We start from the raw sequence: 72,089 nt of genomic DNA, 5'->3' as shown, positions 1-72,089 counted from the left end.
GGTTTTTCCCACCAGGCTGCGGATGCCTTCGCTCGTAAGGAGGTTGCAGAACAGTGTAATTCATACAAAGCTGCCAGGCAATTGCCCCGTCTAAACCAATACCAGAAACAGCTCTGCAAAATCTCAGGCATGGGTTTCCCCCGGTCCTACTACCAGAATTTCTTTTCAGTTAAGAGGTTAAGAGCTGCACATGGGACATTCTGGCTGATTATGCACATGTTGGATAATGCACTTCCAATCCTCTTTATAGATCAAACAATTGTTAAAGTGCATTGAAAGTGCATTATCCAACGTGTGAGGAATCAGCCTCTGAGTGGAAACAAAAAAGCTGCCTCTGAGCTTTGGTGTTGCCTCAAGAGACGATTTGGCTCCCCATCTGCAGGGCCTTTGAAGACCTTATGAAAACATTGTATACTGACTTGAATCAAGATGGGCACGATCCAAAAAAAATTAACGATCAAGCTGATTGTGGATCAGCGCCGGCAACAATCCTGATTTAACAACCCGCACCAAGCATCTCCTGTTCCTGATCCGTGGATCGTGGATCATGGAGGCAAAAGCTGAGGGGCGCCCCGCTGTTTCCAGTGATACAGGAACAGTGGGTGATGCCGGCGGCATCTGTGTTTGTGTTTGGCCGTCTGTGTTTGGCCGTCATAGCTGCCTATCAGGGTTTGCAGGGATGAGATTGGAGTGCCCATGGCTACAGAACACCTCCTCCCCCCTCCCTTCCCTGGGTGTCTTCTCCCAACTGGTGACTGCTTTGCTTCTCCGTGGTTGGAAGGAAGCCCTGCTGATCAAGGAAAGCGGGGCTTCCATTCGGGTTTCCAGGGCGACAGAAGGAAGGCAAAAAGAGCTCAGGCATTCCCCTGGCTCCATTGCCAGGGGAATAGATTGCTGGCACCTGAGTGTCTGGATCCCTGATCCGAGCCCGATCGCCCTGATCCAGGCCCCTCCTGATCGCTGGATCATTGGCTGTGGACAATAACGATCTGCCAGGTCACGATCGCGTGATCGCCATTATCGTGGGGGTTTTTCGATCGTAATGTGGATTGTGCCGATCTCTAATCAAGACCACAGGTCCATCCAGCCCAATATTGCCTACTCTGATTGGCAACAACTCTCTAGGATCTCGAGCAGAGAAGAATCTTACTCAACATCTGCAACTGACTGCAAGATCTTACCTGTACATACGTGTTTTCTGTGATAGAAGTCCAATTTGTGGGATGTCCTGCCTAAGGAGATCCGGAAGGCACCCATGCTTCTGGTATTCCACAATCTAAGTAAACCAGAATTATTCAGGAAAGCGTTTTTGTAAAGGAAATAGGGCTATGTTACAAGGGAATAGTTCAGAAGATGTTTCAAGGAAGGGAACGGGTGGGGTCTGTGAACTTTACTGCTGTGTATGGTATGTGTTATCTTGTTCTCAGTGCATTGTGCTTTTACTTATGTAATGCTATTTACTGCTTGGTTACTTATGTTTGCTACTTGTTTTGTATTTCTATGATCCCAGTCCTATCACATTGCTTATTAGATGTTTCATCTTATTGATTGGATTGACTTACACTGTGTAATCCTTTTTGAGTCTCAGTGAGAAAAATGGATTATAAATAGCGTAAATAAGTATGTATGTACGTGTACATGTACATACAGCCTCATGTCTATCACTTTGCAGCAATCTAATCTAGATGTAAACACAGCATGTACCACAATGGCCAGGTCTTTCCTGCCCAGGAAAGGCCACAGCTGGCTCACCAACCAAAGCTGGTAAAAGGCATCTCTGGCTACAGCTACCACCTGCTCATCCAGAAGTAGGCCTGGGTCCAAGATCAGCCCCCAACTATGGACCTGTTCCTCCAAGTGGAGTGCAACCACATCCAGAATGGGTGTAGCATAGTGGTTAAGTGGCTGGGCTCTGAGCCAGCACTTTGCTAGTTGGACTTCCATTATTGCCTTGAGCTCTGCACGTGGCCTTGGGTAAGCCACTCCTCTCAGCCCCACTTTCTCAGCTGTATTGTGGGGATAATAATAACACTAATTTTGTTCGCCACTCTGAGTGTGCACTGATCTGGCTAGAGGAGAACTATATAAGTGCAGTTTGTTGTGGTGGTGGTGATGGTGGTGGTTATCTTAAATCTTGGGTCAGACCTTCTGCTCACCAGTAACCCTTCCATCTTGTCAGGATTAAGCTTCAGTTTAGCAGTCTGCATCCAAAACTGCCTCCAAGCACTCGTTCAGGGTTCTACAGCCTCCCTGGAATCAGCAGGAAAAGCAAGATAGAGCTGAGTTTCATCCAAATGTTAATGACAACATAGCCCAAATCTCCTGATGACCCCACCCAGCAGTTTCAAGTGCATGTCGAAGAGCATAGGGGAGAAGATGGAATCTTGCAGGCCTCCACAGGCCAAGGGGCTAAGCAGCAGTTCCCCAGCACCACACTCTGAAACCAGAGGTAGAACCAGAACCACCGCAGAATGGTGCTTCCCAAACTCAACCTGGAAAGGCATGACTGATGGTATCAAAAGCCACTTAGGTCCAGGAGAATCAACATAGCCACATTACATCTATCCATTTCCCAGTGCAGGTCATCTACCAGTACAACCAAGGCTGTTTTGGTCCCCTAACTAGGCCTAAAACCAGACTGGAGAAGATCTGAATAATTTGCCTCATCCAGGAAAGCCTGGAGCTGTCCAGCCACCAGAATAGAACATTTGAGGGTCTCACCACATGAAACAAAATGCACTCAAATTACACGGGTAATTCAAGTTTATTTTGTAACTCAAGTGTATTTGAGTGTAATTCAAGTGTATTTTATCTCGTGTGGTATGACTCTAAGGGCCGAGCTACAAGTGACGAACGGCACTTGAATGGCCAGTGAACAGACTGAGGGCCAAGCTACACATGACGAATGACACTTGAACAGCAAGTGGATTTCTCCCTGTTCACTTGCCCTCCACTCAATCCACTTGCCGTTCAAGTGTCATTCGTCATGTGTAGCTTGGCCCTCAAGTGTATTCCTCCCTGTTCACTTGTGCTCCACTTGCACTCCACTCAATTGAGTGGAGCACAAGTGAACAGGGAGGAATACATGTTCACTTGCCATTCAAGTGCCATTTGTCACTTGTAGCTTGGCCCTGAGAGTGGTTGATAGGTGTTGAGGTCTCCTGGATCCAGGTAGGATTCTTTAGAAGCAGACAAACCACATCCTGTCCACCACCTCTTGGGCTCTGTTAGCCACCCCCCTCTAACCTTCCTGCAGCACATTTAAGTAGTCAGGAAGGGTCTGTATGACAAGAGTCATACAAGTAGGTCATAGGCCTCAGGCCTCCAACGATCTTATCTTGAATAAACTGAAAAGTATCCCCCCAAAACCTGGACAAGCCACCTGCAGCATCTGTCACTGCTAATGTTGAGTCCAAATCAAAACAGGCGAGAGGGATTTTTATCTGCAATGTGCTGCACAAAATGGTCCCAGCAGGCCACTGTACAGGCCACTTCCTCTTGCAGGCCAGATCCCAACTGACCTTTGACTTCCAGAGAAGGCTCCGCTATCCTGCACTGTATGCCTGCATGAAGCTGCTGCAGGTGGCTTTTGCTTAGATTCTTTTCATTTTTAATGTTTTTTGAAACTCCGTTTTAAATGTCATTAATGTCTGCTTGGGGGCCTTGAGCATAAAGGCAGGATATGCACTTCTTTACAAAAAGGCAGGGGTCATTTTTTAGAAGAACTGGAGGAACGCATTAGCATGACTCATTAGCATGACTCATTAGCATATGTCACACCCCTTGCCATCGCCGGAAGTGTGTCATTAGCATAACTGATCTGCATATGCCACACCCCCTGACATCAACTATCCTGGCTGTTTTGGACCCAATCCTGGCCATTCAGGGCCAAAATTGGGCCCAAAATGGCAAAAAGGGGCTGAAAATGGTCAGTATTGGGCCACTGCTGAGTGGGAGAGTGATCCACCACCCATCAGAGGCCCAACCCGGGCTGTTTCAGCCCCAATCTGCATTCCTGCACGTTCCCCCTCGAAATGAGCCCTGCAAAAAGGCATAACCAATAAAGGTAAAGGGACTGGCTAGAGGAAATCTGTTCATTCCTAATTAGTATCTCCATTCTTTTGTGGCCGCATTTAGTAAAAACAAAAAAAGTCATAGATCTGTTGCATAATGTGTAGTGTGAGGCTGAGTTGGAAGGTATCGTAAGATGTTGTCATTTTCACTGCAACAGACTAACAAGACAATCCCCTCTGGAATTTGTCACTTTGGAAAGAACCCCTTTAAAACAAAACCACAATGTACCAGAACAGAAGAAGGGAACCTGGAGTTTTGGAAGCAAACGTCTGGATCCCCCTTTTGAATTCCAAAGCAGGTTTTGAATGTAAAATTCATTTCACATCTCATGTTGCCTCCTGTCTCCTGTACAAAGGACACTTGCTAGCTGTTCCTTGTAACACGCTTCCTCTCCCTCCTGCTTGCTGCACTGAGCCTCATTACTGACACTTGTGTGTGTGTAAGTGCGTGTTTGTGTGCCTGCCCTTTGTCTGATAGATAGGACTTTGGCAGCAAGGTGTAAACAAGGTACTTAATTGGGCATTTAGACGGGGAAAAAAGCAACTGCAACATTGTCACTCCGGAGTTAAAACTTACAAAACAATATTTTTTCCTCTTGACATGGATTTTTTTTAAAGACTCTCTCTCAACCTCTTGACTAGCATCCCTGTGAACACAGCAGGGAGACAAAGGTGAAATGCTCTGTTTACCACTCCTCTTAGGCATGATTTGAGGTTGAGGAAACAAACCTATGAGAGCCAAACTACATGTTATGGATGACCCAACTTTCTGGTCCATGTATGAATGGTGGAACGTACCCTGAAAGCTGTCTGTTGCTCTGTTGGACTCTGGAGTGCTGTGGGGAAGGATGAGGGCTTCTAGATTCCCTACCATGCCTTTTTTGCCAGTGGAAACAGCCACAGGCCAGAGAAGGCGGCAAACAGGGCCTCTTGCAGACATTGTTGCTGGTCAAAATGATGTCAACAGGTAAAGCAAAGGAACAACCTGCCAGAGGGTAGAACACAATATTGCTATATCTAATGCTGAAATATATATTATTGGATTTCTTTTTTCTTTTTATATATTACTTTCTTATATGAAAAGTGCTAAGTGCTAAAAGTGCAATCAGAGAACAATACATATCATAAATATTATAAATACTATGAATACAAACTATTACAAAGGTCCTTATCAACAATAAATACACTACTTAGAACCACAACTGGATGCAATAATTCTATAAAGTCCAATGTTTAAAGTCCAACTGGTGAAGACACAATTCAAAGGAACTTGTAAAGATAAGTCACTATTTCCAAATCTTTGTTCACTGTTTTTTCCCCCCCTTCTTTTGCAGATATATGGATGTTGCTCAGTGGAAATAGCCACAGGCCAGAGAAAGGGGCAAACAGGGCCTCTTGCAGACATTGTTGCCGGTGAAAATGGTGTAGCAGCAAGCTCCTCTGGTTGATTGTTCTGCTGTTGAATAGCTCTGACCATTAGGATGTTTATCCTGTTGTTTAACCAAAATAAGCCCATTAGCTCATTAGCTTTACCCTGTGGAGCAGCGCGGAACAGTTCTTTGTCCTCTTCTATGTGGCCGCTCATCAGGTACTGGAAGCATACAATTATGTTTTCTCTCAGTCTTCTTTTGGCTAAACAAATTTCTTTCAGCCAGCTTCTAGATCCTCTTAGCCTGCCCCACCTTTCTTCTTCTTTTCTCCATCACTACAGGTTTTCGGCTAGAATGTATCCGAAAGAAGGGAACCTCGACCCTCAAAAGCTTATACCCTGAAAGTCTTATTGTTCTCTAAGGTGCCACTGGATTCAAATCTATGTATCAGAGGTCTCCTCAGATATGCCTCTTCAATCCCTTCTATATTTCCCAGATGAAAATAAGAGTAGGGTGGAATGAATATTATTTGTTCCATTCTGTACCATTTCTGTAATTTTGCTGCCTCACATGTTCCATTCCACATCCTTTCCACAGAGAAGTAAATTGGGTCAATTTACCTCTGCTTCTATTGGATCACTTAGATACGTGGTTCACTAAATCTATAAAACATAGATAACATAAATCAGTCAGTCAGTCAGTCAGTCAGTCAATCAATCAATCAATCAATCATTTTTTAAAAATAACAGTTTTAAAGCTATTGAAACATTCACATAAAATCACAGATGGCATAATGAAAACACAAGTAAAGGGGACGTGTCACTATCAAATCGTTACCAGTTATTTTAATGGCCTTCCACAACAAGAATGTCTTCAATTTACTTCAGAAGGCTCATGGAAATGACAACATTTCCTGCCCTCAGTTTAGGGAATTCCCTAACCTAAGGACAGAAGCTAAAAACACTCTTCCCTGAGTCCCCAGCAATCTTAGGCCGTTTTCACACTTCTTTAACCATCCACAAAATCGTGCAAAACTCACGGAACAACAGTGTCTTCATGGCATGATTTCCTCTCATGATCCCGTTTCATGACGCGATTTCTGATGTCACCGTGTCACAGAACAGAGTCATGATGGGAAATTGTGCTATGAAGATGCCGTCGATCCGTGAGTTTCGCATGATTTTGCGGAGGGTTAGATGTATAAAAACAGCCTTACTTTAGACAAAGCAGGTTCCCTCATTCATTGCCCTCTAAACAAACGCCTGGCTTGTCTTCTGGATACATCAGTTGTTGACTGAGGGCCAAGCTACAAGTGACGAATGACACTTGAACGGCGAGTGTATTTCTCCCTGTTCACTTGCCCTCCACTCAATCCACTTGCTGTTCAAGTGTCATTCGTCATGTGTAGCTTGGCCCTTGGCCCACAGAATACCTGCAAGGGGCAGCAGGTCTGACGGTTAGATAGAGGGCAGAGTGGGATCCTTCTTTCTTCCTCTCTTCTGTCTCCAGATTGGTATTCTTAGGCTACTTTCTGCTCCCTGCTTCTTCCCAGAAGTCCCTCCTCCTTGTTTACTGAGGTAGTAAGTATCTATTCTGTGTCTCTCCTTTCTGTCAAAGTTGTAGTTCCTGAATAAACTCTCTTCATTCACTCCTTAATCAGACTCAAGATCATTCCTAAGATATACCAGAGCTTACAGATCCGAGGCAGAGGGGTGGGCTACCCTGTATCGTTTACTAGCCAATGAAGGCACCTGTGTGGCCATTTCCCAAGACTGAAAATTTCCATTTCCCTCTGTGCTCTTTCTCTTTTCCACCTTACTCTGCTCCATCTCATTCTTGCTCAGGCCTTCCTCTTCTGCCCTTCTCTTCCTCATATATTCTCTCTTCTCCCTCTCTCTGTCTAGCTCACTCTCCTTATCTGCCACACCTAACCATCCTGCCATTTATATCTTCCCCATTTATAGCTGCATCACTTCCCCAACCAACCAGCCTCTCCCTCATCCAGACTACATGAGGGGAACAGGCCCAGGAACCCCTAGGGTTGCCAGCTCCAAGTTGGGAAATTCCTGGAGATCTGGGGGGTGAAACCTGGAAAAACCTGGAGAAAGTGGTATTTGGGAAGGGAAAGGACCTTGGCATGGCATAAGTCCATAGAGTCCACCCCCCAAAGTAGCCATTTTCTCCAGGTGAACTGATATCTGTGGCCTGGAGAGCAGTTGTAATTCCAGGAGATCTCCAGCCACTACCTGGAGGATGCCAACTGTACCCCTACACCATGCATCACTCTCTCTCAGACCTCCAGTCAGGCAGAGTTACTGTGGCTCAAGGGCCTCCTTTCCTGCCTGGGTCTGGCTCCTTTCCTAGATCTGTGCACTGCAGTTTCCCAGTGCCTTCAGGGGGGCCCACCAGTATTCCCAATGCCCATTTGCTTCTTCCCTGAAGCATCACTTCACCAAAGTGAATAGCTCATCTTGGCTTTCCTCCTCCTAACTGGAGCCGGATTTGGTTTAGAAGAATCCAGGTAGCATCGTGCTTGTATCTAGAGGGAAGGCCTGCTCAGAAACACCTCTCTCCATCTTAGACAAACACTTGGCTTGCGACCTCCTGATATTTTATGATTGGCCTGCGGTGGCCGTTCTGCTCTGGCACCCATTCCCTGTTCTAAAAATTCCAAAGTCCCGACAGGCTCAACAAAATTGGGGACCATTAGTCTAGGTCGGGCTGCCAGTCCCCTGTTAGAGGCAGGAGATTCCACTCTCCCACTCTCCACCCCCGCATACCTGGCTGGTGGGGGGGGGAAGGGGAACATGCCTCCTAGGGCCCACTCCTGGGTGGTGCAGCACACTCTCACGTGCCACAGTAGGCCAATTTCTGCCCTAATAGGCATGATTTACCCTGAATCAGGCCTCTGGAGAGCGCAGGAGCACTCCAGGGCCTGTCATACCACCCAGGCAGAGCTCCTGTACTCTGCAGTAGTCCAATTAAGCCTGCTGTGGAGTGTAGGAGTGCTCCCAGGGGCAGCACGTGGCCCATGCGATGACATCACTTCCGGGAAATGACATGATCATCAATTAGCACTTAGGTAAGTGCCAGGTCTCCTAACTCCCGCCTGGAGGGTAAGGGGACCTGGCAACCCTAAGTCTGGGGCTTAGGCAACCCTAAGTCTGGGGCTTAGGCATCATGGCCCCATTCCCCTTGCCCTCTCTCTCCCCAGTCCTCCATTGTCCTGTCTGCTGCCCATGAAGGTCTGGGGCTGGCAGTTGGTAATGTGGAGACCAGAAAGGCACAGATGAAATGAAGGAAGTAAAAGCTTACTGCAAACACTCTAATGAGTACTTGAGGGACCGTCTCTCCCTGTATATTCCCTGGAGGACCCTCCGATCAGGAGAAAAACAATTGTTATCAGTCCCTGGCCCCAAGGAGGCCCACCTCGCCTCGACTAGAGCCAGGGCTTTCTCAGTCCTGGCTCCTGCCTGGTGGAATGCTCTGTCTACTGAGACCAGGGCCCGGCAGGATTTACTATCTTTCTGCCAGGCCTGTAAGACAGAGTTGTTCCACCAGGCTCATGGCTGAGGTTGGGCCTCCGCTGGCCGGAGGATGCAACATCTACCCCCCTCCCTGTGAAAAGTGCCCACCACTGTTTGTTTCAGCTGCTGTTACTGTGCTGCTATATCTAGTTGTACTGCTGTATTGTTCGTTATTAGTTGTATTGCTGTCGCCAGGCACAGAGTGCTGCTATTTTTATATGATGTTTTAATGTTTTAATATGGAACGTTTTAAAATGATTTTAGGGTTGTTATCAGCCCTGAGCCCACTTGTGGGGAGGGCAGAATGCAAATATGATACAAACAAACAAACAAACAATTCTGGAATTCAGTCTAGAAATTCTAGACAGGAAATGAAGTGTGGAGGGAATTTCAGAAGTCATAAATGAGGAAAAGCCGCTCATCAGTGATCACCTAGTGCAGAGTAAAGGAATGGAACAGTGGAAATCTGTTCACCCCAACAGAGCTGTCTTTGGCATCCAAGAGAATAGAGAAGTTGTCATGGATTCAAGAGACCCTTGTACATGAAGCTGCAGGATTTAGGGCTGGAACAACTGCATACAATTTTCTCCAAAAATCTATTGTATCGAACTATGATTTCTTAAACCCTATTTTTCTATGGCAATAGTCTCTTTACGGCACCAGTTAGTAGGTTTTTTTCCAATTAAAGGGGCTGTTGTGCCGTTACTTGCGTTATATTTCATTAAAAATATCAATAAAAATGTAAATAAAAAAGAGCTCCAACTTCTGCTCCCATCAACACAGCCACAAATATCGACTTGTGTGCGTTGCTTGGATACTCGCAGCAGTGGGCCGTCTGGTCCCTTCATGTTTATTTAAAATCACATCAGATGAAAGAGGACTCATTCAGGAGGTCTGGAAGTGCAAGTTCAGAGGGTCATTGATTCTGCCACCTGGCTCCTTCTGTCTTGGGTCTCAGGTGGTCCTCTTGATCTGATGGGAAGAGACCGAGCCTTATGTACATGGGCAGTTGGTTTCCTGTAGGGGCATGAGATTAATGTGCAGGAGACAGTCTTCAGCCTCAAGGAAATCTCCTCTGTGGTCCGATTCATCTCTGCTCAATGTCAACCTTGTTCTGCAACTGCCTGTTGCCCCTGTAAGTCTCAGTGATTGAAAGCTAAGAGCAGCCATTTTGAGCTATGTTGAGCTTAACTGATTAACTGTTGAGCCGGTTCACTGAGAGACTGCTGAATTCCAACTGACAATGAAGTTCAAGACAATGTATTCACCTGGACTGAACCAAGACATAGGCTTCCTGTCTCATTACTGATGCTGATTTCTCCATACCCACCACCCCTCTGCATACCCCTCCTTATTCAGTCATGCGTGCCACTGTAATTCACCAGCTATTATCATTCGGCTTCTGTGATCACTCCACTCTCCAAGATATAAGGACAGATAGACTCACATTATAGCTGTTGCCTATGGCTCATGAAAGCTCATACCCTACCACTAATGTTGTTAGTCTTATAGGTGCTACTGGATTATTGCTTTTTTCTACTGGTTAACAGTGTGAGGAATACGATGTCCCTCCATTCTGCAATCTTGCCTCTTTAAAAAATGTGCACCTTTGAACATTAACCAGCTGCATCCCTATGAGTTTCTGATCTATAGGTTACTGTTCTTCCCCCTCCAAAAAACCTTCAAAGGAAGAATGCAGTGTGAAAGTGTTGTGTTAGGATTTATCAAAACATTCAATACAATTGTTTCCCTAGGCTTGAACAAAGACTTGGGTTTCCTCATTCACCGTGTTAATAGCTCAGCTTGACCCAACAGATATAACTTACAGCTGCTTATCTTTTTTTACATACCATCTTCATTAATTAGAATTTATTTCAATCCTAGCCTGCCCATCTTTTATCTGTTATTCTTTATTTACTTCATTTATAACCTGCCTTTCTCCCCAGCGAGGACCAATTGCAGCTTGCATCATTTCCCACTCTTCCATTTTTATTTTTACAACAACTCGAGGTTCATACCTGGGTATCCCACATCCTAGTCTGACATGCTGTATCTATATCACATCTATATCACTATATCACACTGGCTCTTGATCTACAGGTAGGAGAGGTCTTTACCAACTCTGAATGGCTATTGTTTCAACCAGCCTTCTTTTGTAGCATCTTCTTACTCCTCTTGTCTCTCATGTGTAACTTTAAATACAAATAGTTTCCAAGGAAGTGTATTAAATGCATCTGCTGAAGTAAGCTCTAAATTACAAAAGCTTATCCTAAGACATAAAAGGTAAACTGTGTTGCCAACGACTCACTTCTTATCTAGGCACATGCACAGAATGCAGGGATAAGAAGTGAGTGGGGGCAAAACCGTTTGCCTTCCCACAATGATGCTGCAAGAAGGCCCTGCTGCCTTGGGGCTTCTCAGTTGGACAGGGAGAAGACAGGCAAACCGCTGCTTTCTCCCTGCCCAGCTGATCCACAGGCAAGAGTCAGCAGCAGCAGAGCTCACCTGCCTGCCTGCTGCTCAGCTGGGCAGGGAGAAGGCGGGCTCCCTCCCCACATGGCATTCCTGCTGCCTTCGCCGGCTGAGGAGCTGCTGACTCCGTGGCCCTCAAAGGCCTGCCTGTGTAGTTGGCCCAACACCTGAGGCAGTAACCCGGAGCGCCATTTGGCCATCGTTAACATGGTGGAGTGATACTGATACATATACATGTAATATGAGAATAAGGTGCCTGTGAAGAAGTGATCTCACAAAACGGGTTGGAATAACATATGCTGGCAAATCCCGTAGGCGTGGTTGATGTGGCTTCGGACATCGCCCTTCCATCTACTACCTCACAGCCTCATATCTTCATATTGGAGTTACACTGCATTACCTATGATTATTGACATTTTTGTCGCCACCATCTTGACTGAGTGCCTGTGAGCACCTTCATATTGTTGTGTTGGTGAGTGCCTGCGTGCACTCCTTTTGGAACTTTGAACGGACTACTTTGGATAGAATTGATATATGTTAATATGTATCTTGTCTCTTTAAGACAGTGTCATTTTTCGTATATGCATTGATGCACAGGCTGCACTTTATAAAATACTGTTTATATAGCCTTTGGTAAAAACGTTCTGGTGATTTATTTGTATCGTTTCTCCGGGTTACTGCCTCAGGTGTTGTTTTTGTCACTACCGGAGGAGCCCTCTTTTGTTTTCTGTGTAGCTGGCAAGCAGCACAGTGCAGGGGGCTCCCTCCCCACACAGCCTTCCTACCACCTCTGCTGGCTGCAAGGCCTTGGTACAGCCCTCCCAAAGCCCCACTACTATAACCTGTTGTATTTGTTTTTACGACGGGCTCTGTTGCTAGTGCAGGAATAAATGTTGTTAGTCTTTTAAAGACACCATTGGACATCTATGTAATTTTGCTGCAACAGACTAGCGCAGAGATGCTCCTTTGGAACTATTACCTGTTCATGAAGTCCACCCCACCCTCTCAAATATAGTAAGAAAGCAAGTGTATTCTCCACTATGACCAGGATCTCCCCAGGATCTCTGACACCTGATACCTGAGTACCTTTCTGGGAATGCCACATGTGGAACCAGGGCTGTGGTTAGAGTGCCAGACTAGGATGTGGGAGACCCAAGTTCGAATCCCCACCCTGACATGGAAGATTGCTGAGTGACCTTGGGCCAATCACACACTCTCAGCCCAGGTGCCCCCAGTCCATTCTACTTGCAGAGGAAATAAAGAGCTCCACCCTCAACAAAGGAGAGAGGAGAGGAGAAGGAGAGAGCCACAAGTTTGCTGGGCCCAGAACCACAACTCTGCTGGACCTGTGCCTGGCTTCGGCCAATCAGGAGTCTTTTCACTCAGGGTTGAGCTACAAGTGACGAATGACACTTGCCTAGCAAGTGAACAGACTCCCATGTAGAGATGGGCACGATCCGCATTACGATAGAAAAAAACCCACGATAATGGCAATCGCGTGATCGGGACCCGCCGGATCGTGCTTGGGCATGGCCAACGATCCAGTGGTTGGGAGGGGGGCTGGATCAGGGCTTGATCGAGGCAATCGTGCTCAGATTGGGAAGCAAGACACTCAGGCACCAGCAATCTATTCCCCTGGAAATGGAGCCAGGGGAATGCCTGAGCTGTGTTTGCCCTCCTTCTGTCACCCTGGAAACCCGAATGGAAGCCCAGCTTGCCTTGATCAGCAGGGCTTCCTTCCAACCATGGAGCAGCAAAGCAGTCACCAGATGGGAGAAGACACCCAAAGGAGGGAGGGGGAAGGGGGTGTCCTGTAGCCATGGGCACTCCAATCTCATCCCTGCAAACCCTGATAGGCAGCTCTGACGGCCAAACACAGACAACCAAACACAAACACAGATGCCACTGGCATCAGCCACCGTTCCTGTATCGCTGGGAACAGCGGGGCGCCCCTCTGCTTTTGCCTCCACGATCCACGATCCACAATCCATGATCCACGATCTACGGATCGGAAATGGGAGATGACCAGTGTGGATCGTTAATTCAGGATCGTCACCAGCGCCAATCCATGATCAGCTTGACCAGTATTTTTTTGGGGATCGTGCCCACCTCTACTCACGTGTATTCCTCTCTGTTCACTTGCCAGGCAAGTGTCATTCGTCACTTGTAGCTTGACCCTCAGACCACTGCCTGGAAAAATCAGTAGAAACAAAGAAAAACAAGATGCCTGCTGCACTGCTGATGTTAAGCACCCAATTCAGCTCAGGAGTTTCGTAATGCATATCCCTGCTGTACTGTGCTGAGTTAGATTGGCTGTTGATAGTAAACTTACCGACATATGAAATGCCTTAAACTGAATCAGACCAGTTGGTACATCTAGCTTGCACTTACGCAGGCTGGAATTCACTCTCCAGGATCAGAACCTGAAAAATATCTTTCTCAGCTCTTGCTATCCAGCACCCAGGACTCTCTGCAATCAAACCACCTCAAGAAATAATGTGCTTTCCACTAAGACACAGCCTCCACCTTTGACGTGGTCCAAAATAGCTCTGCTTTTTAACCCTCTGAGATAGCACAATGGGGAACTGCAGAGGGAGGGGGGACTGGTGGAAATTGGTGCAACCTTATAGACGAGTACTGGAACCTTTTTTTTAACAAAGAAATCATTGCTGAGAGTGTTGCGTCTGGACTGTTCCACTTCAGACTCAATGTGGGGGCTCACGTTCATTCATGCCATTGAGAGACAGAGAAATACATTCAATGCTCTAAGAAACTTCTAAGGCGGCTTCAGATAAGGGGGGGGGGAAGCACTGAACCTTGCAATACACCAAATAAGAATGCATACAAGCCAGTATAAAAGTTACATATGAAGAACAAGAATCAAACCTAGGTAGAAATCAATCAAACTTGTATCATGTAAAACAATAGGATGTTAGCCTGGGGTTCTGCCAGACAGACTAGTTTTCTATGTGAAGAGCCCTTGAGGATTTGGAAGAATATTGTTTCATGAACTACATCTGCAGTTTGAAGGGGCATGGCCAGCTTGGCGTTCCCCAAGATTTTCTTGATTGGAAAGCTTCAACACTAACTTCTTGTATAAACTGCTGCAGTTCAAATTTAAAATGGGCCTTGCACGGTTTTAAACAAGTCTTTCATAAGGAGGTTCTTAGAATGGAAACTTTCTGGAGAAGCTAAAAAAAATTCAGTCAGAGAATCCCAGTGTCCCATAAAGAATTTAAAATACCAAGGTTCCTTGTGATAAAAGATGCAAATTCTAGCTCTGATTTCTGGCATTCCCCCACTCCCCCAACAAAACTTTTGTACTTTTACAAGGTGTGTAAGAAGCAGAAATATAAGAAGTTAACTTCTTCTCTTTACTGTGGTTGTAGCTACCCCATATCCACCTGGGGCTTCAAGGAAACCAATGGACAACTGTTGAGTTCCACTCAATAGAAGCTTCCAACTCCCCTTGCCAGCTCCAAGTATCTGTGGCTGTAATCCTGAGAACACTTTCCAAAGAATAGGTCCCAACTCCCAAGAATTATGGGGTTAATGTGTTTACCTACCATGCTATTGTTTAGATTGACCTGGAAGAGAACCTGGCACAAAGCCAATAGCCTAGAACCTCAGGAAACCGAAGGGTGTTTGTAAACTGTTATTGGTCAATAGGTCAGGTGATTTTTTTCAGGGTCAAGAAGACAGGGGAAGAATCTCCATTCCTATCTATCTCTTTGCCTGCACTCGTGGTCAGCAAGATGTAGCCTTAGGCTTTGTTATTTTGTAGCAATCCGGTGCACCTTTTTCCTTTAGAAGTAAATTATTTTTAAAAGCAAACTGATGCTCTGACTCTCTTGATTCAAGATCCATTGCACCTCTGATTTTAAGCTATTTTAACCCTTTTCCCCCAACACTTTCCCTCCCCAAACCCCACTTTCTCCAGGTTTCACCCTCTAGATCTCCAGGAATTTCCCAACTTGGAGCTGGCAACCCTAGTTGCAGGGAAGGGTGAAGGGAATCTTGTCCCAGAACACCAGGAACTTATGTTGTAGAGTTACGTTTTATGCCACTGAACTTGGATCTTGGATCTTGCAATTCTGTGATTTTACTATTTTGTTTATTGTATTTATTTGTATGCTATAATCCACCCTGAGCCCACTAGCGGGGAGGACAGACTATACATTTAAGAATAACAATAACAACAATAACAACAACAACAACAATAATAGTAATATTTAGAATGTGTCACATAATGGTAGAATTCCTATCTCTACTCCCTCCCACAGGAATAAACAAATGTTCCCCATTTATTTTGTTTTTATTTTTGTTTAAATTTTTGTCAATGGTTTCGGTTTTCTGCTTTTTCCTTGTGGTTTTGTAGGTTTATTTGTATTATGTTTTGGTGTATGGTTTTGATGCACAATTCATATGGCAGTTTACATCCAGCCTGCTGAAGCACTCTGGAGAACTTAAAACTTGCACACTGTTTTCACTCGTTTTGGTTGAGCCTAATAAAAGTTATGATGTGACTTTTCTTGGAACCAATATGACTACTTACACCTTTGTAAGTTGCTAACTTACTGATGTACAAATAATACTGGAAAATGCTGACATTCAATGGGCCTGATTCAGTACAAAGAATGGGTTTGCCCCATTGCCCGCTGATCCACCAGTGGTCAGCAGGAGGTAGCAAGCCCCCAGAAGTTGCCCACTACCAACAGGTACCCCGGGAACATGCATGGCATGTGCACTACTGGAGGGAGGTGTAACTGCATCACTTCCTGTAGTAACATTGTTGCGATTGCCACAGGCATGCTCCTGTATGTCTTTAGGGCCACAGCTAGTGTGATGATGTCACTTCCTGGAAGTGACATCATCACACGCATGCCAGAAGCAAAAACGGACATGAAGCCAAGACGAGGTAAGTCTTCCCTCCTGCCAAGAGGGTAAGGGGACCTGGCAGCCCTACCTCCAGGCCCCTCCCAGTGGGTGGCAACTGTAGGTCAAAAGCTAAAAGTGTTTTGTGTCATTTGGACTGGCCTTTACATGAATTTTGGTTTGTGGAGTTTATGCCTTCCACCCAGTGCTAATAGGCTTGGAACTGTGTGCAAACCATATTTACAACCTTGGCCAGAAAAGCCAGGGGGCGGGGCCTTTGTGATCAGGTGGAAGAACTTAGTTTCTCCACCTTCTCTTTTAATTTTCCAAAGTTAGCAACTATAACATTTGAGAAAAGTGTCCAACCCTTCCCCTCCCCCCTTCATACTCACAAGCTGGCCTGTCTGTCTCTGTCTCTCAAAATGCACTGAGTGGAACTGCCAGCGTGCGATTGCTGGAGGTGATACAGCTCTAAATAGATAGCCGAGGGATTCTTTTTCTATATTAAACTATTGATTTTTCATAAACTAAGAGCACAAAAGGCCGTGGAAAACAATCGAATCCCAGTACAGGAAGCTGAAAAATTAGACACTGCTTTGTGCCCTGGTGACTGCGCTTCGTGCCGAGACTTTCAGTTACAAAAAGCTTTATTTATGGGCTGTGAACCTCAGAAGGTTCAGGAGGGCAGCATAGAGAAGCAATAGAAAAGTTGGCTTCTTCTTACTTTGGAGTAACTTCACTAGGCCAGCAGGAGGGGAAATACAAAAGAACAGAGTCCAAATTGTGGGAAATATATTCTGTTTATGGTTGCGAGACTGTCACTTGTTCTATAATTTGGTGTGTTGGTTTTTGTTGCTGTTCCATGTGATTCCAGAGTTCTACTCTTTGGTTCCATCCATTGTTTTTTAGATTGGGTTGCATTGTGCTCCCACGCTGTGTGGTTTTTATATACAATTTACACGTACAAATTGTATGTCACTGATACACAAAATAAAGCAAAATGTTTCTTTCTTCTAGAAATATGTTCATTCTCAATATTGGTTTCCTGTTGTTGTTAATGGAGTTTTTTTAACACAGAGATACTTCCAAAATTTGCCTTATCTGAATGTTTCTCTCAATTTTGTAGTATTGAATTACCTGATTGTAGTTAAATAAATAAATAAAATAAGTGAAATTTACCTCCAAATAGACAGCTAGTAGGCACTAGGCTCCAGTCTGCAGAGATGGATTTTTATGGATTTTTATGGAATATAACAGTTAAGTGCTGTACAGAATCCCAGTTTTAATTCCCCATGCAGCTGAACGCAGAAAAGAACAATTAAGCAGAGCAGGGCAGCAGTGGCGTGGAGCCAGCCGTAATGTGATGTTGTGTTGCATTTCCACAGAGGGCATATGTGTACAAAACGCTTGATGCAGTCTTACATACAGGTGCATATATAGTGCCTGTTTGCAGCGTATTATCAATATTCATGTGCTCACAGGAAACTCAGAAGACGGGAAAAGATGCAAATTAATTAAAGGAAATGAAAAGTGTAGCAAACCACAGATGCTCCAATTATAAAATTATGTTCAGAAAATTCTTCTACTTCAACTGGAATTAAAAGAAGAGTTTCAATTTTTTTGGCTTATTTTTACACCATTTTCCACATATGCATTTTTCAGTGTAATCGATAAATCCACTATACATAGGCTTGCTGGTATACAGCATTATGCTATCAGTTCCGTACAAAACTCCCTACACAAAAGAAATAAATGTAAAAAATCAACAGAGAAAAGCAGAGAAACAAATCTGTTGAAATATAAAAAGAAAGGAGATAGAGAGCCCCCCCCCCCGCATACTTCAATTTTACCAGCTTATTTTAATACACATGTTTTCCAAAAGAAGCTAACTATGGCAATGAATGAAAATTCCCATTAGGTGAAGGGCAAATATCTCCTCTTTCCTTGTCATTTTTTTTCCTTCTCCCAGTGTAAAGAAGAGCGAAGACCTATCCAATATCAAACTGTCTGTGCTCTTCAGGGTTTATTTTTGGCCAGGTATGAAGTACTGACCACGTGAGCAAGTCCTCAGGAAAATGCCAAAGCAGTCAAGGGGAGAGCAAGTGTGCCTGTAACCTCTTGCACTGTGGTAAAAATAAAACCTTAATAAAAGGCTCTGTGGAAATGTAATGGGAGTAGGAAATGCATGAGGAGGGTGACTGGAGTTTGGTGCAGAAGGTGAAGAAGAGAATATTGTAAAACATGTGCCTTCCTCTTAATGTCCTTGTTTCCAGGTTCTGCTTCTTTTCCCCAAGGCTTTTAATTAGGAGTAGATCTTTTGCCATCTTTTTAATAAGCACGGGATCCCTCCACACGCAGGGAGAGAAAGTGGGCCAAAGCATTCTCCTCCTCTTTTGATGATCACTTGCTCAGGAGTAGTATGACTACATGTGGAGAAAATATCTGCATGTAAGTTCCCTCCTGGTGTTGGGCAATAGTTGGAAAGAAGTTTTCAAGTGATTTTCCTGCCACATTATCTTGGAAAAGAAGAGGTGGGACTAGCAGGGCTCAAGCTTGTGGCTTATCCTCAAGTCCTCAGAGCAGTAGGTTGAACTCTTGAGGCTTTATGCTAGCCCACATTCTTGATGGCTTCTTCTAAGGGCCAAGCTACACATGACGAATGACACTTGAATGGCAAGTGGATTGAGTGGAGGGCAAGTGAACAGGGAGAAATACACTTGCTGTTCAAGTGTCATTCGTCATGTGTAGCTTGGCCCTAAGACTTCTTAGAAGTCTTAGAAGCCTGCTTGTGGGAACTGCTACAGATGTAAATTTGAGGCAACTCTCAGGAGTCTGGAGTGGTGGTGAAATGGAGGGTGCTGTCTTACATCACCTCCAGGAGAAACCCAAAAGTGACATCAGTCATTCTGGGGAACCCCAGGCAACTCTATGGTATCAGAGAGTTTCTGGTGATTCCTAGAGCAGACTGACATCACTTCCAGGTTTCCCCAAAAGAGAAACAGTGTCGCTATTTCAACAGTGTTTGAAAAGATGTTTGAAATTTTTCTTCTCACCTGAGTGGCAGCAGAAAATGGGACTTGGGGGCAGGAAATTGCCCCCTGCCAGGAGCCTGGCATCCCTAACAAACACCTCGAGTACATTTTTGTAGCTAGTGCACAGTTAATCTCCACACATACATTGAGACCCCGTGGTACAAACTTGTATTGGTGTTTGGAAATACTACTTTTATAGTACTGCTATTCAGTCATGTGACATCGCCAGGCCCCATCCCACGATTCTCAGGAGTTGGATTGCTGAGGATCTGGCAAGTATTGGAAAAGGAAACTGATACTGGAGGGTAAGGCCTGATTTGAGAACACAGTAGTGTAAGAGACAAGCATAGCCCTATTTCTATGAGCAACAAGGGAAGAGACTATGAGCCAAGCTACAAGTGACAAATTACACTTGCCTGGCAAGTGAACAGAATCATGTGTATCACTTGATCAAGTGGAGTGCAAGTGAATGGCAAGTGAACAGGGAGGAATACACTTGAGTCTGTTCACTTGCCAGGCAAATGTAATTTGTCACATAGTTTGGCTCTGAGGTTCAATGGTAATGCAGAAGGTCTCAGGTTTAATTCCTGAGACATCCAATTTAAAGGTTTAGTTAATGGGTGATGTGAAAGACCTCTATGTGAGACCCTGGAAAGCTACTGCTAATCTCAGTAAACAATACTGACTTTGATGGACCAATGAACTTCCTCCGTATAAAACAGCCCATCTATGTGACTAAATGCCAAGCAAATGACCGTGCCATGAATTCTAACATCTAATATATCATGGCTGGAAAGCTAAATCCATACAACAGGGACAGCCATAGCTATGATTTAGGGGTCTGCAAATGCAGGAGGACCCCGCCATGTTTGTAGAAATCTTCATTTTCATTTTAAAAGACTAATTTGGAGTAACCCTCAGAGTTAATCATGATACCTGCATATGCACTGATGTTGCAAAAAATGGAATTCAGGCAACATTTTGGGTTGGATATGGCAGAGCACCTAAGGAGCTTCTTCAACAATGGCTGGGAAGCAAAGAAGTCTAGATTGAACATTGCTCTGCCCATAATGTTCCGGCTTGCATTTGGCAATAATATTTATTTCATATTTATATCATGCTTCTTTACTGATGCACAAATAACACTGGAAACTGTCTATTTTACAGGCAACATTTGGTGCAAGACAACAGACAATAGAATTAAAAAACCTTCGCGGGTCCGGTTTGCACAAAGAAGAAACAAAATTGAAATGGGGCTGATCAGCTTGTGGAGTCTGAGGGCCAAGCTACACGTGACGAATGACACTTGAACAGCAAGTGTATTTCTCCCTGTTCACTTGCCCTCCACTCAATCCACTTGCCGTTCAAGTGTCATTCGTCATGTGTAGCTTGGCCCTCAGAGCATCCGCATTGTGAATGCTTGTGGTTTCATACTCCTAAATGAGAAGTTGGAGCTGTGCCAAGCATGCCTCTGTGCTCCTTGGATCTTCCATCTAAGCTGATTGAATTCCTCTACCGTTGTGTCATCGACATCCACCCAAGCTTACCGCCCCGCATCACATCCGTCTCCACAATGAGGATAATCATTCTCAAAGCTTAATTAGGTAACTCGTGCCCTTTTCTGCTGATTGCCCTAGATTAATCTTTTGCATCGAAAATTGGCATAACCTGGCCTGGGATTTGAAAATTAAACATTGTCACGGTCAATCTGTTCCTTCCTACAGGTTTGAAAAAGCACGGACATTGGCTTCTGTTGGGACGTGTGAAGAAATTGATCATGCTCTGCATTAAGGCAGACGGATCCAGCTAGGACATTGAAATGCTTGTGGACCGCACGGTCCATCATTCTTTTGGTTGGGCACAAGTCCCATGGGACTAATGTAGCTGCAGATCTCAAGTGAAGCAATTCCTCTGTTTTATAGGTTTTATTTTAACCTGTTGTACAGAATCAGCCAGGTGTCAGGAGGTGGCCTGCCAAGGGCTGTCTCTGTGGAAACATGGGTGGGTACCACTGCTAGAGTGAAAAGGTTGAGAAAGACACAAAACAGGGTAGAAATGAACCAGGGGGAAGAACCCCCTCTTCCTACAAAGACCAGTCTGATAAGCCTTGGCTGACAGTGAAGGCGTCAGCCCTACTGATAGGGAAGGTGGATAGACAGGCTGCCAAAGGCAACTCGGTTTAGACTCCTAGTAATAAGAATCCCCATCAGAGTCAAGAGAGTCTAGCCCTTGTAAGTGGTAATTGATTTGACCCTCAGAGCCAAGCTACAAGTGATGCCTGACACAGGTTGGACACTTGTCAGCTTACCTCACGTTTTGATGGGAAATGTAGGCATCCTGGTCATACAGCTTGGTTCTCCATTTAATTAAAGTTTACAGAACCCTCCCCCCACACACACACAGTGGAGGGGAAGGGGGGTGCCCGGCAATAGCCCGACGTTTGCACTCCCCTCCCGACTGCATGTTCTCCCTCCCATAGACTGCCGCTCTGTAAACTTCTGTGAGCTGCAAGACCAGGATGCCTACATTTCCCATCAAAACTTGAGGGAAGCTGACAAGTGTCCAACCTGTGTCAGGTGTCACGTGTAGCTTGGCTCTCAGTAGCTCAGACGTCTTTAAGAAGCCTTCAGACCTTTTGGCCAACAATAATGTATGTGTATTCATCAGATTTTGGAAGCGAATTAGGGTCGGACTTGGTTAGTAATTGGATGGGAGACCGCCAATAAAGACTAGGGTTGAAGAGGCAGGCAATGGCAAACCACCTCTGTTAGTCTCTTGCCCTGAAAATCCACCAGGGGCTGCCATACATCAGCTATGACATGAGGGCACTCCCCATCACCAACTCCATCGCAAGTAAAGATTAAGGACAACAGCAAAAGCCCACATCATAAAGACACATTCTACATTTCTGGCTCTGTAGGAGTCAGCCCTACTTACAGGGAAGATGGATAGACAGGCTGCCAAAAGGATGCAAACCTCCAAGTGGCATCCGAAGAGCTCCTGGAATTAAAACTGATCTCCAGACAACAGAGGTCAATACTCCTAGAGAAAACAGCTGCTTTGGAGGTTGGACTCTATAATATTATGCCCTGCTGAGGTTCTTCCACTCCCCAAACCCTGTCCTCCCAAGAGTTTACCCCCAAATCTCCAGGAATTTCCCAACCTGTAGCTGGCAACCCTAACACGTACATATACATAAATCAGAATGTTTTGGCTTGAGATCTGCAAGTAGAACTCAAAATACAGTTCTATAACTACTTGTGCATGGACTGAAATCTACAGTTTTTTCATCAAATCTGTTCCATTTTTACCCAGCCATGTAGTGCTAAGGTTTTAAAAGACATATTATGGGAAAGAGCATCCCATATCATCAAAATATCTTTATACTAACAAACTCTTAGGGTTTCTTCCTGATAGATGTTAACTGTTCAATAGCTGTATCACCGTCCCACTTTTCTCCCATCATGCAGCTCAAAACCACATGCAGCCAGGTTGCTGCATTCTATGTCTTCAAATGATGCCTAGGGATTCTGAATTTATGAACTATGAAGACAACAAAAGCCATGATGCAGTGACTGAGGAGAAGTAGGTATTCATCAGGGTTCCTAAGATGAGTCCCCTTCAGTCACAGACCAAACCCAGAGCTGCTCTGCTTCAGCAATGCTGTTGCATTAGCTGTTTTCAGACCATTCACATCTACTGTACACTTATGCAGTCTTAAGACAACAGAACCTATGATGAAGTGACAGCAAGGGTGATAAATGTGCATGCATGAAAATATTTACTGCTGGAGTTAACCAAGGGGTTTTTTTTAAATCCTCTGTGCTAGTTACTCCCATTACAAGGAGAATGGACAGTGAAGAATGACAGAATGATTGGCAACTCTTTTTTGAAAAGGAATCTTAATTGTCAATTAACTGGCATTCTGACAGCTGGCAATAATATTATTGAGCAGACATCAATGAAAAAAATAAACACTTCATAGACAAGGAAACAAATGAAACACGACAATGAGCCAGAGCTATTTTGAAGTACAGAACAGGTTCTGAAATACTACCTTATGAAATTTTTCCTGGATTTGGGAGTTCTGAATATCCCAATCATTGTTTCCAAAGCTGACTCAATGCCCTATGATTTTTCACTGTCCTTTTTTACTCCCGTTTTTTATTTACAGACTGCTATGCTCTGCATTCATGTTTGCTGCAGCTTTTAGTTCTTTCAGAATATTTTTCCCTACACCTCAGTGTTTGTCTGTCAATGACATTTGCATTTCAGCCTTCCTCCAAGAAACAACATATGTGGTCCTCCATCCTCCATTTCATCCTCACCACAGTCCTGTGACGTAGGACAGAGATTGCAGCTGGCCCGAGGTCGCCCAGGGAGTTTTACAGCTGTATGGAGGATTTTAAGTTCCCTCTCTGACTCTCGTCTTCTATATCCCGCTGGTTTCCAATACAAAACATAGGCATCTTAAAGGGAAAAATGTATGAAAAGCGATCTCCCTCCCTCCCTCCCTCCCTCCCTCCCTCCCTCCCTCCCTCTCTCTATCACACACACACAAACACACACACAGAGTTTATTTACCATCATTTTAAAACTCCAGATCAACCTGAAATGCAAAATAAATGTTACCCAACAAAAAAGTAACAAATAATACTAATAAGAAAAAAACACAATTACCTGCTGAACAATAATTTACTAAATGGGTGAATTTGATCACAATTATTTTATATAAGAAAATGGAAAGAGATGCAATCAACCTAATAACAAGAATATTATTAAACTGTCCATGAAGAAACACAAAACAAATATATTGATAGTGTTTTTCTATGTTTCAAATTTCTACTTCGCCATGGGTCTTAAAAATCTTGCTGTTTTATTTGTTAACAAAATTCCCTGTGTGTGTGTGTGTGCGTGTGTGTGTGTGTGTGAGAGAGAGAGAGAGAGAGAAAGAGAGAGACTGGGTGGGAGGCAGGGGAGTGAGAAAAGGGGCCTTGTAGCTTCCCCTTTCTTTCTCCCTTCCCAATGTCTTTTTATACCTCTCTGGGCCAAGCTACACATGACGAATGACACTTGAATGGCAAGTGTATTTCTCCCTGTTCACTTGCCCTCCACTCAATCCACTTGCCGTTCAAGTGTCATTTGTCATGTGTAGCTTGGCCCTCTGTCAGAGCTGTCTATCAGCATGAGTCTATTCTGGTTAGAGTAACTGAGCAGTGTTAGAAAATAGTAAAGAAGAGTCCAGTAGCATCTTTAAGACTAACCAATTTTATTGTAGCATAAGCTTTTGAGAACCACAGCTCTCTTCGTCAGATGTGCATGCATCTGACAAAGAGAGCTGTGGCTCTCAAAAGCTTATGCTACAATAAAATTGGTTAGCCTTAAAGATGCTACTGGACTCTTCTTTACTATTTTGCAACTACAGACTAACACGGCTAATTCCTCTGGATCTATGAGCAGTGTTAGGTGTGTCTTGTTCCCTACAGTGACCCAGGCTGATATAGGTCTCTGAAAAGGCAGCATATAAATTTCCTAAGTAACTAACAGTGAAATCCTAAGAAGAATTACTCCAGTCTAAGCCCATTGAAATGGCTTAGACTGGAATCACTCTCCTTAGGATTGTGCTGTAAATGTACACAGGAAACTACCGTACACTGTGTCAGACCACTGGTCTATCCAAGTTATTTCTGCCTGGTCTGATGCAGCGCCTCTCTGCCTGAGGCTGTGGAGGTGGATCTGTGAGGTCTTTTGTATCACCTCCTATCTGACCCTTTTAACTGGAGATTGAACCTGGGACTTCCTGCACGCAAAACAGATGCTCTACCACTGAGGGTTAAACTACACAAGATGCCCGTGTCATCTTCTTGCAAGTGTTCCTGGGTAATGTAGTCAGCAGCAGGATGGGAGGGAAAGAGTCAGTGCAAGGAGCCTGAAGCTGCCAGGTGGCTAGCAGCAGGAGAAGGAGCTGCTGAGGCTCTTGCTGCCACCACCACTGTAAATAAATCATTTTGTTTGTTGTTGTTACTCTGCCGGTTCCTCACGCCTGTTTATTGGCCAAGCTACGGAGGTCAGAAGGGTTGGGAGGGTACTCTGGGCCTTCCCAAGGGACCCTAAATCCCAGAGTGGTGGCAGCCTAAGGTGGGTCACCCCACCTGAGGCATGACAGCCTGGCTGGGGAAAATTATGACATCATAGGCACAGCTTATTGGTGAGCACTCTGAAACATCTAAGGATGGGGAGGTGCTCTTCCCAAGCTAGCTCATCATTGGTTTAGGTGGCTGGGAAGAAAATGCTCTTGCTGGGTAAGCAGCATTAACTGAATGTTGGGGGTGGCACATAGAGGCAGATTAAGGTTACACTTCTCAGCACTGTTTTACGTACAGGTAAGGATAAATAAAGTCAGCAGAAATGCTGCCCCAGTTTGCAGCCAGGCTGGTAGCGATGATAAGCTGCTTTTTAGCAGAATTCTCACCAATTTAGGTATGTTCAATTGATGTAGATCAGCCATTAATAAGCTAGTTAACCTACAGGCTTGTGTCTCATGTCCTTCTTCGGGGGTACTCTCTTCCATGAATTTAGCTGATTCCCTGTCTAAATGAGTAGTCATCACTATACCTTATGGCAGCAATTCCATAAACGAGTTCAATGTTGTATGTACCTCCTGATTTCTGCCCTGAAACTACTGTTCACCATTTTTATCGGCTGACTGACTCCAATTTTTACAATTATGAAGGAGGGAAAATTCTCTCCATCCACCTACTCCAACACTGCACAATGCTGTAAGCCTATAGCAGGTCTCATTTCCTCTAAGCTACTTTGAGTAACTTGTTTGAAAAGATAAGGAGGGTTTTTCCCCCCACATCAGCCTCCTCCTGACATCTTGAAGTGATATCTCACAAGAAAGATTATGGGCTTAGGGTCTATGTGATGAACAGTCTGTAAGTAAACCAAATGTGGCTCTTAGATACTGCAGTGATATCTCATAACGGGATGCATTTCCGATTCCAAAAACTGAAGCAAGACCAAGCAACCAGAAATTCTTATTTTGTGTCTGTGTGGGAGAGAGATTTCCCTGTGATGGTGAGGTGTAAATCAATGGTCTTCAGCTATTAGATTTTGTCCTTAGAAGGAATGAGCAGAAGCTCCCAATTTCACTTCTTTTGGTATCTCCTTATATTTTGCCAGTGTTTTTTGCTTCTTTGGATTGGGAGTGGGCCCTTGGCTTGTTGGATTCTGTGTTCTGCTCTTGTGGAATTCATGTTTTGCTAGGAAATGTTTACTAGATAATTCCAAAATTAGAGCACGCACACACAATTTAGTGTTAGGCATTAGGTAAGAACTTGCCCCCAATAGGGAGTGGTCCCAAGGTAGAAGAAAGGTTTCATTTGAACAGACAATAAAGGAGACTGCCCCTTTAAAGTACCACCAGTCACCTCACAGCTGATTAGCGCCTCCCAGAGGGGCTCAGTACAGATCCCAGAGGCCACAAGTAGGAGAGCCATACTGGAGAGACTGCCTTCCTCCAGGAAGTGCAGGAGAGGAGCTGATGAGAGGAGGAGGAACCAAACCCTTTCTCCTCTCTCTTTCTGAGACCATGTGGGCATCACCGTGGGGCTGAAGCAACTGTGAAGACAGGGTCAAGACTAGACAAGGGCACAAACCCAAAAAAAATACAGAGCCAGAGGATCGTGGTTCGGGGCAGACCTTGATCCCGAATTTCTGAACAGCAATGAACATCTCCCGTTCCCAAACCTGGATCATGCCCATTGAGCTTGGCCCCAGAGCCAGGCAGCAGCCCTGGAACCAGAGGAGATAGATCCCTATCCATCAAAGCCAAGCACAATTGTACTCTCTCAGTCTCTCTCTCTCTCTCTCTCTCCAAAGGCTAGCAAGTGGCAAGCAAGAGCTCTGTCCCACTCCACTGCTAGCAGAAAGTGAAACCCAGCCTGGGAGCCCATGGCTATTTATAAGCATGGGTCCCATTCAGTAACACAGGAGGTCTGTGTTTGGCTGTCAGAGCTGCCTATCAGGGTTTGCAGTGATGAGATTGGAGTGCCTATGGCTACAGAACACCCCCTTCCCCCTCCCTCCCCTGGGTGTCTTCTCCCAACTTGTGACTGCTTTGCTGCTCCGTGGTTGGAAGGAAGCCCTGCTGATCAAGGAAAGCTAGGCTTCCATTCGGGTTTCCAGGGTGACAGAAGGAGGGCAAACAGAGCTCAGGCATTCCCCTGGCTCCGTTGCCAGGGGAATAGATTGCTGGCGCCTGAGTGTCTGGATTCCCGAATCGAGCCCGAACGCCATGATCCAGGCCTCTCCCGACCGCTGGATCGTTGGCCATGGACGATCACGATCCGCCGGATCACGATCACATGATCGCCATTTTCATGGGTTTTTGACGTTCGTAATGCGGATCATGCCCATCTCTAGTCAAGACCCTTCCAACCAATGCACCACTGTCTTGTCCTTTGGGTCTATTTGGGTATATTTATCCCTTGGGTATATTTATCCCTTGACATGACAGCATGTGGACAGAAACGCTACTTTGGTGTTGTGATCCTGTAGACCGCTTAGCACACACAAGTTCCCAAAGGCACACTGATAATGTATGGGAGTAAATTGCCAATGCAAAGATGGAAAAGTCCAACAGAACTTTTACACAACACGCAACAAAATTAAAAAATAAATTATGGAAGAACTGAAGAATCCCACTGCATTGGATAATTCAGATCGACAAAATTCAGCGCAGAATTCGGATATCTTATAATCTTTACCCCAAACCCAGATGATCCCCTTAAAATATGCTGGTATATGGAGCAGAAACATGCAATTTATTCTTTATAAAGGAGGCACATTAGTGTTGTTAAGAAGAATCCTTCCAATTCCTATTTACTTAGTTACTCCCTCATATCTAACCATCTGTTTCTTTCCTCTTTTTAAGAATTGAAGTCGGTTTGAAAGGAATTCTATTTTGATCAAAAGAAAAAAAAATGAAAAAAGGAAGAGCCAAAAAGGAGGTTCTCCTAAATTTTGGAATTTCACTCTGTAGATGCTCAGAGGTAGACAATGTCCTCATGCTTTCCTACCATCCTGCTAGAGCACCACCCTATGGCATCTAACATTAAAAAAAAAAAACCTTTGCAAGGACTGAAGTTAAAAAGGGGCATATAGAAGTGTAACAGAAATCTTCAAAGAGATATTAGAGAGAAACCTCTTTTTTAAAAGAGAAAAGGAGAATAAGACAAATTTATGGCGGGATCTAAAAAAAATGAATTTTCGAAAAAGAAATTCTACTTCCCTTGACAATATGAGGACACATGACATGGGATGTTTATGGACTCTGCTCTACACAGATTGACAGGTTACCCTTGGCAATTGACAAGGGGCAGGAGAACACAGTGGGTGGCAGGGGGGAGATTCTTAACTTTGGGTTTTGCCCAAATACAAGCGCTTATGTGATGATGCCACTTATGACCATAAAGATGTTGAAATAGGTGACTCAGCATGCCTTGGACATTGGAGGGCGCTGCATGTCTCTCTTGTACGTTTGTGTAACTCTAGCAAACTGCTACTCTCTTGTCTAAGGTGGGAACACCTCCTGACTCCTCCTTCTTGTCTCTATGCCTCTTGGGAGAATCTCTCTCTTGTCACACGGTCTTCCAAGGCAAGAGATGTAATTCTCCATGCTCTACCATGGAGCTTTGTCCACAGACCCTCACCGCCCAACCTTGCTGCTTACTTTTCAGATCATTGTTTAGAATTAGGGAATGTAACTATATAATTAGGCTCTTTCCCTTCTCCAAGATATTGCTGTGGAAGGAATCTACTTCAATAAAACTGTAAGTTGTATCTTTCTATGATTTGTGTGAAAACTAATTACTGCACATTTTAGGAGTTTAAAAGCTTCTGCCTAAATAACTCTGCTGTGTTACCAAAATAAGGGTACTGTATAATAATTAAAAACCAAGCTAACTAAAATCCCAATAAAGGGAAGTGATGTCTTCACGTTGCTAGAGACATCACAGCATCGGCCAGAAAAGCCTGCTGCAAGCTGGTCAGCCTTCCATCTCTTCCCTTTGCCTGCCAGCTGAGCAGTGGCAGGGGCTGTGGGCCTTGGGGGCCAGGGGTGGGGAATTCCCCACCCCCTGTTCCTTGTCTTGAAAAGCAGTGCCCAGTCAGCCTGGCTGACCTGGTGGCTTGTTACTTCTCCGGCTCCACCAGCAAACTGACAGACTTCTGGCTTGGAGAAAAGGTCAGCAGTAACTGAACTGCCAAATCCAGGGGAAAGAAACCAAGCCAGACCCTGCAGCGTGTGAAAGCCTGTAACTGGTTAGGAAGGAGGGCTAGAGAAGGCTGCATGTTTTTAAGGTCACTGATTTATTCCACTTCTGCATTCACAGACAATCCCTCCCCCCACCTCTTTTAATTAAAACTATAGCCAGGGGAGGGGGGAGGAGCCAGAGACAGAGCAGGGAGCAAACACAGCCTGACAGTTTCAATTTTCACTTACAGCTCACTTTTGCAGGATTGATATCCTTCTCCTTTCTGCTGAAGAGACCTCCTTTGCAGCCATAAATCAGGCCAATGCGGAGCTGGCAAAGCTCACGGCATTAACCTTTCTGCCAGCAGGAGCTTTGCTTTGAGAACATTTGCAAGAGGCTGAAGCCCCAGCAGAAGTTCAGGAACCCACATGCGCAGACACATCCCTGGGTTTCAGGAAAGAGGAGGAGAAGGGCATGCTTTTTAAGTAGGACAAAGATCATATTACCCCGTGCCGCCTTTCGCTGCGTCCAACCCGTCTAGATCCGTGTGATCTAATCTGCTTAGTAATAGCTTTTTGGCGATTGAGGAAGAATCAAGTCTTTCAGCTGAAAAGCCTTTTCAAGGGAGATGGTGGAGACACCCAGCATGCAAAGCAGGCTCCCCGCCTCTGAGGCACCGGCCTTGTGCCTGGCTCAAAAACCGTGATGTCACAGAAGAAAAGCCAGCTTTCCCTGCAGAATCTCTGCCACTAGCCACATCTAACATGATTTTCACTGCAGCTTCTCTATCCATGATGACCACGTCCAACGTGATTATGTTCTTCTCTTAATTTAAGGCTAGGCTGATCTAGATGAGCGAGCCTTATTGTAGCTGTGGTCTACATTTATTGAATCATTTATGCTCTACCTTGCTCCCCAGTGGGGACCAAAAGCAGCTTATATCCTGCTTCTGTTTATCCTTACAACAAGGATATGCAGTAGATCCAAGTTGGGTAGCCATGTTAGTCTGTCTGTAGCAGCAGAAAAGAGCAAGAGTCCAGTAGCGCCTAAAAGACGAACAAAAATTTGTGGTACGGTATGAGCTTTTGTGAGTCACAACTCACTTCTTCAGATACCCATGAGGTAGGTTAGGCAAAGAATATGTAACTGGCCCAAGGTCATCTTCCATGGCAGAGTGAGGATTTGAACCCAGGTCTCCCAGACCACTACACCACTCTAACCACTACACCACACTGCATTACTATATGCGGCTATCCCAGATGAGGTCTTAGCTAGCAAAATATTACAGCCTCCCTTCTGCTTTCACATTATGTGCACCAGTGCCAACGGGGTGTGCATGGCTTTAAAAAGGGGAGTCGTAGAAGTTCAACAACATTTATTAGCTATGATAGCTAAATGTCTAGGTTCAGAGCAGTGGACCTCTGAATACAAGTCTGAAGTGGACAGCAAACAATGGGCAAATTCTGTTGCCTTCCTACCCTGCTTGGGAGTTCCCTGCAAACCCCTGCCTGGTCCCAGATGGATGCTGGATTAGATGGATATTTTTTTATTAGATCCTGCTCTGATGTTCTTATATCCTCGGGCCAGATCAATGGTTTCCTGTTTCTTCTGTCCTCAGTTCATGGTGCCGATGACCAAAAAAAGCATGACATGATTGAGACCGATTAATCTGCCCTCAAACCTATCAGACCGGGGGGTCTCTGAAGATGGATCATGAAAGGATGGCATAGAGTGGCATTTTTTTAAATTCAGAAATAGCCAACTTTCTTCTAGTTGGTGAGCCAGTAACAACAATTTAAGGTACAATTCATGACCGTTACGAGGACGGAGTATATCTTCCTATCATTTTTTTTATCATGCCCTTTCTCCAATGAGCTCCAGGAAGTATATATGCCCTCCAATTTATCCCTACAATGATCTTGTGAAGTAGGGTTATACTGAGGCGAATTGAGTGGTCCAAGAAAACCCAGTGAGTTTGTAGCCAAGTGGGGATTAGAACCTGGTTCTCAGACCACAGTGCCACACTAGCTCTTTATTTCAGATACTATTTCACAGGAATGCTGTTTTGACCAGCAAGAAGAAGAATTGCTCTATTTCACACTTTTGGTCTTCCAAAGGTCTCAGTGTTATGCATCAGTTTGGTTTTGCACTAAAAAAATAGACTGTTGTGACATCTGATCATTTATTGATTTTTTTAAAAAAATTATTCTGCTGATCAAATAGGTTTGGGAATTGCCTACAGAAAAATTAAAAAGAGAAAACCCATGCCCAATCATGTTATTTTAAAAGGCCCCACAAAACCCAGCAACAAAAGTAGCATACAAGCAACAATAAGCCCAAAAGTAAGAAAATCAGATCCATCAAAAGCATCAGAATAAAGCAGTGGAATAAAATCTGTATAAAATCAGATAAAAGCAATGAAAAGCAGAAGCATTAAAACAAAAGAAGAATTAGAATGGAAGAAGCCTTTGTATACTGTGGAGATTTCAAATCAGGAATGTATGAATGTAACACACTCCTTGTACCTGTTTTCTTTCCTCTTTCATTTTTTTCTTTTATGACTTTTACATTATTTTATTAGATATCATTTTTATACCATTTGTACACAATATACCATTTTAATGCAAAACAGAGTAAGCATTAACATATATTTTGCTACTAAATATTATTATTTTGCTTGGGAACAAGATGAACACTTCTTTACCAAAGCACCAAGAAACCATAAAAGAAACCCCAGTTCTCAAACCGAACCAAGAGAATTCACAAAATTCAGTTCCATCCCTAAAGATCACTTTATCTTTATCCCCCCCCCATCACAGATTCTTGCTGAAGAAGTAACAATATCAAATGACGAACATGAAATGAGTCCCCAATTATGTTAGTTACAATTTTTGGTATTATTATCATCTTCATTATAAAACTTTGGGAAACATCTAGGGAAACATGAGACCTGCTTGGCCTGATATGCAACAGTAGGAGGTTATGGATACTGGATATGCTATCAGAGAGCGAACATGGAACTACCTGGGGAGTTATGATTTAATTAAAGATAATCAGCACGGGTTCACAAAAGGAAGTCGGGTCTGGCAGATTTGAACAAAGTGTTTAAGGGAGCCACCGAGAAAGAAAGTCTGGATGAAGACAAGCACCATTGTTCACGTCAGCATTAAGGGAGCCATGAATGGGCCACCATGCAAACTCGATTATACATAATCTCCTCTATCACTAAGTGCAGCATGCGGCATAAAAGCGAGAGCACATGGTGCTCATCAAGGTGACAGAAAGGCAATAACGGGACCGGAATTAAAAAGCATGAGATCTATTTTCTGCTCCCATAGATTCCTTTCCCTTTTGTTCCATCCATCCCTCCCCTTGCAATTATTTCTCATTTACATAATTTCCCCCTTCCATTACTACATTCCTTTTAAATTAGACACGCTAATACAAGGATGGGTTGGTTTCAGTCGTACTCTGTCTACTGTTATTTTTACTAGAATCCCTGTGGTTCGCTGCTGAATTGGAAATATGGAACTCGTTCTGTGTTAACTGATTCTGAGTCTGCATCCTTGTTTAGGTTCATGACCGCCATATTGTATCAGAGCAAGAGCCATCTCGTTCGGCTTGCTTCTGTTTCCATCCTGCTAGCCCCTGATGTGTCTGTTCATAGCCTAGCATGCCAACTCCCTGGACCCTCAGCCTTGGAAGGATGGCAGTTTGGAACATCCTATACCTTCTTTTCCTCTACTCACCATGTTCCCCCAGAAAACTGGGAAGGGACTACAGAATATCACTTCTTTTGTCCATTCCTTCCCTGTTTGATGATTTGATAACGAGCTGCAAATGCTCCTTGACCTTCTTTCAGGATAGTTTCCCTGGCTGCCAGAAGGCTTTGTAGTTGTCTTGGCATTTCCTGTGATGTTGGGCATCTCGGAGCCAAGCTACAAGTGACGCCTTACACAGGTTGGATGCTTGTCAGCTTCCCTCAAGTTTTGATGGGAAATGTAGGCGTCCTGGTTTTACAGCTTGGCTCTCCATTACACCTGCAAGACCAGGATGCCGACATTTCCCATCAAAACTTGAGGGAAGCTGACAAGTGTCCAACTTGTGTCAGGCGTCACTTGTAGCTTGGCTCTCGGTTACTCTACCTCCTTATTATAACCTACTCTACCCTAAAGGTGAAATTGGTTCCCCATTGGTCCTTGCTGTGCTTGTCTTTCTAAATCTCACTCTCCTCCCAGGGGTGTAGTTTCCCATGCTGTTTTTTTTTGGGGGGGGGGAGGAACCTAGATGCCAGCATTCTTTGTAAGAATTTAAGTAATCAGCAAGCACTTGGTGGCCCAACAGAAAGTGGCTAGTGGTTTCCTAGTAGGCGATGATATACCTTCTTGTAAATTATCCTGAGTCACTGTTCTTGCTACCTTTTATTCCCAAGTCTTGATAAAAATCTGACACTAATCTGATCACTACGTGATCGAGTGGAGTGCAAGTGGAGTGCAAGTGAACAGGGAAGAATACACATGAGTCTGTTCATTTGCCATTCAAGTGTAATTCATCACTTCTAGCTTGGCCCTAAGAAATAAGAATGTTCTTGGTAGGTCTTGTTACAGAATGGCCTTGCTGACCCATGAGTGCCATTTCACTTTGGGTCCATGGAGAGGCCAAAACTCAGTAGATCAGTGTGACCAGTAATCACACTGGTCTCTGCTCAGTGGTATATCATTCTCCTGAGCCTACCCAGCTCCCAGAGGAGAGGGATTCTTTGGATCTCTCTGGGTGTCTATGCTGCCACCAGCAGTTCATATAGAGTATCTTCCACTACGAGGGTCAGCACTCCTAACACTTTCTGTCTCCATTTACATGACACACGGCATTGAGAGACCACTTCTGGTTTTACCCTGAAGTTATGTCCTGACACTCTAGGAATTCTCTATGGTTTGGGGAATTCCTAGTCACATTGTGTGATGTCTCTTCGTACCCCCTCCCCATATTTGTTCCAATTGGAGTGAAAAGCAATGGTGGGCACCAGAAGTTTGTGTTGGGCAGTCTGGGTAGCCTAAGATGGATGGGCCAGTGGTTTGACTTGGTGTGAGGCAGTTTCTTCCTAATCAGGAAGGACTCATCACTCAATGTTAGAAGCACCTGCTTCCTGAATGAAAAAAGAATCTTTTGTTCAGTCCCTGTCATCTGCAATTAAAGGATCTGAAATAGCAGGCACTGGGAAAAGTCACTTTTGTGCCTGAAAGCTATTTTCAGTCTGTGTAAGCTATCCTGGGCTAGACAGACCAATGTAATACAATTTCTCATGTTTCTATGTAAGAAAAGCCTTAAGTCACTTGTAATCTCAAAATGAGACAACTCTGAAACTGGCAGGATTGCAGCCTTACAATCTGGGGGCCAGTTGCTCTTTTGCTCCAAACTCTGCATTACACATAGCTTGAATGAGCCTTCAGCGGGAACAAAGAGAACCCCCTGTACCTCTGCTATGCAAGGAAGATATGCGGAAATTGAACACCATTTATGTTCATTTTCTTCCAAGACTGTTTACGCCTTGTGCCAAAGAGGCAAGGAGCCTTCGGGCATTGGAGGTTGAACAAGAGAAATAATTCCTGCCATTAAAAAAGTTACAGTGTGTCATTGGAAGGCTAGCACCTCTCAAGATAGCAAAAGGTACAGAACTGGTGGCAAGAGTCTTGTGGAGTTCGTGTTTTTCTCTGAAAAGGTGAGACATGCTATAGATGTGTTTTTGCTTTGCTTTTCACACTGGAGTGCACAAAAGGATGGGGTAGAAATGGAGAATGCCACACATCTGGCAAACAGCATGACATGACCTCTCGGTGATTGGAGCTTTTCATAAAAGAAAGCAGGAAAAAAATCGGTTTTCTTTTCGAAGTGTGGAGACTGGGAAGAGAATTATTTGAGGTCTAAGGAGAGCACAAAGGCAATAGGAAGGTCTCCACAATAGAAAGGGAAATAAAAGAAGATACGTGGATACATGAAGCCACCTTACAGCAAATCAGACCATTGGTACATCAAGGTCAGCTTTGTCTACTCACTGGCAGTGGCTTTCCTAAGTCTCTGGCAGAGGTCTTTCACATCACTGTCTGGCTGATCCTTTCAGCAAGAGATGCCAAAGGTTGAACATGGGGCCTTTTGCATGCAAAGCAGATTCTTTACCACTGAGCCACAGCCCCTCAGAAGAGCTCTGAGGTGACTTCAAGGATTTCAGTAGCAGCACGAGAGGTTGATGTGAATGACTCTCTGATTATTTAGAAATTTTACAGATATGCTTTGGGTTGTTATGGGGTAGGGAATTGGTTAAAAGCGGTGGGACTCTAATCTGGAGAACTGGGTTTGAGTCTCCACTCCTCGCTTGAAGCCTGCTCAGTGACCTTGGGTCAGTCACAGCTCTTTCAGAGCTCTCTCAGCCCCACCCACCTCACAGGGTGATTGTCGTGAGGATAACAACAATGCTTTGTAAAATGCTCTGAGTGGGTGTTAAGTTGTCCTGAAGGGCGGTATATAAATCAAATGTTGTTATTCCAAAAAGGTGACTGTTATATGCACAAAATTTGAAGAGTCCAAGACTTCCTACAATGGAGGAATGGTTGATAAAGGTATTGGAACTTGCAATGATGGCAAAATTTACTTCATGGATCAGAGAGAAGACAACATCTTCATTTATGGTCGAATGGAAACCCCTTATAGATTTTTTACATGAAATAGGTAATAACGGTTTGATGATTTGTAGATTTATGGATTAAAGACTTTGGACTTTAGAAAAAAAGAGAGCTTTTATCTTTAATGTGTGTGTGTGTGTGTGTGTGTGTGTGTGTGTGTGTGTGTGTGTGTGATGTGATGCCAAGTTGCCTCCAACCTGTGGTGACCCTATGAATGAAAGACCTCCAAAATGTCCTATCTACGGCTGCTTCCGCACACGTTGGATAATCCACTTTCAATACGCTTTAGTGAACATTTATAACTGATTTTCCATGTGTGGAACAAAAAATCCACTTCTAAAGGATAACTAAAGTGCATTGAAAGTGCATTATTCAACGTGTGTGGAAACGGCCATTAACAGACTTGTTCAGATCCTGCAAACTGGAGGATATGGCTTCTTTTATTGAGTCAAACCATCTCGTTTTAGGTCTTCCTCTTTTCCTACTGCCTTCCACTTTTCCTAGCATTATTGACTTTAACACAGAGTAAGAGGAAATTTGAAAATGATACTTATATTTTTGCAGAGAAAATCAGAAGCCTTCTTGTAGTTTATTTAGTTTTTTTTTCTTTTCATGTTTTCTTTCTTTTTTTTGTTATGTTTGTACATTTTGTTATTTTTGTCTGTTAGTGAGTTTTTTGCTGGGTGAATCTTTGTGTAACTGTACCTTTATGTTTTGTCTTTTTTATTAAATAAATAAAACTTTTTAAAAAGAAAAGATCTTTTCCAAAAAAAATCGCTTATTCTCCTTTTTCTCTTTTAAGAACAGGGTTTCTCTTTTATTTCTCTTTTATTTCTCTTTGAAGAAAAATCAGAATGTTCTTTTGTAACTTCAACCCCTGCATTTGTTTTATGTTATATACCCCAGGGTGGTGCTCTAGCAGGATGATAGAAAGATGTGGGAAGACATAGTTTGCCTCTGAACATCTCCAGAATGAAATCTGAAATTTTAGCACAACCTCTCTTCCTGCCCCTCCTCTCTTCCTTTGATCAAAAAGGAATTGGTTAGAAACTAACTCCAAATTCCTAGCAAGAGAAAAGAAAATGATTGTCGAATGTCAGAGAAAAACAGTTCAAAGAGGAATTAAGAGAATTTCTCTGCTCAACCCTACTTTGGAGCACAGAAACTTTAAATGCAACGTTTTCCTGCTTCGAAACCTCATGCCGTTTGCAAGTTGCAATGATATAGGAGCCTTTGGACTGATCAGGAAAAAAGCCACGAGAAAATATCAGGGTACTATTTGCATCCTCTTCTGCCCCAGGCACTTTCCCATTGGGAAGCGAGAGACTGACCCAGTTTTTCCAGCTGAGGTAGGCTCTCTTCCAAGTTGAAGGCCTATGCCCAGTGACGTTGAACTCTGATGACATCCTTGCTTGCAAGGAGATCTGCTTTGGTTCAGAAAGATAAATTTGGTCAGTCCTGATTCTGTAAACTTAAATTGTCTTGTAAGAGATTTTTGAGATCTTCAGAGCTGATGATCTAGACTTGATCTAACAAGATTTAACATGATCATGATCTAATAAGATCAGGAAATTGCCTTCCTTGTGGAAAATCAGCAAATTTGTAATCTTTTGGATTCATGGATGTCCTTGCCCATAGTTTTGAGCCTGCTGAAGCTTTCTTGGTACGTGTCTGTCAAATATCAGTTGACTGAATGAGGGAAACTGTGGTGTTAAATGGAATGTGGCAGGGCTGGTAGATGGATGGTCCTACCTTTTGAATAAGGTCTTAAACTCACTCACATGGGGACTGACTCCAGGTGTATCCTGAAGACCAGGCATGAAAGCAGAAGGCAGCACATTTTTAAACAGAAGTAGATTTTAATAAAGAGGTTCCTTCTCTGCACAGTTACATCTAGAACGACCATTTTGTTCTTCCAGTCCACAATTAATTCTCTGGTGGATTAGCATGTGTTAAATCCAGGACAGGCTAAAGTGCTGGCCTGGATCAGGGAATGGCCTTGTTACAAACACCAGAGGTATAACTTACTACACTCCAAAAAGAATTCGGTAAACCTTGCGTTAAGCTGGGCCTTATTATAAGCATATTGAAATCTGCTCCCCTCCCTCAACCACCTCTTCTCCAAACTGAACATTCTCAAGTCCCTCAGGGCCAAGCTACAAGTGACGAATGACACTTGAACGGCAAGTGGATTGAGTGGAGCGCAAGTGAACAGGGAGAAATACACTTGCCGTTCAAGTGTCATTTGTCACTTGTAGCTTCGCCCTCAGTCTTTCCTTGTAGGGCTTGGTCTCCAGGCCCCTGATCATCCTAGTTGCTCTCCCCTGCACCTGTTCCAATTTGTCCACATCCTTCTTTTGAAATAAGGCCCTCAGAACTGCAGACAATACTTAGATAGTGGGACGATGATATCTTGTGATTTGGATGTTATGCTTTTGTTGATACAAGCAGTTTTCTGCTTGGGATCCTAGAGAGCATCTGCTAGGGCTGTCAGACCAGCACTTGCCAATAGTGGGAGCTTTCAGGGGGCAGAAACCTTGAAAAACCAGCACTTCATGCAACACAACATCATTTCCAGCAAAAGCCCAGAAGTGAGATAATTGCCACCCCACAACACTCAAAGAATCCCCCAGATCTCTATAGTAAAGCCCATAGAGATTTTGGGAATTCCTAGAGCATCACAGGGTGGCTGTGATGTCATGTCCAAGTTTTTGCTGAAAGTGATTTTGTGATGCTTGAAATGCTGGTTCTCACCCTGCCCCCCACACATACATTTTTATCCTGCTGCCAGGAGGAAAGCAGTAGGAGGCTGTACCTGAAAGTGGAAGAATGCCTGCCGCCACTATGCCTAGCTCCTGCCAATCAGAGTAGACAACACTGAGCTAGGTGGGCCAATCAAACTGTTTTAAGGAACTGTGGTTTAAAGGGAGAACACCTGCTTTGCATGCCGAAAATTCCTGATTTGGTTCTGTGTATTATCAGTTTAAGATCTTTCTCCGCCTAATACCCTGGGGAACTGCTGCCTGCCACTCTGAGTAGATAATTCTGGGCTAGTTGGACCAATATTTTGACTTGGTATATGGCTGCTTTTTATTGACATGTTGTGAGAGGGAGGGGGACAGAAACACCAGGATCTTTTCTGTCCTCTCCAATAAAATTAAATTACAAACGTCAAGCTCTGTCCAGCAGTCTGAAGGCACTCAGAGGTGGTTGCTATCTTCCTTGCATGGAGAAAGGGTTGATTTTCTCCTAATCTCCACCACTCCCATCCTGCCACCAAGCTTCCTGTGACCAATTCCCAGTGCCAATCAAACACCCCATGGGAAGAGGCCCTGACTATTGCTGGCAGGCAAGATGTACCCCCGAGTGCAAACCACATAAATATTGCAAAGAGACGTTAGGCCTCTTGAAACATCTGTCAAAAGTGATTGCTTTGGGAGCAGTGAATTGACCTCTTCCTGCTGCTCTCAGTCTTTTTGCCTTCTTCGAGTTTTTTATTTCTCAAGCCCGGCTGCAGAAACAGGAGCGGAAAAAATCAAAACAAAAAACAAAAACACACCGCTGTTTTAAAAAGCCCTTCCAAAACAGAACTTGAGTTCAGATTTAGATCCCTAGCAATTCATTTAGTTGAAATATTTCTGTCCTGACTTTCCAAAACAAACGAAATACGTTCGATGTAGCCATACTCTCCGTTATTGGGCAGAGGGAAATAAGGATACACATGCACAGTAGAGTCAAAATGCATCCAACCCTCTCCAAGATTGGCAAGGGGGGAGTGATTCATAATAAACGATAAATCTAGCAACTCACACTTAACATCTCAGTCCCTCTTCTCCACCTGCAAATATAAGAACAAAAGAGAGAGTGTTTTGCCAACAATGAGAACTAGAAAACCGGGAATGTATCTGGTAAACAGAGACAGTTGGACCATATGGCAGCATACAAAAGGGAAAGAGAAAACATCCAAACAACAGATTTAAAATTCAGTGTATCAAATACAGCATATCAAACAAAAAGCAGGAAACCAGAGTAACAGAAGAATCCAGGGAAAGGGCCAGCAAATGATAGCTTGTATCTTACACTGCCAAACTAGAGTGACGGTGCTGAATGTACCTTTCTGGGGGTGCCACCTTCGAAAAGGCCCTGACTGCAGTTATCACCTGCTAGCTTCTGGAGCAAGGGACATTTAGAGAAAGGCTTCAGTTGGCGTCTGACTTAATGGGGAGGTTTATATGGGAAGAGGCAGCCCTTCAGCTACCCTGGTCCCAAGTCATTTAGCTGTTTCCACATTACAAGGGATAGATTCTTAGAAGTAAATAAAGGATTTGAAAATTTGTATTTCAAAGCTTTATCTTTTAATCTCATTTCAGCAACATGTAGGGCTTTAAAACTGTAGCTTTTTGTCCATAAAACTAGAGGAAACCTTATGTTCCATTCCTTCCCTCTCTTGCTCGAATTAGCATAAGTGCTACATTTGCACTGAGCGCCATGCACCTCTCAGCTATTTGGCTTGCATGGAATATGTGTAACCAATACTGTCATCCTTTAAGAGCTTTGCAGAATAAAATTGTTCTAACCTGGCATTTAAAAGATTGTAAGTTTGACACCAGACAGGAAAATGTGTCTGAGCAGGGTCTTCCACTGAACAGACTGCACAGCTGGCTGCCACCCATATCTAATTTCTGAAAGTGTGGACACTCAGGTCTGGTTCACACATGCTGGAGAAGGAGGTAGAACTGAGGAAGCAGAGCACTGTAATAGGATGAAAGGTAAATAACAACAATAACAACTGACTTATATACTGACCTTCAGGACAACTTAATGTCCAGTCAAGGTGTAGTTTACAAAGTATGTTATTATTATCCCTACAACAATCACCCTGTGAGGTGGGTGGGGCTGAGAAAGCTCTGAGAGAGCTGTGACTAGCCCAAGGTCACCCAGCTGGCTTCAAGTGGAGGAGTGGGGAATCAAACCCGGCTCTCCAGCTTAGACTCCTGCTGCCCTTAACCACTACACCAAACTTGAGCCTGCGTTTGACTGAGTCTGACACTTCTTCAGTCAAGGTCAATATGCTCATCTCTGACTGGAAGCAGCTCTCTGGAGTCTCAGGTGGTGTTCTTTCATATCGGCTACTACCTGATCCTTTTAACTGGAGATGCCAGGGATCAAAGCTGGGACCAATAAACAAATGCCCTACCACTAAGCTATGGCTCCTCCCAGCGGATGGGGCATTCCAGCTTTGAATGTTCCTTTGCCTATCAAACTCCCAGCAAATAAAAAGCTCAAACAGCAAGGAGAAAGGGTCTGCATCCTCTCTTTACTTGCTAAGCTGGCTTTCTGCTTGCAGGAAATCTATAACACAAAGAGGCATCTCAAAATGAGAAGCTTCACTCGCGGTGTGAAGTGGCGCCAAACAATAACCATAACAATAACCACCATAACATTCTGCTATTTCTGTCACTCCTCACTCTTCTGCATGTGTGAACCTCAGAAAAGGGACTCTGAAGATGCTCTCGGAGAGGTTTAAAGCTTTGCTTAGTGTTCAGCTCCGAGCAGGCCCAATGCACCCCAGTGTTACAGGAATAAAAGAGAAGGGAGAAAGGTTGAGAAGTATCGTCGGTCTCTTAACCAGGAAGAAATGTCATGTTTGCACTAGATCAATGGGGCTTTCAGACTCAGAGTGGGGTTACACATTACAGAAATTACCAACAAATAAACCCATCAGACACAGACACACGTACACACAATTCCTAGTCCAATAGGCCAGGTTTTGGGATCCACACAGGGAACTATCTGTTGGTCTGACAAGGCCAGAGGTGAAAATTCCAGTCAAGGACAGACAATGGAGTCACGCGCCAGTAGCAGCCAACAACATCAGAAGAGCCAAAGGAGAGAGAAGTTCAAGTATCCAAAAAACAGCACTGGGCTAGCCAGACCTAATTCTTCTCTAAAGTGTTGCTCAGGCAGAAGAGTGAACTTTGGGTCTGGAGGAATAATGATTGATCTTTGGGGAGTTCAGCTGAGTTCTTAGGTATTGTATCCTTCAGTGGCTCACTTGAGGAACACAGCTGAGACCCATTCATTTATTACTGTGTACTGTGCTTCCCACTTTTCATCCATTGTGGAATTTGAGGTGGCATATGTTGGAAACTCAGATCTCTCATCCAAGACCTGACCAGATCCAGATCTCCTTTGCTTCAGTTAAGTTGCTTTATTGTGTGCTTTCCAACCATGCCTTGAGATCCTTCTGTTTCTGGTTTCCACCCTATAAACTTCTGAAGATGGGACACCAAGAGGAGGAAATGCCTGGTGGCACAGCAGGTCAGGCATTGGAGCTTGGACACTGAGAGCCCATCTGTGAGTCAAACATGACAACTAATGGCAACTTATGAACCTCCCTCTTTCAGTCTGATCATGTGGTCAATGCCTCCTCACCATCCATTCATTCAGGGATAACAAAACTGCCACCACGCAATCTCAAACTTTCACCGTGGTGACCCCACATTGTGGAATGGCCTTCTAAAATATTAGAAGGCTTCACAAGATTGCATGATTTAGGTTGGATTTTGGAGAGAGGGGCAGTGGTTCAGTGGCAAAGAAGAACCCAGGTTCAAGTTCTGGCATCCCCAAGGGTCAAGTGGTAGGCGATACGAACAATCCTGAGACCCTAGAAAACTGCTTCCAGTCAGACTAGATGATGATGATGATGATGATGATGATGATGATAATTGCTTCCAGTCAGAATAGATGATGATAATAGTAATCATCATCATAATAATAACTGCTTCCACTCAGGATAATAATAATAACTGCTTCCATTCAGAATAGATAATATTAATAATAATAGTAGTAGTAGGTGATATAAACGATCCTGGGACCCTAGAAAACTGCTTCCTGTCAGAATAGATAATATTAACAACAACAACAACAACTGCTTCCAGTCAGAATAGATAACAACAACAACAATCAATTTATATACCGCTCTTCAGGGCAACTTAACACCCACTCACAGCGATTTACAAAGTACGTTATTATTATTCCTACAACAATCACCCTGTGAGGTGGGTGGGGCTGAGAGAGTTCCAGAGAGCTGTGACAGACACAAGGTCACCCAGCTGGCTTCAAGCAGAGGAGTGGGGAATCAAACCCTGTTCTCCAGATTAGAGTCCCGTCACTCTTAACCATTACACCAAACTGGCTCTCACTGCACAAGTACGGACCTTGATAGACCAATGGTTGGTCTCAGGTTCCAGTATTCATGAGAGAATGTAGCTAGCAAAATTTACAACTATCTCTTTTCTGGCTTTCTCTCAAATTTTATTGGAACATGAGTTTTGTAATGGATTGTTTTTAGGTTTTGTGAGCTACACTGAGTCCTTTTTTTTTGGAAAAATGTGGGCTAAAATGATCTAAATAATAAATAAGCAAGTCAATATGTAATTGTTGGTGTAGTAACTGAAGAGGAAACTCAGACATCTTCTAATGTACATCGATAGGTGAATTGTAAATCATCCTTCCTCGACACACATATATCCCTCTATAGGACAGAGGTACCAATTCCCTTGTTGGGCAATATACCAGATTTGCAAAAAAGGAAAAAAAAAGATGCATGAATCACACAGGCACGTGCTTTTAACATCTGAAACCACAGAGAGCAGCTCTGCGGTGAACTATTTGATTATATATTCCGAGTTTCTCCCCCACTGCCGCCACCCTCTCCTGTTAAAGGGAGAATAAATTAAGAGTTTATCTGTAATTTTCTCGGCAGGACAACTACATTGAAGTGCCAGGCAGAGTCCCCTATTGTATAAATCAATGCTTTTTATCTCAAGCTCAGGCCTTCTGGTAATGAACTAAACAAGAGACGCTGCTTCCCACATGGCACAATTGGCAGATAGGTGAGGCTAGCAGCTTCCCTCATACGGACGGGCAGAAAAGTGAGGGGAGGGGATGAAAATACTGACTGTCAATTTGATCCAGAGTACACAGCTGTAGTGTTTCCTGCAGCCGGGGACCACTTCCGTGGTTATCTTTCCAAGTCCAGCAGCCTCATGGCTTTTGGCCTCATTTCCAGTCCACATGGACTATGGAAACCATTACCATATTTATAAAGGTACCTGGATGTAAAGAACACGCATGAGAGGGTATGAAAGACCTATCTGTTTTACCAGATGTTCACCTCCTTTTTCTTCAGGGATGAGGAAGGAGGGGGAAAGATGGACAGATGTTGGATCCCAGATTATTGCTGAGGAAAAACTCCCCTTCCCCCTCACAAAAGGTAAGTATGGAACTGGGCGCAGCAAACTGAGCAAATATCAAGTAATTCTTGTTTGTGAATTGTGAGTGCTATTCTGAAATCTGGAAACTCCTCTGTGATCTAGAAATGGCTTCCAAATGGCCCACTTAGGCCTCCAACTACACTTCCCACTGTCTTTAAGAGATGTTTAGCATTATTAAGGGTTTGTCAGTCACAGCTGACACATATAAAACATAAATTAAATATGACTCTTCTGCCCTGTATCCTCTTCCCCTTTCTCTTTCTTTACTGACTCTCTGACTGTTGTTCCCTCAATCTGTATCTTCCTTCTGTGCAGGGCTTTTTTTCTGGGAAAAGAGGTGGTGGAACTGAGGGCCAAGCTACAAGTGACGAATGACACTTGAATGACAAGTGAACAGACTCACGTATATTCCTCCCTGTTCACTTGCGCTCCACTTGCACTCCACTTGATCGATCAAGTGGAGCGCAAGTGAAGCGCAAGTGAACAGGGAGGAATACACATGAGTCTGTTCACTTGCCGTTCAAGTGTCATTCATCACTTGTAGCTTGGCCCTCAGTGGGTAGCCAGCACAGGGGGCAACTCTTGATGGGAGGTGGTGCCCCTGGTACCACATGTGTGCGCGCAAAGTGCATACATGCTTCCAAGGCCAATGACATCACTTTGGGTCAGCTGGAACAAGGGGGGGGGAGTTTTTAAAAGTTTAAATTGCCCTTGGTGAAAATGATCACATGGCCGGTGGCCCCACCCCCTGATCTCCCAGGCAAGCCCAATGTCATTAGATCTTGGAAGCTAAGCAGGGTCAGTCTTGGTTAGTAATTGAATTGCTCTCCAGCGGCGCAGAGGGCAATCTCGACTCCCCTCTGTCTGGAGATCAGGGGGCAGGGCCACCAGCCATGTGACCATTTTCAAGAGGTTCCGGAACTCCGTTCCACCGCGTTCCCACTGAAAAAAAGCCCTGCTTCTGTGTCTCTAAACGATTCTTCATCATATCTACTTTCCTAAGGGTCAAACTAGACCTGCAGGTTTTTGAAGAGTTGGGTTCAGGTTCTCCAGACCCAACTCAGGTTCCGTGCAGCTGCACAGCAGCTCTGGAGAATGGCTATTTAAAAATAAAGCAGAACCAAAACGGCCTCAGATTGCCAACTTCAGGGAAGGAAGAGCTCCTGCCACCTCCCTCAAGCCATTTCCCTGAACCAAAATCACACAGGAAGAGTTTCCCCTCCCAGTTTTTACTGTGCCATGTGCATACTGGCATTCTGAAGCCGTTTGGGTTCTCCTTCATTTTTAAGCAGCCATTCTCCAGATCTGCTGTGGGGCTGCGGGGTACCCAAGTTGGGTCTGGGAAATCCAGATTTAGCTCTTTAAAAACCTGCATGTTTAGTATGCTGAACTAACTCTCTGACTTAGTTCCATTCCAAACCCTCCCCTGCCATCACTAATTTCACTTGGCTGGATAGTAGGGGTGCCATTCCCCGGGGTGGGGGATACCCTGCTCCCCCCTCCCCACCACCCCTACTTACTTGGCCAGCAGGGGTCATGCTTCCCGGGGCACCCCCGGGTGGTGTGGGTGTGCCCCTGGGTGGCATAGCATGCTCCCATGCCCACTGTGGCTCAATTTGCACTGAATCAAGCCCCACAGGGCCCGATTCAGGCCAAATCATGCCCCACAGCGGGCCAATTTATTCCCCTGGTGAGTGTGGGAGCACTCCCAGGCTGCTGCTTGATCCATGCGATGATGTCACTCCCAGAAGTGACATCATTGCACAAACTGGGAGCACGCATGTGGAACAGGGATGCAGAAACGCAGCAAAGGTGAGTACTGAGCCCCTGCACTCCTGCGGGGGAGTCAGGGGACCTGCAACCCTACTGGACAGTGGCAAAATTGGAGGCAGCAGCATGGAAGATATTAGACAATCCTTCTCTCATTGACTCCTGAAATGCGAGGACGTCAGTGACCCTTTTGTCAGAGATGTGGAAAATTTAGTTTCCTCAAAAGCACCTCTGTCCACATCTCCCCATATTTCAGCAATGTCACTGCCTCTGAATCCAAAATAATTTCAAATTAGGAGAATTCCAGAAGCATCCCTAATTCTCTGGAGGCTTTCCCAGAGTTTAGTAGAGATTCCAGTGCCCTCTGGACTCTTACTCAGCATTCGTGTCCTGAAGACCCAAGAGAAAATCAGATGCCTGTCGAAACAACACACCAATTTGTTGCACATATGGTTGCTTAAACTTTGGGTCCAGATGAATGCAACTGAGATGGCAGACGAGCAGGAGTCGTCTATGCCCTGTTGGACAAAAAAGATGAACCACAAAGCTTTGGTCTCAAATGCCAGCTGCCTAAAGCAGCTGTTAGGGTTGGCAACCAGGGCATGTAAGTTGGTAAAAAAATGGATGCTTGCAAGCATGTTAAAAAATCCATTGATGCTCACTGGGCATCAATGCTCTCTTTATTTGTGTTACCGTTGCTGGTTCCATTCTCATCACTCAAAGCAAAAGATAATAGGGACCTTACAATGATGCTAACAGGTGGGCTGGTATTCTTTGTAACAGGTTACTGTCTCCTGGGCCATCCCCAAGGAAGGATAAGTTATTTGTCTGCTTTGATACTTAAATCCTTCTTGCAGGTGTATCACACACCTCCACAGCAGGCTATCAGATTGCTTGTGAGCTCTTTATGGGAGAATGACTGTAATCATTTACTGTTAGAAAGAAAACTGTAATAATATTCCCTGCTTGCAGAAAGTCAGGGAGAAAGGCTCTAGCCTAGCCTTCTCCTGAGATGTTTGTTTTCTTATGTTGAAGTTATTGCTTTACATAGTGAAGACAGATTTCCCGTGTTCACTTTTCAAATTGGCATGTCAAATAAAAATGTCTCAGACAACCAGGGTTTCCAACAGCCCCTCAGCTAGCACTTGGAGATTTGAGGGGTGATGCCTGGGAAGGGCAGGGTTTGAAGAGGATGTGTTGTTACTTCTAGGTGATGCTCCAGGATACCTCACTCAGTTCCTATGGTCTTTACCATAGAGACGAGGGGAAATTCCTAGAGTGTCACTATGCAGAGGTCATTTTTTTCTCTTGCTTGTCAGTTCCACGGGGGTAGGAAATTGAAACAAGGGATAGGTAAATCTCTGCTCTGGGTAGGTAAGTGTGACACCTACAAACAACCAGGAAATAGTTTGCTTTTTTACAAGTCGAATTCTGAAGTTTGGAAAACCTATCACACTACCAATAATAATCTCACTGACAGCATGGCAGGGGTTCATGAGTAGCAAGAGCTCTGGGATGTGTAGTTTCCAGGGTGCCTGACATGCACACTAAAGATGTCAAGCAGCACCTAGGAAAAAACTACATGCCCCAGGTTCCCTGGTGCCTTGGATGCTGCTTCAGTAGCATTCAAAGCTCTAGGGAATAGGAGAGAGAAATTCAGAATATTTCAGCTATATCATACTGATTTTCGTGCTGTCAAGATATGCCAACCATATCTAAGTGGGTTTTGTACTAATGCTTTCAACTCACTAAGGCAGACCTGTAATGAGAATCAGTATGGTATAGTGGTTAGAGTGTCAGAATAGGGTCTGAGAGACACAGGTTCAAATCCCCATTTGGCCCTGGAAGCTTACTGGGTGACATTGGGCCAGTAGGCCAGCCAGGGCCCTGGTAGAGACATGCAATCCTCTGTCCAAGCTCTCATTACTCCCTCTGCTCCAAAAAGCAGCAGGGGAAAATTAAAAGATGGTGCCGTGCCAAGCATGATGTCACTTTCTAGTTTTACCATAGAGTTTCTGGCAATTCCTAGACCTTCCTGTCATCAGTTTCAAGTTTTCCCCAGAAATGATGCTGTTACGCTCATATCATTTCCTTCCAACCCTTCTAGTGGTTGCTGAGCTTGGCCCGGCAACCCTATGAGCCAGTCACATTTTCTCAGCCCAACCTACCTCCTAGGGTTGGTATGAGGATGATTTGAGGGGAGGAAATTATATGCACCACCCCAAGTTCCTTAGAGAAAGAGTAGGATAAAAATGTACTAAATAAATAAAAATGAACTTAATAAATGAGGTGCATCCAACAAACAGGCTCCTCCGCTAAGCCCCCCCCCCCAAAGAGTGCGGACTTAATCTGCTGAGGTCAGCTCATCATACTGAGCACAATACTGTATTCCGGGGAGAAATCCTTAGGGGTGGGGAATTTGGCAGCATCTCTATAGCCATCCCTCACATATCCATGATGAATAGGCAGCACTTCCAGGTCAGAGGGCATCACTGCCAGGCAGGCTGCTGCCTTAGCCCTGTCTTTTTACAAATTAAGCACTACAGCTATTGCTTCTCATATGTCAGTAGAGAAGAAATACTGACCCAGAGTCCCAGACTGTATGATCTACAAGATTGTGCTTCTCCTAATGGCAATTTACAGCCCCCTATGAGTGATAAATCAGGATCTGAAAGCTTCTCTCTGCTCTCTTATCAGGAAGATACACTTACTCTAGAAGCGTGTCAGGCACTCAGTGAGCGCAAAGAGCCAACTGGCAGACGGGGAGCCCAATCATTCACTCCAAACAACTTACGAGAGGGAGTTACGTTCAAAGAGAGAGAGGGCTGAAAGCACCAGTGATGCTAAACGGTTTCTTGGCAGGCTCCAGATACCTCCATTGGGCTGACTGGCAGGCTGGAATTCATCAGGTGAAGCATTTTCTATAGTGAGAGGGAGAGCCACTCCGGTTAAATTTTTGCCTGCCATGGGAATTTAAAAATAGAGACACAGTGGTACCTTCCGTGTTCTCATCTCTGCTATTTTGACATGAGAATCTTCAGTTTAGGACACAACTCTAATTCGTGATTCTTTATTTTCATGCTATTGTCTGTCTTCTTGCTGCAATTCCCCCCACCCCCAATAAATGTATGCTTTACATTTTCCAACAGTATTTGTGCATCAATAAATCAGCATTTTACAAACGGTCATTATAGAAATGGGATATATTGCATATATAACTACTGGAGTGTATCCAACCATCCATGCACAGAAGTTTTCCCAAGTTCCTCTCTGTTCCTGGAATTCCTTCCAGTTCCCAGAAAGATCATTCCTTAGGTCACAAAGTCCATGTGAAAGAACAGCCATGTGGGTTAGTGGGCTGGAGTCCAGAGTAATAAGATGAAATTGTCCCCTTTCCTCAGTGGAGGAAAGAGGAGCAATTTCATTCTATCATCCTTCCTCTCTCCAGGTCCCTCAATTTGTACAGCATTTCTTCCATTTGGGTCCCATGACAATTGGAATGATCCTTCCAGGGGTTTGAGGAGGCTGCAAGAACAGATGAATGCAGGAAAAGTCCATATTTTGTGCATGGAGTGTTGAGATACATGCCACTGTGTTTTGCCCACCTACTCTTGGAATGAAGACGGTGTTAGACACTCATGCTTGAAGTCAACAGGGTTTTGTTGGTTACAGATTACCTTAAGGTTGCCAAGCCTGGCAACAGCAGGACACTTATGTGTGGGGACATGGGGGAATGATGTCATGGGCATGACATCATGACATCACTTGCTGGGAAAAACATAGAGTTTCCAACACTTCCTAGAACTACCCACCATCACTTTAGGGTTTCCCCAAGGAGTGACATTGTCATATCTGTGATGCTGCCACTGCCCCTCCCATGCACCGTGGAAAGTGCATTCCCAAAAAAGGCACCAAAAAAATGGACGCCAAATGGCCTGCAACCATTTTGCAAGCGGAGACATCAGGATTCATGAGGAAAAGCTGCCAGCATTTGGTGAGTGGGCTGTCCCTTTAAGGGTGAGTGGAAACGGCCTGATAGGAGGTGAGGAAGGGGTCTCTCATTGTGAGGACCAGATTGGAAGGGAGGCATGGAATGCCATTTTGTGGGTAACTACGACGTCTGGGGTGGGAAGATGCACTCATGCCACGTGCATTGGTCCCAGTACCCCTTCCCACCAACAGAGAGAATTAGTAACGTAAGGTCTCTCTCCCCTTGGGATCTGATTGGTGATGTTCAGGAAAACAAGCAGCCATTCTGCAAGGCGAGCCCTGCCAGCTGCTGAAAGATACAAATTGAAACGATACACTCAAATATTTTCGTGGGAAGGCCTTGTTACAATTTAGTTTCCCGGATTTAGTTCAGCATTCAAGAAGTTACTTTAAAGAGCCAAACCAGCAAGTTTTGTGCATATTTTTGGCTCATTTTTTTCTGTTATGCACATCCATGCTGCCTAGTTAGGGTTACCAGGTCCCCCTACCTCCTGGGCAGAAGGTGGGAGGCCTGGCACTTACCTTGTCTTCTCTGGCCATGCGTGGGAAGTGCGCTTGTGGGCTCCTGGCCTGCATGATGATGTCTCTTCTAGGAAGTGACATCATCGCACCAGCCACAGGTCACCCAAGGGAGTGCTCCCGCACTCTGCAGGGGTCTGAATCAGGCCGATTCAGGCCCAATCCAGGCTGAATTGGGCTCAATCTGGGCTGAATCAGACCCAGCTTAGGCCAACTTGGCCAGGATCAGGCTGCTGTGGAGTGCAGGAGCACTGCTGCACTCTGCAGTGGCCCAATCCAGGCCTATTTGGCCTAAAATTGTGCCTGATTCAGCCCAATTTGGGCCTCAGAGTGCACGGTGTGGCCCAGAAGGCGTGTTCCCTCCTGCTGACTAGGTAAGGGGGGCAGGGGTGGAGGGTGGGAGTGGGGGATCCCCTGCCCCCGGCGAGGGACTGGCCACCCTACGCCTAGTACTACTTCCCATTTACAGCATAACCTATCTTAACAACCAAGCCTAATTACATAATTGCTCCCCTGTTAAGAAATGTGGAGCAAATAAAGAAACATACTTTAGCTTTGTAAATCTGAAAATCCCTGCTTGGCCTCAAAGTTTTCTGCTGATCCAGTGTGTCTCAATAAGAGAAGTAAGCAATAAGATCCAAAAAGCAGGAACCATTAATGAGGTAATGCAGATGATGTAAGCCTGCCTCCTAATTAGTCATGGGATGACGCTCCTGACTTGAGATAGGCATGAACCAGGGAAAAAATGAACCATGCAGTTCGTGTTCGTTGCATTTCACAAACCGCAAACTTTCACGAACCTGCCCCAGTTCACGAACCAGTTCGTTTGGTTCATGAAAATGTCACATCCAGGTCAGCAAATCATCACTTTTGGATCAGAAGAAGATCACTTCCGGGCCAGCAGAAGGTCTGCAGGAAGTCCATGCCCTGTTGCCTGGGAAACTGGTTGATCAGCGCCAGGCTATATGCAGTGACGAACCAAAAAACAAACCAAATGAACCAGCCTAAAGTTCATGGTGGTTCATCAGAAACGGGGTCTGATGAACTGCCAGTTCACGAACCGGCCTGGTTCGTCACGGATCTTGGTTCATATTTTGGTTCGTGCCCATCTCTATTCCCAACCAACATTTTAACACCGAAACAGGAATCAGTTTTCATGTCAATTTTGCTCTGGCAAAAAGGAAGCCATCATTCTGTCCTGAGCACCAGGACAGAGGAGTTGTTGTGTCTTCTGCCTGCACCAGGGAGTTCTATTGTTTTCTACCAGTGGGTGAAGAATTGTTTGTTCATTTGGTATTCCCTCAATGATTCCTCCTTCCTGTCTTCTGCTTTAATTAATCGTTCTATGCTCATTTATACACACACACTTCCGTTTTGGTTTTAAGTTGTTTTATGATGTGCTTTTATACTGCTCTGGTTTTAGTTATTTTAACCACCTTCGTGGCCCTGCTTCCACTAAAACCTTGTAAATAAATAAATGGAAATTCCAGTTCTTGAGTACAAGAGTAGTAATAATTTTGAAGTTTGGTAACTTCCCAAGCTTCTGAAGCTGCCAACATTACCCTCCGGAGTGATGCATGAAATTGCAAATTGAAGGCTCGGGCTGCCTAAATGCACCTTGTTTCCATGCAGGAGAGGGCATTTAACCCTTCAACTTCCATTTGGTCTCACTATTTGAACTGGCTTTGTTAGCATTTTATAGGAGAAAATACATGTCTTTTAAAACATTAATGCATGTTCCCTGCCCTGCATGGGTCATGGCAGATTAAGGTTGCATAAGCCGGCAATTTGTATTTTACAGACAGTAAAAGATGTGTGAGCTTCCTCTCATCTTGTTTCTGGGAACTAGGCTCAGAAGAAACTGCAACATGCAAATCTTCAGCAAAACAGCTCAGCTTACTTAGCCCCCTTTTGAATCATTTATCTTTAGCAGCAACCTTTTAGAATATCAGCTAGATTCGGGTCCAGTAGCACCTAGAAGACCAACTAGATTTGTAGGGTATGGGGTTTCAAGAATTAGAACTCCCTTTGTCTGATGAAAAGAGCTCTGACTCTCAAAAGCTCATACCCTGGAAATCTACTTGGCCTTTAAGGTGCTACTGGACCCGAATCTTGCTCTTCTACTACAGACCAACACAGCTACCCACCTGAAACCACCTTTAGAATATGAAAACAAAGTACAGGGCAGAATGGGTTTGGATTATAAAACGAGGGAAAATATGTTACAGACACCGAACATTTCATTCACAGTTCTTGTGGGTTTCAAACGTGGCAAAACTTTCAGAAAGTTTTCAGAATGAATTCTTGTATCCCCCCCTGCCCGCCAAGTGCTACTACTGGAACTACTTAGTATCTATAGCAAAAGGGTGGATTGGGAGTATTTTGAAAATTGTGTTGCTCCAAAGCTCTTTTAAAGATGGGAAGCTGAAGCTGAAGGAGTAGTTTTTGCTGGAAGAAGGGACTGGCGATGTCTCTTGTGCAGGCATTTAGGACTGCCAGTGGAGAAGAAGGAAGGCAACAACCATAGAGTCACTTAGATAGATAAGCTGCTATCAGTCTCCTTCCTGCCAGGGGAACTTCCTTCCTTCCTTTCTCTCCCCCTCCTCTCTCTCTTCTTCTCTGCATGCACCAGGAGAGGCAGCATGGTGTCTCCTCCTGAGAGAGAGAGATGGCCTACTTCCAATCTAAATAGAAAAGAGTCCAGTAACACCTTTCAATCTAAAGCCATCCCAGCTAGTTAGATCGGTTACTAGTTCTTTCCCTCCACTAAACGTATGTCAATATATTTCTTTAGATAAATAAACAGTTATTGGTTCTCTAACTTGGATGAGAACTTTCTGCGTGCAGTTTGTTTAGTTGATGTGCCTTAACTAAAACCCAAGAGTTTTAGGGGACTATATCATGCATCTGTGACAGAGATGAGGCTATTAATAATAATAACTCAAGACTTCCATGCTGAAGTTCACAATTCCATTAGCTAGATTAACAGCGCAATCCTAAACAGAATTACTCCAGTCTAAACCTATTGAAATCAATTAGACTGGAGTCTCTCTGAGCAGGATTGCACTGAAAATTGGGCTTTGTTAGGAATGCTTCCCAAATTCTCCTTAATTCTTCCTTAATTTAGGGGCTTCGTTCCAAAGGGGAGCTGATGCATTAGGAATCATCTGATGCTCTATTTCTTTAAATTTTTATGTACTTAATTTATACCCCACTTTTCTTCGCAATGGTAACCCAAAGTGGCTTAGGACATTCACCCCTCTCCGTTTTATCCTCACAACAATCTTGTGAGATAGGTTAGGCTGAGATAGTACGACTGGCCCAAGGTCACCCAGCAAACTTCAGCGGGCAGAGCAGACAATTGAACCTAGGGGCTCGTACTTCACATCATTCTCCTCACTTTCATTTTACCTTCACAAAAGCCCTGTGAGGTAGGTTAGGCTGAGAGGGTGTGACTGACCTAAGGTCACCCAACAAGCTTCCATGACAGAATGGGGATTTGAACCCAGGACTTGTAGATCCTAGTCTTGGCAAGGACGCCGATAGTAATTCAGTTGACTTCTGTATGGGATATTTGACTGGTTGGTGCTTGAAATTGACATTACTTATTGACTTTTTGTATGGTGGATGTTCTTTCGCCCCTGATGAGGTCATCTGATGAAACACCAGAGTCAAGCCGGTTCTGTGTGTAGGGTGACGTGCCTTTGGCTTTCATCTGCTCCACCTGAAAAATTATTAAAAGGACTTTTTTACAACTTACCTTGTAATCTTTTATGGAAGCTTACCTGTGGGATGTTCTTCCTGACTGTATTCGTGCTGCACCATCATGATACTAGAATTGTTTGAAATTTACCTTGCATTATTATGTTGACTATGTGAGAAATTTTGACTGTATATGAAGATAATATTCTGTATTTGATATATGCCTTTGACTTCTTGAATTTGTTAATTGGCAATTGCTTCCTACTCGTGTGTTTTCACTTTCTAGCTGTCAAACTGCATACAGAGCAGTGTGTGCTTAAAGAGTTTGTTACAGATTTTAATGCATCCCTTTGTATCTTTTTCTCCCACTGCATTATACATTTTTTTAAAAAATATTTACATTATTCAAAGTCCGCCTTTTTCACGGTGACTCAAGGAACATTACACAGTGTGAGACAGTACAGTCAATTTCGAAAACATTTCAATAAACAATGTAATATGGTATATAAATGCAAAGCTGCAAAGCTTTAAAACTAGCAATAATTTACAGTGTTGAAGTAATGCTAAAATAGAGCATAAGCAATAACATAGTAAACAACATTCAACTTCCGGTTGGGTTGGACCTCGTTGCAGCTGTGTGTAGCTGTGCTCCAGCAAGAGTTTTTTTTTTTATTTTAGTTTTTTAACTGGGTTTATCAGCTTTTAATTAGTTAATGTTTTTTATTGTTTGGGTTTACTTTTTGCAGGCTGCTTTTAGCTTGAGAATGGTTGCTTTTCATAGGCTGGGTGATTATTATTTTTTCTTTTAATGCTCAAGGCTGGTTTAGCATAATAAACCATTGTGGTTTGTTTATTTTCTTTTTCTTTTTTCCTTTCCTCCTCCATGTATAAATATATATAAACATATAAATTATCCAGGGGGGTTCATACTTACAGCAACAGACAGTCCATATTAGTAAAGTCTATAGTTCTTATCTCTTTATCTATGCTAATGAGTTTATAGATAAGAGACGCCAAAAACAATCTCAGTGTGGCTATATACATAGTTGTTTCAAGATTCAAAGTGCAATCCTAAAGAGAGTTACTCCAGTCTAAGCTCACTGAAAGCAATGGACTTAGACTGGAGTAACTCTTCTTAGGATTGTGTTGTCATTTTGTAAAGTGTTCTATCAATGTACAAGAGTGCATGTAAGCATCAGACATCACACAGCAGTATTCTTTATTTATTCTGCCTTATTCTACTACCTATCCCTGGTCCATAATGAGACAGTTCACATGCAACTGAAAAACAATACAAAACCAAAAACCTTAAAAAATTCATAATACCTAAAAAGAGGTCATTTCTTATCTCAAAGGCCTTGTTTTTTTGGTTATTTTGATAAAAGAGAATTAAAAAAAATTAAACTAATACCAAGTTCTAAAATACAAACTGCAAAACTATTATACAACATTAGTTATAGAAGCTTGAAATTAATTCCTCATTCTCGACAGGAAAACATTTAATTTTCCAAATTTATCACACTTTTGGCCATGTAGTAAACAAGTTAATTTACATAAACAAATACATTAATCCTCTTTCTTCAAGATGATATTCTTCCAATTCTGAGCAAAAATTAATGTTGTAGATGCTATAGCATTAAGAATAAATTCACAAACATCTTTAGAAGGGAATTCTATATGATTTAACAAAAAACCCTTAGGGGATAATGGTAGCTCTTTCTTTATACCTTTAACTGTAGCGATTATATTCCAGAGCTGTCCTTCTCTCCTACACAACCACCGGATGTGTATAAACTTGTCATTGGTAGCCCAATATATCCAACAATCCCAATTAGCCACTTGGTATATTTTTGCTAATTTATGGAGAGGTTGGTGCCATTGATATAACATTTTTATAAGGTTTTCTTTGGCAGAAAGTTTTATTGAGAAGTTTAAACCCTTAACACTGATGCCCAAATCTCTGGGTTTATTGGGACTTTCAGATCTTTCATTTCTAGTTTAACAAATGATTTCTGCCGTTTTCTATCAGCATCTAATAGAAGATTATATACAGGGCTTTTTCTGGGAAAAGAGGTGGCGGAACTCAGTGGGTTGCCCCCAGAGAAAATGGTCACATGGCTGGTGGCCCCACCCCCTGATCTCCAGACAGAGGGGAGTTTAGATTGCCCTCCACTCTGCTGAGTGGCACGGAGGGTGTTCTAAACTCCCCTCTGTCTGGAGATCAGGGGGCGGAGCCACAAGCCATGTGACCATTTTCAAGAGGTTCCGGAACTCCATCCCCCCACGTTCCCCCTGAAAAAAAGCCCTGATTATATATCTTAGAGAAGATATTCCTTTCACTATTTACAGCTAATTTTTCGAAACTTGTCAATTGGGGTTCTTATTTCATCTTTACATAATAATGTTTGTAGAAGACTTTTAACCTGTAGATACTGAAACCAGGGAATGCCTTAGAAAATGCCGAGATAAAAGTCAGACCAAAATTAGCTCCTGGAATATTACCGCTGGCTTCTGTTATAAGATCTAAAGAGTTCAGCAGAGCTGCAAAAGAAGGAAATATTAAAATCTGGGAATATCTGAAGGTGTCTGATTATAAATCCTTAGTCCTGTCAAGTGGAGGTCACCCTCCTGCCTACTGTTCTAAGTGGACTCCTAGTAGGCCTCCTGGGAGGGTGGACTACCCTTATTGCTCGAGACTCAACAGTCTCTGGGTACTTTTCTCTGGGGGATTTTGCACACAGCTGGTCAGATACTCAAGACACAAGACTTATATATAATAGATGTTTATTTAACTTAGAAGAGTGTATGCAGGGTGCAGGAACCACTCTATTAAGGCACAAGCAAATGGTATTAAAACAACAAACAGCTTGCCTATTCTTTAGTAAACTGACTGACTAAAAACATAAGCTTACTAACTTGCATTTCTCTGAAGAGGCTTGAGGCTCATACTCACCATTAGAGATGGGCACGATCCGAATTATGATCCAAAAAACCCCACGATAATGGTGATCACGCGATCATGACTCAGCGGATCGTGATCAGCCACGGCCAATGATCCAGCGATCGGGAGGGGGGCTGGATCGGGGCTGGATCGTGCTCGGATCGGGAAGCCAGACACTCAGGCGCCATTAATCTATTCCCGGGGCAATGGAGCCAGGGGAATGCCTGAGCTGTGTTTCCCCTCCTTCTGTCATCCTGGAAACCCGAATGGAAGCCCAGCTTTCCTTGATCAGCAGGGCTTCCTTCCAACCACGGAGCAGCAAAGCAGTCACCAGTTGGGAGAAGACAGCCGGGGAGGGAGGGGGAAGGGGGTGTTCTGTAGCCATGGGCACTCCAATCTCATCCCTGCAAACCCTGATAGGCAGCTCTGACGGCCAAACACAGAAGGCCAAACACAAACACAGATGCCGCCTGCATCACCCACCGTTCTTTTCTCACCAGCGCGCTCCCTTTTGGCCTGGCAGGAGGGCACATGGGGGGTGCCGCTGGCAAGCAGCCAGGCCCCCCTGCCCCCTGAGGGGAGGTGGCTCGTCGCTGTCTCCCTATGCCAGGTGGCCGCCACCAACACTCACCTTCCCACATAGCTGGGAATAGCAGTGCACCCCGCTTTGGCCTCCATGATCCACGATCCACAGATAGGGAACGGGAGATGATTGGTGTGGATCGTTTAGTCGGGATCATCACTGGCACCGATCCATGATCAGCTGGATCGGCAATTTTTTGGGGATCATGCCCATCTCTACTCACCATGCCATAAACCATGCCAGGCAGGTACATGCATCTCAGGCCTGACATGGAGCAAAGTCTCTCACATGCTGATGGAATCAGGTAGAATAGGATGATCCAATGAAGTCTCAGCAAGAGTGTGAAGTGTGGTGGTCAGAACAGAGAGGATCCATCTTTTCTATGATTGTCAGCCAATCAAGGGCACACTTGCAATCAGCGTTACTAGCCAGAGAACTGAGAAGGAGTACGTCCGGAGCCAAGACTCCCTCATCTCTCAAGGATGCTGTCCCTAGACAACAGCTCACAGGTGCAATTAATTAACTGAGCTGCACATTCCACTCCCAGGGTGTCAGGCCAAAACTGGGCCTGTAAGAACTTAGGACTCGGAGCCTGAACCAATGTAGGCAAATGGGCTTACTGTGGCTCTGCTAGACAAGTCCCTAATGAGCAAACAGTTGTTACATTTGCAGAAATATCATCTTTAAGCAAAGAACCGCATCTTTGATCATATGTAGAAGCACATCAAGATAATTTTTTGCAGTATATTGTAAGCATAATCAAGCACCTTCCAGATCACTCCCAAGCAGGGAGTTGATTGATCAGATGTGTCTGAATGAATTTGGATTTTTCTGTTTGTATGATTGCCTCTGTTTCTTACATCCTTGACATAGTAGCTACCTCCTTATCAGTGTGTCTAGTCTTTCTGTTTGTATGATTGCCTCTGTTTCTTACATCCTTGACATAGTAGCTACCTCCTTATCAGTGTGTCTAGTCTTAAAAGCTACAGTTAAAAAGGGGGGAGAGGATCAGTTTGAGATTTTTGAAAAGTTGCTACTAATATCTCTGAGTATCCTTTGTGCCTACCCATAAACCTAGTTAAAGTGTCAATCATTTCTTGAGAGCATGTTTTAGATAGATGCTGCTGACTGCACAGGTACAATAAGCAGGCAATGCAAGCTAGCCAATTTTGATCATATCAAGCATGCATACAACTTCTCAGGTGCAAAAAGGAAACATACTTTGCTGTACAAGTAGGCCATTCCTTTGGCTGCACTGGCTACCAGTGGTGTTCTCAGATCAGGTTCAAGGTTTTGGGTGACCTTTAAAGCCCTTAGAGGACTGGGACTGGCATACCTATGGGATTGCCTCTTACCATATGTTTCCCAGAGGACCCTTTGTTCAGCAAATCAACATCTGCTGGTGGTTTCCAGCCCCAGGGAGGTCCGTCTCACCTTAACCAGGGCCAGGGCCTTCTTGGCCCTGGTACTGACCTGGTGGAATTCTCTGTCTGTGGAAACACAGCCCCGGCAAGATTTACTATCCTTTCTCCAGACCTGTAAGATGGAGATGATCCTCCAGGCATATGGTGGTTGAGGTGGAAGGACCCCCCCTTCTTCGACTGGCCTCCTGTTGGAGGGGCACTGCTCCCCACTCTGCATTACATCTGTCAGCTCACTACCCACCTCTCGGGCTTTAGTGAGGGATGGACAATGTGAGTGCTGCTGGATTTTATAAATTGAACCTGGTTTTATTATGCTACCTGTTTTATATTGTGATGTAATCCTCTCTGAGCCGGCTCTGCAGGGAGAACAGAATATAAATATAATAAATAAATAAATAAATAAATAAATAAATAAATAAATAAATAAATAAAGAAAGAAAGAAAGAAAGAAAGAAAGAAAGAAAGAAAGAAAGAAAGAAAGAAAGAAAGAAACAAACAAACAAACAAACAAACAAAAACAAACAAACAAACAAACAAACAAACAAACAAACAAACAAACAAACAAATTGTAAAGACCATGGTTTGGGGGGATACATGATTCAATCAGCAATTTAGGGAAATTTAGTTCTTAGACTTCACCAAAGAAATGGTAACCTGCAATAACCTGGCCCACTAGAACAAGCAGCTACTGTGCAGGTGCAAAGATGCTCAAAATGAACTTCAGCAATAACACTGAGGTGGTTCGGATCTCGACTCACATGGAATTGAGGGGCGGGGAGGTCAGAGAGACAAGTCTGCCAGACAATCGTCTTCGTTTCGAAGTTTGTAGCCTACCTAGAGTTCATGTGCTCATTGTTCTCGTGGACGAGGGAAAAAACAATGGAACAGAAGGAGTCAAGGTTGTAGAATCTGGGGGCAGCTTTTAATTCTGGAATTAATTTTGAAAATCCCTCTAGTTAAACTGGAATACAGGAGGAGTGGGATACAAGATAGGACAAACCCATCTAACAATAAAGGAATGAGAGTGGGTAGGGGAAATCCACTAATTCCTAGGATCGACATTAGAGAATTTGTGAAGATGGCTAGTGCGTGGTGTCTGTCGAGAAAGAGCCATTTCCAATCTGAACAATCACCCCGAGAACAATGGTTACTTATTGCGAACGATCAGTGGGCACATGCTGTCATGTTCTTATGAAAAGATGTGACATTAAAGATTGTCATTATTAGTCATCGATCACCATTTGTTGCTGGGCCCCTCTCCCGGGGATGCGGCCTCTCCCGCACTAGAAAATGATGAATGTGGCATTTCTAAGAGCATGAAAATGTTAACATTTGAACATGCATAATGCGAACGGCTGAGACGTCTCCATGCAGATGTGGGAAATACAAATAGTGATTTAAATCTTTAGGGAGAGCAGCTAGAGAGCGCATCATTTTACAGTCATGTCTAGGCAGTGATTACCAATCCAGAGCCTTCCCCTGCCCTTCATTTATCCATTTGCATGTAAAACAGCAGGGTAAAGAAGACCGTGCTACACCAAGTCATTATATGGGATCTCTGTTTGGGTGGGAACTAGCAGGCATGGTGTAGCACTTAGAGTGGCAGACTGGGATCTGGGACAACTGGGTTTGAATCCTTGCTCTGACATGGAAGCTCACCAGGTGACTAGAGATGGGCACGATCCGCATTACGATAAAAAAAAACCCCACGATAATGGCGATCGCGCAATCGTGACTCAGCGGAGCGTGATTGGCCACGGCCAACGATCCAGTGATCGGGAGGGGCCTGGATCTGGGCTGGATCGTGCTTGGATCGAGAAACCAGACACTCAGGCACCAGTAATCTATTCCCGGGGCAACAGAGCCAGGGGAATGCCTGAGCTGTGTTTCCCCTCCTTTTGTCACCCTGGAAACCCGAATGGAAGCCCAGCTTTCCTTGATCAGCAGGGCTTCCTTCCAACCACGGAGCAGCAGGGCAGTCACCAGTTGGGAGAAGAAAGCCAGGGGAGGGAGGGGGAAGGAGGTGTTCTGTAGCCATGGGCACTCCAATCTCATCCCTGCAAACTCTGATAGGCAGCTCTAACGGCCAAACATAGATGGCCAAACACAAACACAGATCCCGCCGGCATCACCCACCATTCTTTTCTCGCCAGCGCACTCCTTTTTGGCCTGGCGGGCGGGCACATGGGGGATGCCGCCGGCGAGAGGCCAGACCCCCTGCCCCCTGAGGGGAGGCGGCTCGTCGCCGTCTCCCCGTGCCCGCCGGGCCCGGTGGCCGCTGCCAACACCCACCTTCCCACATAGCTGGGAATAGCAGTGTGCCCTGCTTTGGCCTCCACGATCCACGATCCACAATCCACGGATCGGGAATGGGAGATGATCGGTGTGGATCGTTTAGTCAGGATCGTCACCGGCGCTGATCCATGATCTGCTGGATCGGCAATTTTTTTTGGATCGTGCCCATCTCTACAGGTGATCTTGGACCTGTCACAATCTCTCAGCCTAGCCTACCTCACAGGGTGATGTGATCAAGTGGAGGGCAAGTGGAGGGCAAGTGAACAGGGAAGAATACACGTGAGTCTGTTCACTTGTCGTTCAAGTGTCATTAGTCACTTGTAGTTTGACCCATAGAGATGTTGTGAGGATAAAATGAAGGAGGGCCGAATGATACACTAAGGGCCAAGCTACAAGTGACAAATAACACTTGAACGGCAAGTGGATTGAGTGGAGAGCAAGTGGAGGGCAAGTGAACAGGGAGGAATACACTTGCCATTCAAGTGTCATTCGTCAGTTGTAGTTTGGCCCACAGTGTCCCCTGCTTACACTAGCACATGAAGATGTTTCCTACCCAGGCTTACACTCCAGAAGGAAAGTGGTTAGGTAGAACCCAGCTCCTCTTATTCTTGTGATCAGGGTCCCTGCTGGGGGAGAGGGATCCCCCTCCTGCCTGCAGCACCTGTTTCCTGTGGCTGCTCTGGGAGCTGGCAAAAGTTAAAAAAAAATTTAAAATGCCATTGGGCAACAGTGTGATGTCACTTACGGGGAAAATTCTAAGGTCTTACCATAGAGTTTCCAGAGATTCCTAGAGCAGACTGACATCTCCAACGTGCCTTAGGGGTGCGTTAGGGTGCCCCACCAAACTCCTGTTGGTTGTAAGGCTGTGACTGGCAACCTTAATTGCAAGTGTTGATCTTCTGGAGATAATTGGGAGTCCTCCTTGGACAGAGTCTGTGGGGGAGTACCGCTCCCATTCATTGGGATCTTACTTGCCTTGCAGATGGGTTTCTCCTACGTTTGCAATTGTACCAGTTCCAGCCAGCTTTCAGTAGCCCACCTCTTTGAGCACCGTGGTTGGCCCAGTTAGCTATGAAAAAAGTGGGTGGCTTTGTGCCGAGATATCACTTTCAGCCGTCTTCTTTATAGGATTGTTATGAGAACAAAATGGGGAGGAAGTGAAGAACTATCTATGCTGTCCATATCTCTTTGGGGATGGAACATTCCAGACCGCTCAGAAAGGTGATTGGAGGCTGGGGCAGCACTCCCATAGGCTCAAGGATGGAACAGCTAAGTGGCTGTTTTACCTCTCACTGGCAAGATAGCCACCTGTCCATCACAATTATACTATCCAAGATCTGATCCATATATAAGTACGGTAACTACCACCACCCCCAATTTACTACAATTTTGACTGCTTAGATTCCTAGAAATTACCTAGCCTTGCAATACAACTTGCAAGAAGGAGGCCAGCCCAGCTCTGCACTTCCAAGCCCTGCACCTAGCCGTTGAACTTCTCTTCCTTCCAAAGCATGTGAGTTCACGTCACGATGAATGAGACTTTTTAAAAAGCCCCTATGGGAAATGAAAATGAATGAGAACAACATGGCATGAATTTCCCTGTTTTCTTTACTGGTGTCTGGCATTTAAAGGAGGAGAGCTTTGGGAAGTCACATATGAAATGGACACCACTGCTTTCCCACTGAAACATATGAAAAGTAAGTGAATGTTAATAACACAAAGAAATGTGAATTACTAATTTGCATTCAACATTTCCAAAATAAAAACTATGCTCGAAATGTTCTGCTTCATTTTGGGTTGGGAATATTTAAAATAGACCAAAACACTCCCCAAATTTGGGATGACTGATATTCATCAGCCTGAAACTTTGGACAGGTTTTGTGCTGTTGCATCTTTTGGGTTCCACTGTTTTCAGTGGGTAGTAGGCCTGGCATCTGGACTCCAGGTCTATCAGCACTGCAATGAAAATCACAAAACAGCCTTATTTAGTTTGCATGTCTCTGCTTCCTTTTAACAGCCCTGACAGCACATCTATTTCTCACCCATCCCCTATTTTTAAAGGTGCCAGATTGCCCACCACAACAGACAACCTCCTATTCCCAGGGACAACCTCCTATACTTGCACTCCAGGCTTCTGCTGTAGACATGGGCACGAACTGCATTACGAACCAAAAAAACCCACGAACCGCTTGATCGTCTGTTCACGAACCAGCGGTTCGTGAGCATCCATGGCCAACAAACCAGCGTTCATTGGAAGCCTGGTTTGTTGCGTTTGCCCACGGTTCGTGAAACTAGACAGTCAGGCACCATCAATCAATTCCCTTGGAAACGGAGCTGGGGGAATGCCTGAACTCTGTCTTCACTCCTTCTGTCGCCCTGGAAACCCAAATGGAAGCCCAGCTTACCTTGATCGGCAGGTCTTCCTTCCAACCATGGAGCTGCAAATTGGTTACAATTGGTTACATGGGAGAAGACACCCGGGGAGAGGGAGGGGGAAGGGGGGTGTTCTGTAGCCATGGGCACTCCAATCTCATCCCTGCAAACCCTGCTAGGCAGTTCTGACGGCCAACCCCTTGTCCACTGGGCCAACGTCAACTGGTGGCTCTAATTGTATCAAATGGGAGTTTCCTGGGGGCCTCAGATTGGATAGGGTATAACTCCAAGATCCCTATTGCAATCTTGACCAAACTTGGGTGCTGGCTGGAGGAGAGCCTGCTAAACACTCCCTGGGAATATGGGCTCTCTAAGTCCAACGGGGGCCATTCTGACAACCACGAACCACGAACCTCAAACCGGTTCGTCAGTGGGAAAAATTTGTTGCAGTTCACTGGTTCGGGTTCATCGTTGGCACCGAATCACGAACCACTGGTTCGTTAATTTTTTTTGGTTTGTGCCCATGTCTATTCTGCTGCCACTTAATGAAGTAGCAGGAATAAAAAGCATGAAAAAAACTGATCCTACATGGTACTTTGATGTCACTTCCAGCTATGCAACAGGAAGTGACACCATGATCTCTACAGCAAATTTGCAGAGTTTCCAACTTCCAGTGCTCCCTTGGCAACCCCATCTAGTTTTCTATGAACTCCATAAGCTCCCCTCCCTTCTTAATTCTTCTTCTTCTTTCTGTATGAAATGTCTTTGGTTCCATGACTGTCTACCACGTCTCCTTACCTGCAGCATATTTCTGTATTTATTTGAAACAGTTGTCTGCCACCTCTCTACCCCTAGGGGTGTTCATGCTGGCTTGCAAGAAAAAGGTTAACCCTCAGCAACAGCATCAACAAAATATTAAAAGCCATTCAATCAAAGGAGCTGCTGCAGCAATTAAAAACATCACTTAGAATGGCAGCACAATCTGCATAAAACAAGGAAGATGGGACACTCAGAAAAATAATTATATCCTCAGGGCTCATATAGACAGGACAGACTTCACTCAGCTCCTGAAGGATGACAAGGATAGCATCGGGTGATTGGGCTTTAGGAAGGAGTATCATAGGTGAGGGAAAGATACCTGTCTGGCAGGTGGCTGCTTAATTTGCAAAGACATGGGCATGCAGTTGGTCACCAATAGGAGGAAAGTTTATATGGAGAAGGTGGTTCCTCCTGGCTCCAAACCATTCAGGGCCTTAAAATTCAATGCCATCACTTCATTCTGGATTCAGTGGAAGATTTCGGCAAGAGGAAGTTGTGCATCAGGTGCTGTCAAGTAGCAGCCAACTTATGGCAGCCCCCACTGGGCTTTTCAAGACAAGAGACAAACAGAGGTGGTTTGCTTTTGCCTGCCTCTGCATAGTGACTCTGGACTGCCTTGGTGATCTCCCATTCACACACAAACCAGGTCCGACCCTATGTAACTTCTGAGATCTGATGTGATTAAGCTATCCTGGATTATCCAGGCCATGTCAAGTGGAGGGGGACAACTGCAGCGGCACTCCATGGCATTCCTGAGAGACCTCAGTCTCCCAGCAGCATCATTATGGGAGGCATTATGGGTTGCAGCAGGAGAGATGGATCTGCATATGTCCCACATCTCTAGGATTGCCAATTCCAGGTTAGGGGATCCCTGGAGATTTGGGGGGGTGCAGCCTGGGTACTCTGGGGTTTAAGGAGAGGAGGAGCTCAGCAGCAATATAATTCTATACAGTGCTTCATCCAAAGCTGCCATTTTCTTCAGGGGGCCTGATGGAGATCAGCTGGTCAGATAAGAAGAACTCCAGCCTCTGACAGGATTTTGGCAACCCTGTGTTGGATTATTTGGCTAGAATGGTGCCCTTGGAAACAAATTGGAAGCCAGGAGATAGGTCCAATCCATTCACAGCATAAGCTCCTGAATCAAGAGAGCTTTTGCTTTTCTTTCATTGACACAAGCTTCCGGAACGATTTTTGCAACAAGTTCTGTTTTGTATAAAAATGATAGAATATCCTGACAGGAGTGAGTTGTAGGGACCATGTTTCACTCCAGACATGTTCCATCTTCACTGGGTCCCAATATGAGGTTAGATGGGTGGCAACCTGAGAAAGGGCCTTCTCAGTCACGGAACCACAACTTTGGAAGTCCTTCCCTGTGGAGATTTGTCTGTTCTCCTTTATTGCTGTTGGTGGTGAAATCTTTTTGTTTTGTTTTGGTGGTGAAGCCTTTATATATATATAAAGGCATGCATTAAAATGCTAACAAACACTTTAAAGCATTTTAAAACTATTTAAATTTAAAGTTAAAACATTTAAAATGGTATTAAAAACAGTTCAATGAACACACACACATATATATAGGCCCTCCATTCTGTTCTTTGTGTTGTGTGTTTGTGTGTGTGTTTATTGAACTGTTTTTAATACCATTTTAAATGTTTTAACTTTAAATTTAAATAGTTTTAAAATGCTTTAAAGTGTTTGTTAGCATTTTAATGCATGCCTCCGTGGGGACCTTATTTTGTGTAAAAAGGTGGCACACACATCCTATTATATAAAAAGCAAGTTGTATTGGTGACAGCTCACTTTTTATCTTTACACAGGTGCATTGCCAACAATTTTGGTCTCGAAGCCGCTGCGAAGCACCCTTTCGCCTCCAGGAGGGGGCTGGCAGAATCGACGGTCTAAGCTCCCACACCTCCCCTCAGTGCCCTCCTTCTCTGGCCTCCAGGATACTACAAAACACCTACTTGCTACCGGGAGGAGGCCCGCTGAATCAGTTTTCTAGAGTCCATTGTATTTTTTCATACAATGGCCATTGTTACTAGTGTTTTAAATAAATAAATAAATATACCCTGTTTCGTCTTTTCTTTCTTTGTTTCTGATTTTGTCGATGGTTTTGGTTCTCCACTTTAGGCAATTGGTTTTATAGACTTGTTCACATTGTGCACACCATGTGGCTTTTATACTCAGTTTATGAAATATATGGGTAACATCGACCACTTAGCCATCTAATGCTCGTATGCCTGCATAACGCTTATTTACGGATGCACAAATGCTGACAGAGGCATCTGTTTGGTAAGGGGGGAAAAATCAGGGCAAGGAAATGACATGAAAATAAAAAATCACAGGGTTTGATTTGCACAAGGGAAAAGAAAAAATCAAAACAGAGGTTGGAACAGCAAGGATGAGAGATTCACTGGCGTCCCCTAATCTGTTCTGTTCCTGTAAGATTCAGCCATTGAATCATGAGGGCTGGAAACCTGTTTAGTTTTTTAATTAGCAAAATGTGTAGTTTTTGCAAGAGGGCACACACATACAGATTAGTAATGAAGACATTCACACAGCCTGATCACTCGTGGTGGTGGGGGGATGTAAGATCTCCAGACTCCCCAGTGTGGGTTTAGATGCATGTTCAGTGCCATGCTCCCTTGTATCAGATCCATCTGTAGCATTAGCTGTTTGGCATTCTGAGCACCGATACAAACGAGCTTGCCGGGCTCCCTCCCCCCCTTTTTCCTCCTTCAATCGCTATAAATATTTTATGAATTTCCATCCACTTACTTTAATGGGGGATTGTAAAAGCATTTAACCATATTACACCCAATCTCTCCGAGACTGCATTATTCCAACAGAGCTGTTTTTATTAGAAGCAACTGGCAGAGTTGTTGTCGAAGGTTCTGTTTAAATATATATCGCAAGGCCTCCGAACGGATAGAATCAAATGGCAGCCAAGGAGAAACTAATTCACCAGAGCCACGGACTGATGGGAGAGGAGGGTTCTGTGCAGCTGAGTTTCACATGGCTGCCCGTGTCAGTTCTTTATTTTCTTTTAAAAGAACGTCTGTTTTTTTAAAAAATAAACTCTGGTTTTGATTTTCAAAAACCTTTCCCCCTCCTCCCATCCCAAATCAGTATTTACCGATGTAAACGTCTGCTGGCCTGAGATCTAGAAAGCTTCAATGGTTTTACATATAAAGATCTGGAATGGGGTAGGCCCACTTTCTCCACACAAAGACGGCAGGGGTTTAATGAGAGAGGTGTTACATGATATATCAACACAAAATTTCCACAAGCTAGAGCTCTTAGCGCAAGCAATAACACAAAAAAAAGGACTCTGGTAACCGCGTGTGTTAAATCAGATTTAGCGTTAGGTGTTGCACAAGATTTGCACATGTGGAAATATATAAGTCTGTTTATGCTTCTGCCTGTGTGTCCCTGGGTTCTATCCATTTATATCTCCTAGTTCCACTTGGACTCTTAAAAATAGCCCAGATTTTTAATATTAATTTTGTATAAGTAAGGGTTAAACTACATAAGACGAATTACACAAGGATGTTCAAGTGAAGGGAAACATAATGTTAGCCAGGAAGCATAGTTTAAATTTTACCTCTCTCTATAGAGCTAGCAAAGATGGCTTCTCAGAGGGTTTGGAAATAATTGACAAACCTTTGGGGAAGCAAAGAGGAAATTAACAAAAGCTCTGAGGAATGATCTTTGCCGGTTCTGTAGAGAGAGGTGAAATTCAAATTACGCTTCCCGGCTAACATTGCGCCTCCCTTCACTTGAGCATCCTTGTGTAATTCATTGTGTGTAGTTTAGCTCTAAGTGACTAGCCCTTGAGCAAGATTTGAGTCCAGTAGCACCTTAAAGACCAACAAGATTTTGAGGGTATAAACTCTTGAGGGTCAAACCAGTTCATGTAGATCTAGCAAAGCAGGAAAGCAATACCGTGCTTGATTGTTGAGAAAGAAGCCTGCTCCTGCCTTTCAGTGTTCTAACCAATGAAAGAAGTCACAGCTGTGATTGACATGCTTGCTCTCTCTCTTTCCCTGATCAGCTTTGCAGTTGCTTGTGAAGAATATATGAGTAGATACTGGAGTGTGGAAGTGGCCTGGGCAAAAAAGGCTGCCTCATATAATTGCTCAACTTTCTATGGCCCCTGCCCAAAGCGATCATCAGGCAATGTAACTGCTGAGGCATTTGAGTTGCATAACTGACAAGCAATTTGCACGATATGCCTGGATCTAAGATATAAGGAACTACAGATAAATTCTGATGTACAGGAACTCCAAAGGTTCTACAAAAGAATACTAGAAAATAAATTTGATATTTTTTATATTTTTCGTAAAGTGCTAATGTAGTGCAATAAACCATAAGTCCAATATTAATAAATTACAATAGCAAAAATTGTCATTAATAACTAGTATTCATCCAAATCCAACTGGTAGAGTACATCAGTCCAACTGGTGAAGTATATCAATCAAAGTCCAATTGGTAAAGTTCATCAAATGTTGTTCAACCAGATCAATTAATACTTATCAGCGTCCAACCAGTGAAGATAAAGGCTCCAGTATTTCAAACAAAATTCAGACTGATGACCTCCAAATCCATTACTCAGCAGAGAAGCTGTAGCTGAACATTTCTTCAAACCATCAGCCTACGGGTTGCAGCCAACACGTTTCCAATACCCATGTCATAGTTATAACTTCCTCACAGGCAACGTTATCGAATGGACTATAACAGTAAAGATCAGGGGTCATTTCATAGAAAAAGAGCTGGAGGAACTCATTAGCATAGCTCATTAGCATAACATTAGCATATGCCATGCCCCTCGACATCACCAGAAATGTGTCATTAGCATAACTCATTTGCATATGCCACACGCCCTGACATCACCTATCTTGGCTGCTTTGGACCCAATCCTGGCCATTCAGGGCCAAAATAGGGCCCAAAATGGCAAAAAGGGACTGAAAATGGCCAAAAAGGGCCCCAAAATGGTCAGCATCGGGCCACTGCTAAACAGGAGAGTGATCCACCACCCGTCAGAGGCCTGATCTGGACCGTTTCGGCCCCAATCCAGGCTGAAACGGGCCCCAAATGCCCAAGAGACAGGTGGATGAGGCCACCAGACATGTGACCTCTTTGGGGAATTGCAGGAACTGCATTCCTGTATGTTACCTCTCGAAATGAGCCCTGATAAAGATATATTTTACAAATGCTTACTGTCTCTTTCTGAACTAGAAAATTACAAATATTACAAATATTAAAACTAGGATACAAATATTAAAAATACTCACGGGTTACATAAGCTACATCAGCTTATCACTCAGTTGGTGTATGCAGATGGAACAATGCCATACATGGAACAAACCAGTTCACTATTTAAACACATTTACATTTAAAGGTGTAGCAAGCTAAAACAGCAACATCATAACCAACCTTACAAATAACATGATAAATCCATTTAGTTGTTTAGCCAGTTGGGGAACAGACTATTAAGTCGATAAATTCATTGGGTTTCCAGTTGTAAGAGTCTTTGTGAGTGGTCTAATTGTGTTGACATATCCACTACACTCAAGACTGATATTTTAAACTCGTTAATTGAGTGGTGACACTTTAAAAATTGTTCCACTATAGGTGCTTCTATGGTTTTGTTTTTGATACGAGAAAAATGTTTTGTACTCTGATCTTCAGTGAGCGAGTAGTACTCCCAATGTAGAGTAGTGGGCAATTGCATTGAATAATGTATACTACATGAGATGTTTTACATGTAGAGAAGGATTCAGAAAAGAGTGGCTTCCCTGTAACTGGACTAATTATCTCCATCAATTTCACCATGAATTGGTGTTACAATTCCCGCATGGAAAATGACCTATTGGTGTTGTTCTTAAAGGGGCATTACCCTTATATTCGGAGCGTACTAGAAAGTCTTTGAATTTTTTTTGTTCTACGGTATCCAATCGATGGAGCAGTCTCACAACCCTTAATGCTAGAGATTATATGCCAATGTTTGTGTACAATCCTAGTGATGGAAGGGGCCATAGTGGTAAAATCGAATTCCCACTTTATTCTATCATCTGAAGCCCGATTTCTAGGGACTAATAGTTCACTTCGTGGGGTGGAAATCGCTCTCTTTTTAGCTGCTAGTATCACCATGTTAGGGTAGCCTCTCCATGAGAAAGAAGAGTCTAAACACTTACTATCTGGTCTAAAATCTGCCCAGTTGGTAGAGTTCCATTTAATTCTCAAATATTGTCCAATTGGAATGTTGTTTTTAAGATGCCTAGGGTGAAATGACGAGAAATGAAGGTAAGAGCAATGATCAGTTAATTTCTTAAAGGGACGTACCCCCCAAAAGTGCTCAGTCCGTTTATAGATTACAACATCAAGGACATTGACACACTCTGAACTGCCATTCCAAGTGAACTTAATATTAACATCAATCTCATTCATCCAAGCTACTAAAGACTCAGCCTGTTCCCCATCCTTCAGTATAATTATGACATCATCAATGAAACGCTTGTACAGAACTATCAGTTCGAAAAAAGGATTAATGTTCACATTGAAAATATGATCTTCCTCCAAATTAGATGTAAATAAATTAGCAATGCTTGGGGCAGCGGAACATCCCATCACCATCCCTTTCACTTGGTAATAATACTGGTTGTCAAATTTAAAGTAATTGCGCTCCAAAATAATGTCTAATAAACTCAAAAGGAATGGGGTGGAGCGGCACTGGTAGATCTTTTATAAAAGAGCAGGGGCTTCAGTGTGCTATAATGCCATAAAGCCCTTCTCCCAGCAACCATTTTCTCCAGGGGAGCTCATCTCTGTCATCTAGAGATCAGTTGTAATTCCAGGAGATTTCCAGGCCCCATGTGCAATCATTAATTTAATTTTAATAGTGCCCAGGAAGAAACCCAGAGCCTTAGCAGAGCTGATTGCTCAGTCTTCTACTTCTCTTCGCCCTTCTGAGAAATTTCTGATCCATCTGCATAAATGTCACCACTCTTCCATGTCACAAATCATGCCAACACGATCGTGAGACTGAAATTAAAATGGAATTGACTGTGTGCTGCCAGTTAGCTTCCACTTCAACTACTGAGCCAGAC

General features: G+C 44.1%; 1 long non-coding RNA gene across 1 annotated transcript; it reads left to right on the top strand.

Moving 5' to 3' along the window:
• The first annotated feature begins 29,040 nt into the window (after positions 1-29,040).
• LOC129341984 (uncharacterized) lies at positions 29,041-66,962 on the top strand. Its single transcript, XR_008598190.1, has 3 exons — positions 29,041-29,185; positions 44,480-44,563; positions 66,798-66,962. It is a non-coding gene; the product is annotated as an uncharacterized LOC129341984 (long non-coding RNA).
• The last annotated feature ends 5,127 nt before the right edge of the window (positions 66,963-72,089 follow it).

This window comes from Eublepharis macularius, chromosome 14 (assembly GCF_028583425.1).
Source record: "Eublepharis macularius isolate TG4126 chromosome 14, MPM_Emac_v1.0, whole genome shotgun sequence".
NCBI lineage: Eukaryota > Metazoa > Chordata > Lepidosauria > Squamata > Eublepharidae > Eublepharis > Eublepharis macularius.
The sequence above is the reverse complement of the archived record's forward strand: the minus strand, read 5'-3'. Positions and strand labels throughout refer to the sequence as shown.